Source organism: Rhinoderma darwinii, chromosome 3, assembly GCF_050947455.1.
Source record: "Rhinoderma darwinii isolate aRhiDar2 chromosome 3, aRhiDar2.hap1, whole genome shotgun sequence".
Taxonomy (NCBI): Eukaryota; Metazoa; Chordata; class Amphibia; order Anura; family Rhinodermatidae; genus Rhinoderma; species Rhinoderma darwinii.
This window is the reverse complement of record NC_134689.1, coordinates 76357512-76429600: the sequence shown is the minus strand read 5'-3', so window position 1 is coordinate 76429600 and position 72089 is coordinate 76357512. Positions and strand designations below refer to the sequence as shown.

Here is a 72089-nt window from a genome sequence, read left to right as displayed (position 1 = left end):
AGCATTGTGTTACACCCAGCGCTAGGAGATCCGGTGATTTATTTCGGACACTGGTGCTTCTTTTGGGGATTGTACTATTGTTGTGCCCAGGATAAATGCTGGTTCCAGAAAAATATTGTTACAAACACTGAGATATATCTATCATAATGACTCAGTGTTTTCTGTTTAATACATTTTTTAATTTTCACGGTGGGGCTTACTTCACAGTGGTGTGTTACCCCTGTTTTTAAAACGAGTTACTATTAAAAGGTATATTTTACTCAGTTGTCACTTCAGTGAACCTTCTAATTTTTTCATATTGTGGGAGCACAATTATATTTATATCAAATTATACAGTGAACTTACTCCATACCTCCCAACCGTTCCAGATCTGGCAGGAAAGTCCCGGTTTCTCACCGCTGTCCCGCCGTCCCGGGCGGTCTGCAAAATGTCCCGCTGGGCGCTGCAACTGTATCAAAACAGCTGATCGCTGCTGACAGGCGCCCTGCATGCCAGATGACTGCAGCAGCGATCAAAAGAAGGCAGGAGTCTTGCGGCGGTGTTCTCACTGGGATCTATGCCGGAACGGGAGTGGACCAGTCCAGTCACCTGACCTGTCATCTGACCTCACCGGGCTGTATCTGGAGCTATCTACAGGGGGGCTGTGTGTGGCGCTATCTACAGGGGGGCTGTGTGTGGCACTATCTACAGGGGGCTGTGTGTGGCGCTATCTACAGGGGGGCTGTGTGTGGAGCTATGTACAGGGGGGCTGTGTGTGGAGCTATCTACAGGGGGGCTGTGTCTGGCGCTATGTACAGGGGGGCTGTGTGGAGCAATCTACAGGGGGGCTGTATCTGGAGCTATCTACAGGGGGGCTGTGTGTGGCGCTATCTACAGGGGGCTATGTGTGGAGCTCTCTACAGGGGGGCTGTGTCTGGCGCTATGTACAGGGGCGCTGTGTGTGGCGCTATGTACAGGGGAGCTGTGTGGAGCAATCTACAGGGGGGCTGTATCTGGAGCTATCTACAGGGGGGCTGTATGTGGAGCTATCTACAGGGGGCTGTGTGTGGAGCTATCTACAGGGGGGCTGTGTGTGGAGCTATCTACAGGGGGGCTGTGTGTGGAGCTATCTACAGGGGGGCTGTGTCTGGCGCTATGTACTGGGGGGCTGTATGTGGAGCTATCTACAGGGGGGCTGTGTCTGGTGCTATGTACAGGGGGGCTGTATCTGGAGCTATCTACAGGGGGGCTGTGTGTGGCGCTATTTACAGGGGGGCTGTGTGTGGAACTATCTATAGGGGGCTGTGTGTGGCGCTATCTACACGGGTCTGTGTGTGGAGCTATGTACAGGGGGGCTGTATGTGGAGCTATCTACAGGGGGCTGTGTCTGGCGCTATGTAGAAGGGGGCTGTGTGGAGCTATCTACAGGGGGGCTGTATCTGGAGCTATCTACAGGGGGGCTGTGTGTGGCGCTATCTACAGGGGGCTGTGTGTGGGGCTCTCTACAGGGGGGCTGTGTCTGGCACTATGTACAGGGGGGCTGTGTCTGGCGCTATGTACAGGGGGGCTGTGTGGAGCAATCTACAGGGGGCTGTATCTGGAGCTATCTACAGGGGGGCTGTATCTTGAGCTATCTACTGGGGGCTGTGTGTAGAGCTATGCACAGGGGGCTGTGTCTGGCACTATGTACAGGGGGCTGTGTGTGGCGCTATCTACAGGGGGGCTGTGTGTGGAGCTATGTACAGGGGGCTGTGTCTGGCGCTATGTACAGGGGGCTGTGTATGGCGCTATCTACAGGGGGCTGTGGGGCGCTATCTACAGGGGGGCTGTGTGTGGAGCTATCTACAGGGGGCTGTGTGTAGCGCTATGTACAGGGGGCTGTGTGTGGTGCTATCTACAGGGGGCTGTGTGGCGCTATCTACAGGGGGGCTGTGTGTGGAGCTATCTACAGGGGGCTGTGTGTAGCGCTATGTACAGGGGGGCTGTGTCTGGCGCTATGTACAGGGAGGCTGTGTCTGGCGCTATCTACAGGGGGACTGTGTCTGGCGCTATCTACAGGGGGCTGTGTGTGGCACTATCTACAGGGGGCTGTGTGTTTTGCTATCTACAGGGGGTTGTGTGTGGCGCTATCTACAGGGTGGCTGTGTGTGGAGCTATGTACAGGGGGGCTGTATGTGGAGCTATCTACAGGGGGGCTGTGTCTGGCGCTATGTACAGGGGGGCTGCGTGGAGCAATCTACAGGGGGGCTGTATCTGGAACTATCTACAGGGGGGCTGTGTGTGGCGCTATATACAGGGGGCTGTGTGTGGAACTATCTAAAGGGGGGCTGTGTGGAGCAATCTACAGGGGGCTGTATCTGGAGCTATCTACAGGGGGGCTGTGTCTGGCGCTATGTACAGGGGGGTTGTGTGTGGAGCAATCTACAGGGGGGCTCTGGTGAATGATTTTTCCATTGACCGGTAGCAACTGGAAAAAAAAAATCCCTATCATGTCACATGTCAATTGAAAAGTCATCAACCACAGGGTCTCCTTCTTGACTTTCATTGTTCTCAGCCTTTTGATTTGTCCTGCAGCTGCTGCCGTGATGAGCAAATGTTATACCCAAGATAGGAAAAGTAACATAAAGACGATATAACCGGATCCATAATATCTGTGATATCCAGACAGTCCAGAGATCCGCAGTGAGAATGTGCGCGTGTTATTTGCAGAAGGATCTGGCCGTGATTTGATGTGTTGATGCGGGATATATGGCGTGGTTAGGGGACGTGGCTTAAAATGTCCCTCTTTTCCAAATTCAAAAGTTGGGAGGTATGACTAACTCTTGCCCAACATACGTGTGTGCACCCGTAATTACGGGAGCGTTGCTAGGCGACGTCAGGGGATAGTCACTGTCCAGGGTGCTGAAAGAGTTAACTGTATTAAAAGTTGGAGTTAATAGTATTAAAAGTTAACTTACCCAGAACTCCCTGCTTCTTCCTCCAGTTCGGCCTCCCGGGATGACGTTTCATCCCATGTGACCGCTGCAGCCAATCACAGGCTGCAGCGGTCACATGGACTGCCGCGTCATCCAGGGAGGTCGGACTGGATGTCAAAAGAGGGATGCGTCACCAAGACAACGGCCAGGGTAAATATAAACTTCTTTTACTTACAATCGCTGCGGAAACTCTGCCCGAAATGGCTGCCCCTTCTCTCTATCCACCACTGATAGAGAGAAGGGGCTGCCGATTAGTGCAATGCAAGTTTGCATAGAAAACGGGTCCGTAAATACGGGTGGAATACTGGTGATAACAGGCCCGTATTGACGGGCACGGGTCCGTAAATACTGTTGGAATACGGGTCGAATACGTGTGACAAAGTACCCGTATTTACGCCAGTATTTATGGGAGGAAAAAAATAGGTTTGTGTGCATGAGGCCTCAGGCTGGGTTCCCACAGTGCAGATTTGATGCAGATTTTGTAAGCCAAAACCAGAGTTGGATCTAGGAGAGCAGACCTATAAGGCCTACCTTTATATATTTAACCCCTTCCCGCGATTGGGCGTAACTGTACGTCCAAAAACCAAGTGATTTCCCGCAGATGGGCGTACAGTTACGCCCTGCAGATAAAGCGAGCACAGGAGCTGTGCGCGCTTTATCTTCAGCGGCTGTCAGCTGTTATACATAGCTGACATGCCGCTGCAATGGCTGCGATGGCTGTTACCGCCGATCGCAGCCATTTAACCCCTTCAATGCGGCTGTCAATGACATCCGCCGCATTGAAGTGGTTTACAGAGGGAGGGAGCTCCCTCTGTAACCCCCGGGGCCCCCCGCGATGGATCGCGGGTGGCGATTGTTGCTATGGCAACCAGGAAGCCGTTACTAGGCTTCCTGGTTGCCCAGGTACGGAAGCCTATTAGGTCCTGCCCGAGGCAGGACCTAATACGCTAACTGTCAAATGAAAAATGACAGTTACGATGCACTGCACTACATAAGTACCGGGGATCAGAAGACCAGGTCTTCAAGTCCCCAGGTCAGTGTAAAAGAAAAAGTGAAAAATTTAAAAAAAAATGTGAAAGAAAAATAAATAAATAAAAGTTAATAAATAACAAATAAATAATAAAAACAACACTTGCCCTGTTTCCCTGATCAACTCCTTTATTATTAGAAAAAAAATGAAAATATGAAAAAAAACTATACATAATAGGTATCGCCGCGTTCGGAACGGCCTGATCTATAAAAATATCACATTATTTTTACCGCACGGTGAACACCGTAAATTTTTATTTTTTTTACTTTATCAAAGATTTTATTTTGAAAATATACACAACAAAACAGCATATACATAGTTTCATACATTTGCAAAATTCACATACAATGCACTATAACACTTCAATATTACATAAAGTATCAAAGACACAGAGCAGCAGTAGGAGGTAGCCTCCTAATCAGTAGGCAAAAACTATATAAGAATGTAATGAAAATAACAGTCCCATAAGTGCAGCAATGATAGTGCATTATTTAGGGGAGCCAGTCCCCACAGGTGGGTAACAATTATCGCATATAAGTGCACTTTATACGACAGACTAACACTAACACAAGACAACAAAGGGAAACACATACGGATATAACACGCAAAAAGTAGACTTTATGTAGATATTCAAAAGAGGCCATCCAGCCAGAGAGGTAAATCATCACCACCCCGGAATCCAGCCCACACTGCCCAGGTGCGGACAAAGAGCTCAGCTTTACCCTGATCAGCAGACATCAACTCCTCCATCCTCATAATTCCGTTCACCTCCGTCACCCATTCCTTCAGAGAAGGCACAGTGCTGGACTTCCAATGACGAGGAATCACTGTTCTTGCTGCTGTCAAAAAATGCCGAAAGACACTCTTTTTGAGGTGTGAGAGTGATCCCGGAACCATGGAAAGTAAACCAATAGAGGCCGAAGTCTGAACCTCAGTGTGAAAGAGTTTATTACCGAGATCAAAAATCTTTTCCCAAAAGGGACGAAGTTTGGGACAATCCCACCAAATGTGCAGCATGGTTCCAGGAGCCTCCCCACACATCCAGCATTCATCAGGTACTTCAGGGAATATCCTATGCAGTAAAGAAGGACAGCGATACCATCTAGTGAGAATCTTGTAATTTTTTTCCTGGGCAAAGCACGAAGTCGGCAGTTTATGCGCCAGTAAGAAAGATGTGCCCCACTCCTCAGCAGAGTGTCGGATCCCCAATTCCTCATCCCATGCGGCTGTGAATGTCAACTGAGAGTAATCGTATTTAGGGAGAAGGATCCCGTGTAAAAAAGACAACACATGAGAGGGGGCAGTAGTCAACAACAAGTAGTGTTCCAGAGGAGTCTTAACCTGCAGCAAAGCAAAACGGTCGCCCATTGAAAAAAGATAGGAGCGCAATTGAAAATAGGACCACCAAACCGGACGTCCCCCCGGGCAGGCCCCGGAGACCACAGCCCGTGACAAAATTGTACCCTCAGGTGTAAGAGTCTTAGCCAAGAAACTACCGTCCTGTCTCTCCCAACAGAGGAATGTGTCCACACCCACCGCCGGAGGAAAGGAAGGATCATAAAAAAAAGAGGGGTTAGAGGGCCTGGACGGTGAACAATGCCCATCGTAGCAATGATCCTCTCCCATACTACAAGAAACTGACGTGTGAGGTAAGGCAGAGAAGATGAAGGTCGCTGAGGAGCGGACAACCAAGGCAGAGACAACAATGCTAGGGGAGACATGGCCTTCTCAATGCGCACCCATTGCTTACCCGCACCTGAACGGAACCAGTCTACTAATCGCATCAGTAACGCAGCTTGGTGGTAGCGTTTAAAATCTGGCAAACCTGCTCCCCCCTCCTTTTTCGGCCGACTAAGGACAGCAAAACGAACACGAGGCTTAGAGGAGCCCCAAACAAATTTAGTTATGGCCCTATGCAAAACTTGGAAGAAGCTCGTTGGAATCATGATAGGGACAGTTTGAAATATGTAAAGGAATTTGGGTAAAATGTCAATTTTTACCGCATTAATGCGCCCAAACCACGATATGCGATTCCCACCATACGCCATTAAATCCTTCAAGGTGCGCTGCAGAATGGGTGTGTAGTTCAAAGCGAACAGATCCGACTGGTGTGTGGGAATTTGCACCCCCAGGTATTTTAGAGATGTAGATTGCCATTTGAACGGGAAAACCCGAGCGAGATGGGTGGCTAAGGTAGAATCGAGAGATATATTCAATGCCTCCAATTTGGAATAGTTGACTTTGAAATTGCTCACATGTCCAAAACGCTCGAATTCCCCAGTCATAGATGGCAAGGAAACCATGGGAGTTGTAATGTACACGAGGAGATCATCGGCATATAATGCTAGTTTGTGGTGCTTTGCGCCAACACAGACGCCATTAACATTAGGGTTGTTCCGCAGTGCCACGGCCAGGTGTTCCATGACCAAAACATAGAGTAAAGGTGAGAGTGGGCACCCCTGTCTCGTGCCATTAGAAATAGACAAAGAGTCAGATAACAACCCATTAACTCGAACCCGGGCCGTAGGCCCTTGATATAATGCCATAATCCTATCCACCATAACGGCGCCAAGGCCAACCTGTGTCAGGACACTGCGGAGAAACACCCAATGTACCCTGTCGAATGCTTTTTCCGCATCGACCGAGAGTAAACACATCGGTATCTTATGGGATTGGCAGTATGATGTTAAAAGGAGGGTCTTGTTAGTGTTGTCCCGTGCTTCTCTGCCGCGCACAAACCCCACCTGGTCATCTGTGACCAAATCTGGTAAGAGAGGCGAGAGTCGAGAGGCCAGTAACTTCGCAAAAATCTTAACATCTACATTTATCAATGATATTGGTCGGAAGTTTGCGCACACCGTCGGATCTTTGCCCGGTTTTGGTAAAAGGGTAATATGAGCCTCAAGGGACTGGGGTGCAAAGGGACACGAGGAAGACACTGAATTAAAAACTTTCGTCAAGAACGGAGCCAATTGATGCTTAAATGTTTTATAGAATTTATTATTGAACCCATCGGGTCCTGGACTTTTGCCCAAGAGGAATTCCACAATAGCACGCTCCACCTCCGTTTCCAAAAAATCCTCCTCGAGTCCCAAAGCCTCCCCGCCCCCCAAGGACGGCAGCGCAGTGTCATGTACATACCGGTCTATTTTATCACGTAACGCATCCACCTGCATATCCTGAAAATGGCCTTTAAGATTGTATAATGCCGAGTAATACTGTCTGAAGCAGTCGGTGATCCCCACCGGATCATGAACCTCACCACCCGAGGGGGAAGTAATTTTAGGGATATACGACGCCTGGGTGCGAGGATGTAGTATCCGTGCTAGAGACTTGCCACATTTATCTGCAAATTCGTACGAGTGTTTTCGCATACGGTCCCTGAATCGAGCGTGTGACTGGTCTATCAGAGAACGCAAGGATTCTCTCGCTGCAGTGAGTTCCGCAAATAACTGTGAGGAAAGCACTCGTTTATGGCGGGATTCAAGGTCCCGTATCTGAGCAAGGAGCCGCATAATGGCTACCCCTTTTTCCCGCTTCAACCGAGCCCCATGTTGGATCAGAACTCCCCTGACCACACACTTTAACGCCTCCCACTGCAATGGTAATGGGGTAGTGTCACGTGTGTGTACCCCTCAAAAAAACTGTTAAGTGAGTCCTTAAGGGCTGACACACACACTGAGTCACCCAGTAAATTATCATTAAGTTTCCAAGATTGGAAATTGGGTACTGAACTAGGAAACGTAAGTGTTAGAAATACAGGGGCATGATCCGACCAAACCATAGGGCCTACCTCCGAAATGGGTTGCCAGGTAAGCAAATGGTGGCTAATAAGAAAGGCATCCAGTCTACTATACATATTGTGTAGCGGGGAGAAGTAAGTGTATTCTCTTACCTGAGGATGAAGAATCCTCCACACGTCAATCAATTGCATGGAATGCATCACAGTTTTCAAGGCTCCCAAATGGGATTTCGGTACCGCAGACCTGCCCGAGGAGGTGTCAAGCCTAGAATCGAACGTCAGGTTAAAATCACCACCCACAATCAAAACTCCCTCTGTGAACTCTTCCAATTTCCGCAAATACCCACAACATACTCGCGCCTGATCCTGATTGGGGAGGTACATATTAGCCAAGGTGAACAGCTTATTCCGAATGGACAGTTTGAGAAACACATACCGACCACCCGGGTCAACCAGAACGTCTACCAGTTTATGAGAGAGTGACTTGTGTATACAAATACTAGCGCCCTTGGACTTGGATTCCGGGTTGGTACTGTGGAACCATACTGGATAATAGCGATTTGTAAACTGTGGAGTGTGGCCCACCTGAAAATGAGTCTCCTGTAAAAACAGGATATTTACCCGTTCTTTGTGCATATTATACAATATCTGCGACCGTTTTTCCGGGACATTAAGCCCTCTAGCATTAAAGGTACAGACTTTCAGTTGCGCCATTTCCAACGCACATATGTCTAGCAAATCAAGAAATGTGCTATAACAATGAAGAAAAGGACGAGACAGACAAGGAAGGGAGACACGACAACAAGGACAAACAAGCAGGTGAAACAAGCAGCCACTCCTTGATCTAATCAAGGAGAAACAATCCAATATACACCGGATATAACCAGTGAAACCCTAACAGGAGGAGTGTCAGGACAAGGTCTAGCCAGCGCCCCGCACCCCCCAACCCTGCAAATTTTATATAGCAAATAACGATATAACACAAAAGGAAAACCAAGGCACTTATTGCGTTACCCAAAAATAATTAATTAAGGAGTTACATTGTTAATAGGGCCTTAAAGAAACCCCAGCAGCGAACACCCCTGAATACATTCATTATCAGCATAAATGTACAAACAGGTTTAGCAATAAAGAAAAATAATAAGAAAAAATAAATTCGCAATTGTGGCATATTAACGGCAATCGACCGCTATTAGTGACCACCAGGACTCCAACAGCAATCACCTGTGAAGCATAATGCAGACCCACTCAGTAATGACCATATGTAACTACGAATATAATTGCTTCAGCTGATAAACGCAATAAACATTGTAATTAAACTCCGACAGCAGGCTGCAATTAAGAGACATTAAAAGGGCATCACATCGGCTCCGCAGGACGCCCATCATGACGCCTCATAGGAGAAGCAGGAGAACGACCTCGCCTGCGTGACCGTGGACGCGGCGGCGGGATGGGAACATAAGGCCAATCCGGGAGAGAGACTCTAGGCAAGCGGAGAGCATCACAGAAATCTGGAACGTCCCCCGGGTCCCGAACACTCAGCAGTGCCCCATTCCTGCGAACCTGCAACTGAAAGGGGTGACCCCAGGAATAGGAAATCTCATGTTCTCTCAAGACGTCCAGTAAAGGACGTAGCACCCGGCGCTTGTCCAGAGTCATTCTGGACAAATCAGACAGCAGCTGGATCTTGACTCCCTGTAATAAGACCTCGCCTTTATCTCGAGCCTTCCTCATGATCTGCTCCTTAAGAGAAAAAAAATGGACACGGCATAGCACATCTCTAGGCCTATCAGGATCCGGGCTGCGCGGACCTAGAGTTCTGTGTGCTCTATCCAGCTCCAAGGGATCGTCAGCAGGGCGCCCAAGTAGAGAATTAAACAGAGACTGTAAAGCAGGAATGAGTTGACCCGGAGAGATATCCTCAGGAATGCCCCTCAGCCGAATATTATTACGGCGATTCCGATTCTCATGATCCTCAGCAAGATTAAATAATGTGTGGATCTGCTGAGTGTGCTGATCTAATCGGTCGGCATGAGAAACTTGTTGCTGTGTAATATTGGATACATCGCTTTCCATCCGCTGTACTTGATCGGACAATTGAGATAAATTGGTAGTAAGAGATTGTATTTCCGATTTATATGTCGTCTCCAGGCGGTTTACATAACGCTCCATGTCCTGTTTTGTGGGCAATGCTGATAGCTGTCGTCTCAGGCCCTGTAAATCATCCCCTAGGACAGCAGTAACACCAAAATGAGAGGAGGGATGGATAACCATATCTCTGGGAGAGGTAGAAGGCAGAATTGCAGGCCCCAGCACATGAGGGGAGGATAAAGGAGAATCCCGGCCGCCATTACAGGCACCACGTGGCGAACAGTCCCGCGTAGGCAGCGCCATCTCAGCCCCAGAAGAGCACGGCTCAATCCCATCCAGCAAGGAGGGAAACTGCCCCTGAGAGCCCGATATCGAGGGGAAGGTACTAGCGGTACCTGATGCAGCTACGCCGGCCGCAGATGATAGCCCCTCTGAAAGCGAAGTCCCGGCGCCATCTCGACTCCCTTCCAGCGGCGCCATCTTGGATGATGTTCCAGATGCAGCGTCGGTCAGAAATCTCTGGATAGAGCCGGCTGAAGACATCTGCCGTGTACAGTAGGGAGTCCCCGTGGAAGCCTTGGATTTCCTGACCATCAGGGTGATAAAATATTGCTTATTAATGTGCTTATGAGCGGGTTAGGGAAGTGCAGGAACGGAGCTCTCAAGCAGCACGTCTGGTCAGCGCCATGTCCAAGCCACGCCACCGTAAATTTTTTTAATAAAAAACAATGACAGCATTTTATTTTTTGGTCATCTTGTCTCAAAAAATTTTTAAAAAAAAATGATCAAAAAGTTGCAAGTAACGCAAAATGGTACCAATAGAAACTACAGTTCGTCACGCATAAAACAAGCCGCCCCGCAGCGATATCAACAAAAAAATAAAAAAGTTATGGCTGTCAGAAGATGGCGACACTAAAACATGATTTTTTTAGAAAAGAGTATTTTCATTGTGGGAACGTAGTGAAACGTAAAAAAATTAAATAAATTTGGTGTCGCTGTAATCGTATCGCCCCGCAGAATAAAGTTAACATGTTGTTTATACTGCACGGTGAACACTGTAAAAAAAAACAAAAAAGAAACGTGCTAGAATGGCTGTTTTTTGGTTTCCTCATCTCCCAAAAGATGGAATAAATAGTGATCAAAAAAAATCGCATGTACCCCAAAATGGAACCAATAAAAATTACAGCTCGTTCCATGAAAAACGCGCCCTCACATAGCTCCGTCACCGGAAAAATAACACGTTATGACAAGAGATGAGCGAACTTATCAAAAGTTCGGTTCGGCTAGTTCGCCGAATTTCACAAAAAAGTTCGGTTCGGACCGAACTAGTTCGGACCGAACCTGTCACTTCCGTGCGCCGAGCATGCTACTGTCCAGGGTGCTGATAGAGTTAATGGGCTGCACTAACTCTTTCAGCAACCTTCACAGTACATGCTCGGCGCGCGGAAAATACAATTTAAATGTAATAAAAAAATAAAAATTATACGTTCGTACTTACTTTCCTCCTGTCCGGCCTCCAGCGATGACGTTTCATCCCTTTCGCCGCTGCAGCCAATCACAGGCTGTAGTGGCGGTCACGCACGTCAGGATGACGCTTCATCCCACGTGACCGCCTCTGCAGCCAATCACAGGCTGCAGCTGCGACATGGATGACTTCATCGCTGGAGGCCGGACAGGAGGAAAGTAAGTATGAACGTATTATTATTTTTTTTTGGCATGTATGTATGTTGGCATGTATGTATGTATGTTGTCATGTATGTATGTATGTATGTATGTATGTATATCTGTGCATGTATGTTGGCATGTATGTATATATGTGCATGTTTGTATGTATATTTGCATGTATATATTTGCATGTATGTATGTATAAAAACACTGAAGAAGGCCATACTTACAAATGGACACAGCCAGGCCAGAAATGCTGATGAAAGGGCGAGCAGGTGCTTTAAATAATAATAGCCACTCCCACTAGTCTTGAGGGGAGTGGTGTGTGGTGCATGGGATGTGTAGTAAGAAATAATAAATGAATAGTGTGTGTGCAAGTGTAATACTATAAGTGAAATATAGGGGGCAGTAATAAATGAAGTGCCTCAATAGAAATAAATGGATAATGGGGTGCAAGTGAGTGAAACATGGAGGGATAGTGTGTACGTCATGAGGCACAACGTGTATAGCCAGGTAGAAGCCTATTTGTGACGCCTTGATAATTCATAGAGCGGGCTACCCTGCTTGCTATGCCAAACAACAACACACCATGCTCTCCCAGCATCAAAGACCCGGCTGTGCACACACACTATTTCTATTCTACTATTCATTTATTATTTCTTACTACACATCCCATGCACCACACACCACTCCCCTCAAGACTAGTGGGAGTGGCTATTATTATTTAAAGGCAATGTGTTGCCAGAAAAACATGTTTTTTTTTTTAAATTAAACATTTAGTGTGTGGGTGATTAAACATTGTTCAATTTTTTTTTATTTTTTTCACGAGTCAGGAAATATTATAAATTAATTCAAAATTTATAATACTACCCATTTTTGGTCACTAGATGGAGCTATTCCCAAAATTGCAGCATTGCAACATTGGGTTAAAAGCCCTCGCTCTAGTGAGCTCTCAGCATCCCCCCCTCCTTTATCCTGGCTAGTGCCGGGATAAACGAGGGGTTTGAACGGTGTAACCTCCTACACTGTGTGCCGCCATTTTTTGAGCTAACACACAGTGTAGTAGGTTTACATACAGTAGTAAACACACACAAACACGAACATACATTGAAATCTCTTACCTGCTCCTGCCGCCGCGGCTCCCTCCGGCCCGTCCGCTCCGTTTGCTGCCGCTGGTCCAAGTGCACAAATCCGGAAGCCGCGACCGGAAGTAGTAATATTACTGTCCGGACGCGACTTCCGGTCCACAGGAAAATGGCGCCGGACGGCGCCAATTTCAAATTGGACTGTGTGGGAGCGGCGCATGCGCAGTTCCCACACAGACGCCGTACACTGAAGTCAATGGGACGGGAGCCGTCCGCAGTCCCTATGGGACTGTGCTGCCGTATTCCATGTCTGTATGTGTCGTTAATCGACACAGACAGAAATGGAACAAAAAATGGCAGCCCCCATAGGGAAGAAAAAGTGTAAAAATAAGAAAAAGTAAAACACAAACACACAAATGAATATAAACGTTTTTAATAAAGCACTAACATCTTTAACATATAAAAAAATAATTTGTGATGACACTGTTCCTTTAAAGCACCTGCTCGCCCTTTCATCAGCATTTCTGGCCTGGCTGTGTCCATTTGTAAGTATGGCCTTCTTCAGTGTTTTTGTATATGTCCCTGTGTTTTTATCGGTTCTGTTTGTGCATCAGGAACGTTCTGTTCCAGTTTAGGATTTAGGGACTCGCAAGTCTGGGGATCCTTGTCGTGGATTGCGAGCTTGCGTCCTTTTGGCCAAAATGATTACCAATACCCCAGGTATTTTTCATTATTATGTATATTCGCTTCTCTTGGACACAGCCGGGTCTTTGATGCTGGGAGAGCATGGTGTGTTGTTGTTTGGCATAGCAAGCAGGGTAGCCCGCTCTATGAATTATCAAGGCGTCACAAATAGGCTTCTACCTGGCTATACACGTTGTGCCTCATGACGTACACACTATCCCTCCATGTTTCACTCACTTGCACCCCATTATCCATTTATTTCTATTGAGGCACTTCATTTATTACTGCCCCCTATATTTCACTTATAGTATTACACTTGCACACACACTATTCATTTATTATTTCTTACTACACATCCCATGCACCACACACCACTCCCCTCAAGACTAGTGGGAGTGGCTATTATTATTTGAAAGCACCTGCTCGCCCTTTCATCAGCATTTCTGGCCTGGCTGTGTCCATTTGTAAGTATGGCCTTCTTCAGTGTTTTTGTATATGTCCCTGTGTTTTTATCGGTTCTGTTTGTGCATCAGGAACGTTCTGTTCCAGTTTAGGATTTAGGGACTCGCAAGTCTGGGGATCCTTGTCGTGGATTGCGAGCTTGCGTCCTTTTGGCCAAAATGATTACCAATACCCCAGGTATTTTTCATTATTATGTATATTCGCTTCTCTTGGACACAGCCGGGTATTTGATGCTGGGAGAGCATGGTGTGTTGTTGTTTGGCATAGCAAGCAGGGTAGCCCGCTCTATGAATTATCAAGGCGTTACAAATAGGCTTCTACCTGGCTATACACGTTGTGCCTCATGACGTACACACTATCCCTCCATGTTTCACTCACTTGCACCCCATTATCCATTTATTTCTATTGAGGCACTTCATTTATTACTGCCCCCTATATTTCACTTATAGTATTACACTTGCACACACACTATTCATTTATTATTTCTTACTACACATCCCATGCACCACACACCACTCCCCTCAAGACTAGTGGGAGTGGCTATTATTATTTAAAGCACCTGCTCGCCCTTTCATCAGCATTTCTGGCCTGGCTGTGTCCATTTGTAAGTATGGCCTTCTTCAGTGTTTTTGTATATGTCCCTGTGTTTTTATCGGTTCTATGTATGTATGTATGTTTGCATGTGTGTATGTTTGCATGTATGTATTTTTGCATGTATGTTGTCATGTATGTATGTATGTATGTATGTATGTTGTCATGTATGTATGTATATATGTGCATGTGTGTATGTATATTTGTATGTATGTATGTATGTTTGCATGAATGTATGTATGTATATTTGCATGTAGGTGTGTTTGCATGAATGTATGTTTGCATGTATGTATGTATGTATGCATGTTTGTATGTATATTTGCATGTGTGTGTATATATATATATATATGTATGTATGTATGTATGTATGTTGTCATGTATGTATGTATGTTGTCATGTATGTATATATGTGCATGTATGTTGGAATGTATGTATATATGTGCATGTGTGTATGTATGTATATTTGCATGTATATATTTGCATGTATGTATGTTGTCATGTATGTATGTATGTATATATGTATATATGTGCATGTATGTTTGCATGTATGTTGGCATGTATGTATACATGTGCATGTTTGTATGTATATTTGCATGTATATATGTTTGCATGTGTGTATGTATGTATGTTTGTATGTATGTTGTCATGTATGTATGTATATATGTGCATGTATGTATGTTTGCATGTTTTTATTTTTGCATGTATGTTTGCATGTATGTTTATATATATGTGCATGTATGTAATTATGTTTGCATGTATTTATGTTTGCATGTATATTTGTGCATGCTTGTATATATGTATGTATGTATGTATCTTTGCATGTTTGTATGTATGTATGTTTTCATGTGTGTGTGTATGCATGTATGTATGATAGTTTGCATGTATATATGTGTGTATGTTTGCATGTATGTATATTTGCATGTATATATGTGCATGCTTGTATGTATGTTTGTATATATGTATGTATGGCCATGTATGATACTGTCTGCTGGCGCCCTGTATCTAAGTCAACTTCACGGCAGGCATATACATGGTATAACAGTGAGTATCACACATTAAACTGAATCTAAGTCTACGACATGTTTTATTTCATTTTTTTTTTTTTTTTACAGGTTTGGTGTTTGGACTACGTCGGTTTCGAGGACTACTTAGATGACGTTTTTTTCTCTACAATAAAATGGTTAATGAGGGTTGTGTTGGGGGTGCTTTATTTCAATAAAATATTTTATCTATATCTTTGTCTTTTTCTTTTCAAATTTTATTACTACCACTTTAGTAATGGCCGCTGTCTGAGTGACAACATCCATTACTAAGGCGAGGCTTAGTGTTAGCCGGTGCAGAGGCTAACACTAACCACCATTATTACCCCGGTACCCACCACCACCAGGGGTGCCGGGAAGAGCCAGGTACGATCCAGTACCCGACCATCTGTTGTGATGGTCGGGCTCTGGGGCGGCCGCAGGCTGGTATTATGAGGCTGGGAAGAGCCAAAAACAGTGGACCTTCCCACCCTTGTAATGCTAGGCTGCTGCTGCTGTGTTGTATCTGGCTGGTTATAAAAGTGGGGGGGACCCCACGTCATTTTTTTAAATTATTTATTTATTTAATTTTTTTTTAAAAAAAGACATGGGGTTCCACCCAATTTATCATAATCAGCCACATACAACACAGTGTTATTAGCCTGGGAATGGACAAAACCAGTGGCCCTTCCCACCCATGTAATGCCAGACTGCTGCGGCCTTGTATATGGCTGGTTATTTAAAATGTGGGGGACCCGTCTATTGCTAAATTTGTTACATTCAAAAAAAAAAACGACGTGGGGTCCCCCCCATTTTTATAACCAGCCCGATACAACACAGCAGCAGCAGCCTAGCATTACAAGGGTGGGAAGGTCCACTGTTTTTGGCCCTTCCCAGCCTCATAATACCAGCCTACGGCCGCCCCAGTACCCGACCATCACAACAGATGGTCGGGTACTGGATCGTACCAAGCTCTTCCCGGCACCCCTGGTGGTGGTGGGTACCGGGGTAATAATGGGTGGTTAGTGCTAGCCTCTGCACCGGCTAACACTAAGTACCGCCTTAATAATGGACGCTGTCAATCAGCCAACTGCCATTATCTAGGCACTAATAAAGTTTAAAAAAAACCACAAAGACAATTCTTTTTTATTGAAATAAGAAATCCCCAACAAAACCCTCGTTAACCATTTTATTAAAATTTGAAAAAACGCAGATCTACGCAGTAGTCCAACGAATCGAAGATGTAGTCCAATCGGTACATCAAAATCTGCAACAACATAAAAAAACAGTTATCAATGTGAATAATACCAATACTTCTACTCACCTACACACATATATACACGCACGCACACACAAACAAACAACCATACACAGACACACACATATATACACAAACACAGCAAGATATACACACACACATAAACAGACAAACACACACACATATACACAAACTCACACATATACAAACAAAAACACACATATCCAAACACACACACACACACAGTTATACACACACATACACGAACACATATACACAAACACATATACACAAACACATATACACAAACACACCCATATATACACACAAACACACACCCATATACACAAACACACACATATACAAAAACACACACAAACATCTACACACAAACATATACACAAATACACCCATATATACACAAACATATACACAAACACACCCATATATACACACACACACACATATACACAAACACACATATAAAAACAAAAACAGACAAAGTCACATACCCAAACACACATATATACACAAACACACACATACACAAACACGGTTTCTTTTAAATGCTGCTGGGGAACCCGCTCGATCCACTATATAAGGCTGCGCTACAGTGCAGCATTTAAAAGAAACAGGATCCTGACCTGTCCATAGAGTTTAAGGCAGCACAGAGTATTTCAGGAGATGAGCGTGCAGATTCAGTGCTGCTGTGAACTCTGCTCTTACCATTACGTAGCTCTCAGTCTGTTACCTCTCCTCCACTCCTGTCCTCCAGAACACCTTCACATGATTGGCAAGTCACCACGTAATGGTAAGAGCAGAGTTCACAGCAGCACAGAGTATTTCAGGAGATGAGCGTGCGGATCTTGTGCGGAGTGGTGACTTGCCAATCATGTGAAGGTGTTATTGAGGACAGGAGTGGAGGAGAGGTAACAGACTGAGCTACGTAATGGTAAGAGCAGAGTTCACAGCAGCACTGAATCTGCACGCTCCTCTCCTGAAATACTCTGTGCTGCTGTGAACTCTGTTCTTACCATTACGTAGCTCAGTCTGTTACATCTCCTCCACTCCTGTCCTCTATAACACGTTCACATGATTGGCAAGTCACCACCACGCACAAGATCCGCACGCTCATCTCCTGAAATACTCTGTGCTGCTGTGAACTCTGCTCTTACCATTACGTGGTGACTTGCCAATCATGTGAAGGTGTTCTTGAGGACAGGAGTGGAGGAGAGGTAACAGACTGAGAGCTACGTAATGGTAAGAGCAGAGTTCACAGCAGCACTGAATCTGCACGCTCATCTCCTGAAATACTCTGTGCTGCCTTAAACTCTGTGGACAGGTCAGGATCCTGTTTCTTTTAAATGCTGCACTGTAGCGTAGCCTTATATAGTGGATCGAGCGGGTTCCCTAGCAGCATTTAAAAGAAACAGGATCCTGACCTGTCCACAGAGTTTAAGGCAGCACAGAGTATTTCAGGAGATGAGCACGGGCAGCCGTTCGTTTTTCCGAGCCGTGCTCCCATTATGCACACGACCGTAAAAACACCCGTTATTGCGGGTCGTAATTACGACCCGCAATAACGGGCTCATAGACTTCTGTTACCCACGGGTACCTTTACGTTTTCTCACGGGAAGGTGCCCGTGCCGTTAAAAAAATAGAACATGTTCTATTTTTCTATTTTACGGGCCGTGCTGCTATAATTATAATGACAGCACGGTTCGCAAAAGCGGCCGGCTGCCCGTGGCCGGCCGGCCGTGCTCGTAATTACGAGTCGTAATTACGAGCACGGCCCGTAAAATAAAAAAATAGAACATGTTCTATCTTTTTAACGGCACGGGCACCTTCCCGTGAGAAAACGGGAAGGTACCCGTGGCTAACAGAAGTCTATGGGCCCGCTATTTCGGGTCGTAATTACGACCCGTGATAACGGGTGTTTTTATGGTCGTGTGCATGAGGCCCCGTAATGACGGGTGGCTACATGTGTGCACCCGTCATTACGGCAGCGTTGCTAGGCGACGTCAGTAAGGGTATGTGCACACACACTAATTACGTCCGTAATTGACGGACGTATTTCGGCCGCAAGTACCGGACCGAACACAGTGCAGGGAGCCGGGCTCCTAGCATCATATTTATGTACGATGCTAGGAGTCCCTGCCTCTCCGTGGAACTACTGTCCCGTACTGAAAACATGATTACAGTACGGGACAGTTGTCCTGCAGAGAGGCAGGGACTCCTAGCATCGTACATAACTATGATGCTAGGAGCCCGGCTCCCTGCACTGTGTTCGGTCCGGTACTTGCGGCCGAAATACGTCCGTCAATTACGGACGTAATTAGTGTGTGTGCACATACCCTAAATAGTCACTGTCCAGGGTGCTGAAAGAGTTAACTGATCGGCAGTAACTGTTTCAGTACCCTGGACAGTGACTACCGATCACAGTACCTGTAAAAAAAAAGACGTTCATACTTACCGGGAACTCCCTGCTTCCTCCAGTCCGGTCTCCTGGCCGTTGCCTTGGTGACGCGTCCCTCTCGACATCCGGCCCGACATTCCTTGATGACGATGCAGCCCATGTGAGCGCTGCAGCCAATCACAGGCTGCCGCGGCCTCTGCAGCCAATCACAGGCTGCAGAGGCCTCTGCAGGCAATCACAGGCTGCCGCGTCAGAAAAGGTCGGACTGGAGGAAGAAGAGGGACTCGTCACCAAGACAACGACCGGGTACGTATGAAATGCTTTTTATTTTATTTTTAATCAGCAGCCTCTTTTCTCTATCAGTGATTGATAGAGATAAGTGGCTGCCGATTTGTATAATGTTTTTGACCGGGTTCGGTCAAAACGGGTTCGGCCGAACTCGGTGAAGTTTGGATTCGCTGCGAACCGAACTTTTCCGGAAGTTCGGACCGAAACCGGGTTCGGTTGTCCCGGTTCGCTCATCTCTAGTTATGACTTTCAAAACGCAATGATGCAAAATTATTCTAAATCACGGCCCAGACTCACTTTTAGGTCCAGTAGAATTTCACTAAATACCCCACATCGTCATTTGCTGGACCCCACAGGTGGACCCTGTAGACGCAGCGGAGATGAGGAAACTTTAGGGCCTTGTGCAGCTTATAGGGCTAATGAAGAAGTCAAAGATTAGGCAACACTGGAGCGCAGATATTTAGTATAATACCCAATAAACCTGGCCTGTGTATAAAGGATTGGTTCAAAGCGTACCACACCAATCCATGGATTATTCATTCTCCCCATTATTACATCATCCTATTATGACCTGTTGCACTCCGCCCAGCTTACATATACCCTGATGTTCTCCGCCCAGCTTACATATACCCTGATGTACTCTGCCCAGCTTACATATACCCTGATGTACTCTGCCCAGCTTACATATGCCCTGATATACTCCGCCCAGCTTACATATAGCCCGATGTACCCGCACATATTACATATACCCTGATGTACTCCGCACAGCTTACATATACCCTGATGTACTCCGCACAGCTTACATATACCCTGATGTACTCCTCACATATTACATATACCCTGATGTACTCCGCACAGCTTACATATAGCCTGATGTACCCGCACATATTACATATACCCTGATGTACTCCACACAGCTTACATATACCCTGATGTACTACGCACAGCTTACATATATCCTGATGTACTACGCACAGCTTACATATACCCTGATGTACTCCGCACAGCTTACATATACCCTGATGTACTACGCACAGCTTACATATATCCTGATGTACTCCACAGTTTACATATATCCTGATGTACTCCGCCCAGCCTACATATACCCTGATGTACTCCGCCCAGCTTACATATACCCTGATGTACTCCTCACAGTTTACATATAGCCTGATGTACCCGCGCATATTACATATACCCTGAAGTACTCCGCCCAGCTCACATATGCCCCCACATTATAAGCTGAAATACCACTAATACACCAAGCAAAATCTGCGCTTCAAAAGCCAAATGGTGGTCCAACTGAGCCTGGCAGTGTACCCAAACGGCAATTTATGACCACATATGGGGTATTCTGGAGAACCCGCTTAACAATTTATGGGATGTGTGTCTACGGTGGTACAAGCTGGGCACAACACATTGGGCACTGAAATGGCATATTTGTTGAAAACAGCCATTTTCAATCTGCAACATCTATTGTTTACTCATTTTTGCAAAACACTTGTGCGGTCAAAATGCTCACTACACCCCTAGATAAATTCTTTGAGGGATCTAGTTTCCAAAATGGCGTAATTTTTCGGGGGGTACCACTGTACTGGTACTATAGCTCAATGCAACATGGTGTCTCAAAAACGAATCTTGTAAAATCTCCACTCCAAATACTAAATGGCGCTCCTTCCCTTTAGAGCCTTGCTGTGTGTCCAAATAGCAGTTTATGACCACGTGTGGGGTATTTCCCTACTCTGAAGATGTTGCTTTACAAATGTTACGGTGCTTTTTCTCCTTTATTTGTTGAGAAAATGAAAATTTTTTAAGTAATGCTACGTCTTATTGGAAAATAATGTAATTTTTCATTTTCACTGCCCATTTCTAATAAAATCTATGAGACACCTGTGGGGTCAAAATGCTCACTCCACCCCTAGATGAATTCCTCAATGGGTGTAGTTTGCCAAATGGAGTAACTTTTGGGGGGTTTCCACTGTACTGGTACCTTAGGAGCTTTGCAAAAGCGACATGGCGCAGAAAAACCAATCCAGCAAAATCTGCTCTACAAAAGCCAAATGGCGTTCCTTCACTTCTGAGCCCTGATGTGTATTCATACAGTACTTTTTTACCACATATGGGGTATTTCCGTACTCTGGAGAAGTTGCTTTACAAATGTTATGGTGATTTTTCTCCTTTATTTGATGAGAAAATGAAACATTTTTACCTAAAGCTACGTCTTAGTGGAAAAAAATGAAATTTTTCATGTTTACTGCCCAATTCTAATGAAATCTATGAAACACCTGGGGGGTCAAAATGCTCACTACACCCCTAGTTGAATTCCTCAAGGGGTGGAGTTTCCTAAATGGAGTCACTTTTGGGGGGTTTCCACTGTACTGGTCCCTTAGGAGCTTTACAAATGTGACATGGTGCCGAGAAATCAAACCAGCAAAATCTGTACTTCAAAAGCTAAATGGCGTGCCTTCCGTTCTGAGTCCTGCCGCTTCCACAAACAGCTGTTTATGACCACATGTTGGGTATTTCCGTACTCTGGAGAAGTTGCTTTACAAATGCTGGGGTGCTTTTCATCATTTATTTGTTGAAAAAATTAAAAATTTTGAGGTAAAGCTACATGGTATTGGAAAATAATGTAATTTTTCATTTTCACTGCCCAATTCTAATGAAATCTATGAAACACCTGTGGGGTCAAAATGCTCACTACACCCCTAGATGATTTCCTCAAGGCGTGTAGTTTCCAAAATGGGGTATTTTTTGGGGTGTTTCCTTTGTTTCGGCACCACAAGACCTCTTCTAACCTGACATGGTGCCTGAAATATAATCTAAGAAAAGGAAGGCCCTAAGATCCTCTAGGTGCTCCTTTGCTTCTGAGGCCGGTGTTTCAGTCCAGTAGCGCACTAGGGCCACATGTGGAATATTTCTAAAAACTGCAGAATCAGGGCAATAAATATTCAGTTGTGCTTCTCTGGTAAAAACCTTCAGTATTACAGGAAAAATTGATTAAAATGGAATTTCTGCAAAAAAAAATGAAATTTGTAAATTTCCCCACTACTTTGCTTTAATTCCTGTGAAACGCCTAAAGGGTTAAAAAAACTTTCTGAATGCTGTTTTGAATACTTTGAGGGGTGCAGTTTTTAAAGTGGGGGTGATTTGTGGGGGTTTCTAATATATAAGGCCCTCAAAGCGACTTGACAACTGAACTGTTCCCTAAAAAAATGGGTTTTTGAAATTTTCTTGAAAATGTGAGAAATTGCTGCTAACTTATAAGCCTTGTAACGTCCTAGAAAAATAAAAGCATGTTCAAAAAATGATGCCAATCTAAAGTAGACATATTGGAAAAGTTAGCTAGTAACTATTTTGTGTGGTATAACTGTCTTACAAGCAGATACATTTGAATTTAGAAAATGCTAATTTTTTAATCGACCAAATTTTTTCACTAACTTAAAGAGGCTCTGTCACCAGATTTTGCAACCCCTATCTGCTATTGCAGCAGATAGGCGCTGCAATGTAGATTACAGTAACGTTTTTATTTTTAAAAAACGAGCATTTTTGGCCAAGTTATGACCATTTTCGTATTTATGCAAATGAGGCTTGCAAAAGTACAACTGGGCGTGTTGAAAAGTAAAAGTACAACTGGGCGTGTATTATGTGCGTACTTCTTTTACTAGCTGGGCGTTGTGTATAGAAGTATCATCCAAGTAAACGCCCAGCATTTGGTCCAAAAGTGGCTCAGTCCTGAAGGGGTTAAAGAGGCTCTGTCACCAGGTTCTCAAATCCCTATCTCCTGTTGCATGTGATCGGAGCTGCAATGTAGATAACAGTAACGTTTTTTGTTTTTTTTTAAACTTTCATTTTTGGCCAAGTTATGAGCTATTTTATATTTATGCAAATGAGCTTTGAAATGGACAACTGGGCGTGTTTTTATTCGTATGTCCAACAGGGGGCGTGTATTGTGTTTTTAACTGGGCGTGTTTACTTGTTTTACTAACTGGGCATTGTGGAGAGAAGTGTATGATGCTGACGAATCAGTGACCAATCAGCATCATGCACTCCTCTCCATTCATTTACACAGCAGCATCACGTTCTTACTAGAACGATGTGCAGCCACATACACAAGTGTCCTGATAATGAATACACATGACATCCAGCCTGGACGTCATGTGTACTCAGAATTCTGACACTTCTGAATCTTTTCTGTGAGATTTCCAGCAAGGGAAACAAAATCTCGTTTACCTCATAATCTCGCGAGATTACGCGTGGCTTGCTGAAATCTCACAGAAAGGATTCAGAAGTGTCAGAATTCTGAATACACATGATGTCCAGGCTGGAGGTCATGTATATTCATTATCAGGACACTTGTGTATGTGGCTGCACATCGTTTTAGTAAGAACACGATGTGCTGTGTAAATGAATGGAGAGGAGTGCATGACGCTGATTGGTCACTGATTCGTCAGCATCATACACTTCTCTCCACAAAGCCCAGTTAGTAAAACAAGTAAATACGCCCAGTTAAAAACACAATACACGCCCAGTTGGACATACGAAAAAAAAAACGCCCAGTTGTCCATTTCAAAGCTCATTTGCATATATATATAAAATTGCTCATAACTTGGCCAAAAATGAACGTTTTTAAAAAAAACAAAAAAAAACCCGTTACTGTTATCTACATTGCAGCGCCGATCACATGCAATAGGAGATAGGGATTTGAGAATCTGGTGACAGAGCCTCTTTAACCTGTTTAGGTTCTGTTCCTAGTTTTGTTTTACAAAATGCAGGCAAAATCTGCAGCAAATCTGCACTGTGGGAACCCAGCCTAAGGGGCTAACCGCTGGTAAAGATATAAGTCATGTGTAAGACACTAAGCATCCCTGGCTCTTTAAGAAGGGAGCACGTGGGGCAGGGGACAGGAAGTGGAGGCGTGGCTTAAGGTGAGCTGCAAGATAATGGATGGAGATGTGAGCAGGAATGTGTAGAGTTGCTGTTACCTCTGAGTGATTTACTTTTCATGGAGACGTCACAACTGGCGAGGGGGAGAATGTCCTGCTGCAGTGAGTACTGACTGCTGTTCTGCATTTATCAAACCCAAATACAAGGACTTTGCTCCGACACCTGCAGCATCGTTATTTCTTGCACTTCCATTACTGAGCACAGCTAAGATGGCCGATTATCTGCACGTGTTCCCAGTTACCGCGCTCTCAACAGGAGAACTAGATTTAAAAGCTTTCTGGAAGCAATGTACATAAAAGATGATAAAAGTAAAAGGGGTTATTACTGTACTATGCTGGCAGAGGTGTATGACATGTACAGCACACTACCTGCTGCAGACTCTCAAACATACAGCAGCTGCTCCAAAGCCTAACACATTACTTCAACCCTAAACCAAACATCACATTACATGAGATACAAGTTTAGACCTGCCAAGTAGCTTCCAGAAGAATCCATGGACACCTAAGTCTCAACATTTAAAGAGAACCTTTCACCTGTCCATACATGTGCAGCATATAATAGGCAGGGTTGCACAAACCCTGGGGCGTACGCATGTGCGTGCGTGCGCTCTCTGCCGGGAGCTTAAGAGAGCGCGCACAGCTCCGCTGCCGAAGTTACTCCCGCCGCAATGGAACAGAAGAAGGATTCACGCTCTCCTCTTCTGTTCCGTGGCGGAGCTGTGCACGCACACTCTCCTCTCTCCAGCTCTTGCTGTGACGCTGATCGGACAGTGTCACAGCATTGTTACAAGCCCCATTGACCGTTCAGGGGGTTATTTAAATATTGGACGCCAAATATAACGGCACCGATATCTGAATAACGGAGGAAGATAGGAAAAAAAATGCAAAGTGCCCCAGGGTTTGTCCAGCCCTGCTTATTGCATGCTGCTGAGTTCACACGTGGCGGATTCACTGCGTAATAGCACGCGGCGTACCTGCCCTGTGCGCCGCAGGGAATTCCAGGCGGAAAAGTGCACTGAACTTTGGTGCCGTTTTTTGCCCGGACTGCCCGCTGCGGAAAACTGCAGCACTTAGTGCTAGCAGACCAGCCTCCTGGGATGACGTCTCATCCATCCCAGGAGCCAATAACAGGCTACAGCAGCGGTCATATGGGATGAAGCGGCATCACAGGCGGCCGGCCCCGTGACGTCATCCAGGCTGGCCTCCTGGGATGATGTTTCAGCCATGTGACCACAACTGCAGCCTGTGAGTGGCTGCAGCGGCGGTCACATGAGATGAAGCGTCATCCCAGGAGAATAAAACAGACTTCTAGGTAGGTTTAATTTATTTATTTTTTTTTGTAGTTCCGTTTTTCGCGGCGGGATCACTTCAAATCTGCTGGAAAAAAAACGGAACTGCTATTTGATGCGGGACTTACATCCCCATTGAATTCAATGGGGAAATCTCGCGACATGTAAGCAGCGTTTACGTGGAGACAATTGACATGCTGCAGAATGAATTTCCGGACCACGGGTCCACTTCTAAGCGTTAAGTTAATGTCTATTTACCGGTGCATTTTTCATTTCCTGTGACGGTCTGTGTCTTTGCTCAGCCAGCACTTCCGTCTATTCAGATGCACGACGCGTCATCGACTACGTTTACAGGCAGGGTGCCAGGCGGATGTTTCATGAGCTCTTCAGAGTTCTGCCTCTGGACCCACTGCCTGTAAATGTAGATAACGCGCCGGGCATCTGAATAGCTGGAAGTGCTGGCTGATCAAAGACACGGAGTCTCTGCTAGTACACGTTCCCTCCTCCTATTATCTCGTCGTCCACGCCTCCTCCTTCTTCACACTTGTAATTCCCGTACTGCCTGGCCGCCTTGTCTCTCCACTAAAATGCCCCCTCCTCCGCTTATCTCGACCACCATGCCCCCTCCTCCTTTTTCTCTATGTTTACCGCACCAGCCTCCTCTTGCTGCATCCGAACCCTGCCTCCTATCGCTACTGTCCCTTTTTTATCTATTAGCCCAGGGGTCTCAAACATGTGGGGTAGCCCCAGACATCACTGTCCATATACAGTATGGACAGTGATGTCAGTGTCTTCCCCAGAGCTGGAGGCCCAGAAGAGAGTGCTAGTATAGGCTCTGTTCCGGGACTCTGGGGAAGCCTCTGACATCTACGGGTATGCACTGTGGCAGTATCTACGGGTGGGCACTGTGACAGTATCTATGGGTGGGCACTGTGGCAGTATCTACGTATATTATCTATCTGTAAAAAAAAAAAAAGTTCTACCATTATTTGGAGTAGTGTTTGCTTCACTGCAAGGGTCAGTTCACACGTTGCGTAAATACTGCATTTTTTCCGCAACGGAATAAGTTGCGGAAAATCCATAGCAAATATAGTAGCAGCAAAGTGGATGAGATACAACAAATCTCATCCACACGCTGAGTAAATACTGAGCGAAAAAGCGCTCAGCAATTGACCTGCGGTGCAGAGTTTTTTTCCGCAGCATGTCAATTGTATTTGTGTAAACGCTGCTTATTTGTTGCGGGAATTCCATGGGAAGGTAAATCCCGCAACAAGTAGTTATTGTTTTTTTTTCCGGCGGGTTTGCAAAAAAAAAACACAACTCAGAAAACAAAAAATATATTATACTTACCTAGGAGCCTGTTCCTTCCTCCAGGCCGGCCTCCTGGGATGACGCGTCATCCCATGTGACCACCGCTGCAGCCAATCACAGGTTGCAGCAGTCCTCATGGGATGACACATCATCCGAGGAAACCGGCCTGCTAGCAAGTGCTGCAGTTTTTCGCAGCGGACATTTTGGATGAAAAACTGCACAGTGTTTCATTTGGAATTCCATGCGTTGCACAGGGCGGATGCGCTGCGTGCTTTTACACAGCGTATCCGCCCCGTGTGAACTCCGCCTAATACGGTATCTCTTAGAACAGATCCAGCAGCAGGTGAGGAAGACTTGCTGATTAGATTGTGTGTAACAAGATGTCTCTCATAGGTTGGGTGTGCAGACTTACATTTATCAGGCTGTGAAAGGGTGGGGTAGGTAGAGGGATGCCTGTAATTTAAATCAGGGATAGATGGAGGCACAAAGGATAATGATGATTATTAGTGGCTGTTTAGGACAGTGCAGGGAGGGAGCTGGGTGCCTGTAATTAGAGCAGGGAATGACCCTGTGAATGTAGAGGGGCATGGCAGTATGCAAATACCTGAGATGCTGTGGAGGAAGGGGAGGTGCAAGCTGTCTCAGATGCTGTAAGGGATCATGGGTATGGTGGGTTACAAGACAGGAAACTAAACAATGGATGTAAACAAACTAGGGCTGGGTGATTTTGCGAAAAAATAGAATCTAGATTATTTTATTTTTTACACTATAGACAATTTTTGATTTGAATCTATTTTCAGATTTTTGTTAAACTGTACTAAGATAGGGAATTTATGGTACATTTCTAGTAAACAATGTACAGTATATATGGTGTGGTGTATGAGCAGCAGGAGAACCGTTAGACCAGAGGTAAAATACAAATAAAGTCCCATTCACATAAATTTTTTTCTACGGTTAGCGCGTACGCCTGGAAAGATCCAGACAAACACGCTTAATCCCTGAACGACCACCCACCGTCTTGTGACGGCAGGCGGTTCAGGTCCTTAGTCTACAGTAACGTATTTTGGCGTCGCTGTAGATTAGGCTGATGAGCGCTCATCCTCTAAGCAGGAGCGACCATGGCCGCGGCAAGATCAAAGGTAACTCCCCGCTTTGATCTTGTCATCGGAAACACAGGGTCGTAATCAAACACCGGGAAAACCCTCTGCAATCAGCCCATGGGACCTACAAAGGACCCCAGGTCTGTCTGTTCGGTAAGCCTGCTGTTTGGGCACACTATATGCTGCCCTAACAGCAGCATGTGACATAGTAACAAAGTATGATGTATTAGCATACAGGAGTATGCTAATACATTACAAGTAAAACATAAGGTATAAATAAAGTTATCCCTTAACCCATTCCCTCTTTGGCCACTTTTGACCTTCCTGACAGAGCCTCATTTTTCAAATGTGACATGTTTCATTTTATGTGGCAATAACTTCAGAATGCTTTTACCTATCCAAGCGACTCTGAGATTGTGTTCTCGTGACACATTGGATTTTATGTTACTGGCATAATTTGCTCGATACATTCAGTATTTAATTGTGAAAAACACCAAAATTTAGTGAAAAATTGCAAAAATTTGCATTTTTCCAAATGTAAATGTATTTGCTTGTAAGACTGGCAGTTATACCACACAAAATTGTTGCTACTTAACATCCCCCATATGTCTACTTTTAGATTGGCATAGTTTTTTGAACATCTTTTTATTTTTCTAGGACGTTACAAGGCTTAGAACTTTAGCAGCAATTTCTCACATTTTCAAGAAAATGTCAAAAGGCTATTTTTACTGGGGCCAGTTCAGTTGTGAAGTGGCTTTGTGGGCCTTATATATTAGAAACCCCCAATAAGTCACCCCATCTTAAAAACTTCACCACTCAAAGTATTCAAAACAGCATTCAGAAAGTTTCTTAACCCTTTGGCCGTTTCACAGGAAGTAAAGCAAAGTAGAGATGAAATGTACAAATTAATTTTTTTTTGTAGAAATTCATGTTTAATCCATTTTTTTTGTAACACAAAGTTTTACAAGAGAAATGCAACTCAATATCTATTGCCCAGATTCTGCAGATTTAGAAAATATCCCACATGTGGCCATAGTGTGGTAATAGCATCGGCCTCAGAAACAATGGAGCACTTAGAGGATTTTGGGGCCTTCTTTTTATTGGAATATATTTTAGGCACCATGTCAGGTTTGAAGGCCTCTTGCGGTGCCAAAACTGTGGAAATCCCCCAAAAGTGACCCCATTTGGGAAACTACTCACCTTAAGGAAATTATTTAGGGGTACTGTGAGCATTTTGACCCCACAGGTTTATTGCAGAAATTATTGGAAGTAGGCCGTAAAAATTTAAATCGACTTTTTTTTTTTTTTTCAAAGCAACTGTAGGTTTAGCTAATTTTTCTTCATTTCCACAAGGACTAAAGGAAAAAAAAGCACTAGAAAGTTTTGTAAAGCAATTTCTCCCGAGTAAAATAATACCCCACATGTGGTCATAAACGGCTGTTTGGACACACGGCAGGGCTCAGAAGGGAAACGGCGCTATTTGGCTTTTGGTGCTCAAATTTAGCAGGAATGGTTTGCGGAGCCCATGTCACATTTGCAAAGCCCCTGAGGGGACAAAACCATGAAAACGCCCGAAAAATGACTCTATTTATGCAACTACACCCCTTGAGAAATTCATCTAGTGGTGTAGAGCATTTGCACCCCACAGGTGTTTCATAGAATTTATTAGAATTGGGCAGTGAATAAAAAACTAATCCCTTTTCTTCAATAAGACGTAGCTTTAGCTCAAAATTTTTCATTTTCTCAACCAATAAAGGAAAAAAAGAACCTCCGCATTTGTAAAGCAATTTCTCCCGAGTACTGCAATACGCCATATGTGGTCATAAACTGCTTTTTGGGCACAGAGTAGGGCTCAGAAGGGAAGGAGCGCCATTTGGCTTTTGGAGTGCAGATTTTACTGTATTTTTTTCCGGGCGCTATGTAGCATTTGCAAAGCCCCTGTGGGACCAAAGCAGTGGAGACCCCCCAGAAGTGACCCCATTTTGGAAACTACACCCCTCAAGGTAGGGGTGTAGTGGGCATGTTAACCCCACAGGTGTTTTGGAGAAATTAGTGTGCACTCGATGTTGCAGAGTGAAAATGGGATTTTTTTTCCATTGGTATGCCAATATGTGGTGCCCAGCTTGTGCCACCATAACAAGACAGCTCTCTAATTATTATGCTCTGTTTCCCGGTTTTAGAAACACCCTACATGTGGCCCTAATCTTTTGCTTGGCCATTTGACAGGGCTCACGAGTGAAAGAGTACCATGTAAAATTGAGGCCTAAAATGACAAAGTAATGGATCACAATTGCAGAGGCTCTGATGTGAAATAATCATAAAAAAAACCCTGAGAAGTGACCCCATTTTGGAAACTGCACCCCTGAAGGCATTTATTAAGCGTTGTAGTGAGTATCTTCACCCCACAGGTCTTTTCCATAAATGATTGCGCTGCGGATGGTGCAAAGTAAAAATGTAATTATTTTTCCTAGATATGACATTTCAGTGGCAAATATGTCGTGCCCAGCTTGTGCCATTGGGGGGAGACACCCCATAAATTGTTAAAAGGGTTCTCCCTGGTTTGGCGATGCCATATATGTGGAAGTAAACTACTGTTTGGGCGCACTGTATGGTTCAGAGCGGAGGGAGCATCGTTTGGCTTTTGAAGCGTAGATTTGCTTGGTGGTAGATTTGTTTGAGTATTGCTGTTTCCGTTTATAATGGGGGGGGGGGGGGTACATCAGGGGCATAGTCAGGTGGTATAATAATTGGGTAAAAAAAAACAACCAGTAAAATAATCCATAGATGTGTGTTACGCTGTGACCCAATACTTTCTGCACAGGCCGGTGTCGCACTGATAAATGTCCTTCCTTATCCCCCTTCTGGTCCACACTTCCCAGCAAAATTCCCCAAACTGCAAAGGTGCGAAGTGTTGTCCTGGTATAATACGGGCGCCCTCGCTTCCAGCAGATATGTTTGGGTTCTCCCATTCCTGGTTCCCTCATTTTAGGGCCTTGATAATTCGCCTCTTGAAACAGAAGAAATGTTCCCCTGGGCCGGCACTACTGCATATTTTTTTATTTCCTGACTTATGGAAGCCTTAACTAATCTTATTTTTTGATAGACGTAGTGGTATGAGGGCTTTTTGCGGGACGAGCTGTAGTTATTATTGGTACCATTTTGGGGTAAATGTGACTTTTTAAACACTTTTTATTTAAAAACTGCAATTCTGGCATAGTTTTTAGTTTGTTTTTTTTCAACAGCGTTCACCATGCGTTTATAAACTACATGTTCACTTTATTCTACGAGTCAGTCAGATTCCGGCGATATCCAATTTATAGGACTTTTTTATGTTTTACAACTTTTTGCACAATAAAATTACTTTTGTAAAAAGAATATACCACTAAGAGACAAATAAGAGCCTTTAACGCCAATGTATATAATATAAAAAGTTAAATCTTTATTATACAGACAATGTACATACTAAAATAGCACAAAGAGAACTCTAGTAAAAAAGCGGAGACCGCACCGAGTGTTATAACCACCAATTAACCAAGGGTAGCTGCATACATGTTAGACTGAGTATCAGATTCACAATTAAGTATACCAATAATACACCATTTAGCTCAAGAGTAAGGAAGGGAGAGCAATGTCTCCATAAATAACTGGTTTGAGTGGAAGAAGGGTGCAGTATATATCGTACTGGATGGTAGTTGAATCAAACAAAAATGACTAAGATGCAGACTTACCCATAGATGGGATGAAGTGGTATGAAATAAGGTGTCCGCTCCGTAACATAGACCCCGACGCGCGTTTCGCCACGTAGTGCTTCCTCAGGGGGATGTAGATTGATGTGTGCTCTATCGTTTAGTCCCATTTATACTACCCATGCCATAGGATCGTGATGCCATTCAGCGGCGCATCCCAGCTGGGACCGCCGGAAGCGAGGCAATCCCCACATCCGGCTTCCGGCACTGCAGCACATGTCCGGGCTCCCGACGCGTAACGAGAGTTCCGGACATGCGCAATGAGCCATAGGAAGCGAAGGGGGAGAGCGTCGCCGTCAGCCGCCACAGCGGGCATGCGCACAACAGCGCCACAGTCCGGGCATAGAAGTATCCAATGTAGCCGTGACCCTGATGTAACACACCAGCGAATCACCTCGTCCCCATATTATTAAAATATCTACACTAAGCCCCGTAAAATAAAGCCGAATGCACCTGTCATAACCATATCATTGGTCAGGAGCCACCTATTTGTCTGTACATATGTATCTATGCATGTAAAGAGATCTGGATGTATTTACAGTAGAGGTCATATAGTGTATATGGAACAATGTGTGTGTGTGTGGTGATGTAAAAACGGGGTAATATAAAATTACGGCCACCAACCATTTGTGTGTGTGGAGGCGAATAGATGCGTTATATGTTATAAAGTATATAAAAAGTGAAGAAAAAGGGGAACAAAACAGAAGAAAAGTTTCTAGTGCCTGGCGTGACACCAAATAAAGTAAAAGGGTACAAACAATAATATTAGGGGGTACACAAGTGACCCACGTGCATTTACAAACAGAAGAGGCGTAAGCCATACAGTGACAAAGGACACTGGTATACTGTACGACAAAGGTGTCGCACAATATTACAGTGACAGACACAATACATAAGATTAGTCCTTTCAATCATAAGTATCCCGCATATCATATAACAGGATTATTAGTTAGGTACACCAATCAATCCCCACCCGATACCAATATATAATATTCATAATACATGATTATGCCATCAATCAGCGTGTTATACAGATAATAGTTGAATCATAGTATATATATATTAGGTTATAGATCCATATCACGCACATCAATAAAAAAACGTGATAGCAATGAATAAAACAGTTAAAATATCCCCAATAGTATAATAATGGTCACATGCATCAATTAGATACACAGAAACATACATACAAATAGTGACAGTAGTTCACACGGCTCAGTATACATATCAAAGACTGGACATACATGAGAGACACAGCAGGAAAAAATATATATTATTCCGCCCTGTCTGCGTACAGCAGGTACAGTTCAAATATATTGGAGACAGGTAGGCTGATATTGAGCACGCCGTCTCTCAAAGGTCCAATCCGGCTCGATCCACATAGCAGGGCAGCAGATATTTAATATACCACATACGATGCCTAATGAACAGGAAACATATAGAGCAACACAAAATTAAAATACAGAAAATATATAATAAAAACAAGTCGGTGATAGAGATTGTGAGATAGGTTATTACAGAAATGGAACGAAACTAAGGTTTTCATTAAGGCCCCGTGGTGTCATGGAGCCCAACATGACAATCCATTTGGATTCCCTTTGCGCCAAAACCCTCTTCACATTCCCCCTCCTGATGCCACAATGTATCCTATCAATGCCTTTGACCGAAAATGATTGCGGATTGCAGTCATGATACCTCTTAAAGTGCCGAGGTATAGTCTTCAGTTGTGTCGGATCATCTACCTCACTGGCCCCCAAGATATCACGTACATGTTCTCTAGTACGGATTCTCAGTTCTCGGGAGGTCAATCCGATGTATATCTTTGGGCACCCACATGTGGCGTGGTAAATTACATGTGTCGTGCTGCATGAAATGTATTCACGGATATTAAAATTGCGTGTTCCATCTGCTGAGGAAAAGCTTGTTGCCCGACAAATATTAGCACATGCTCTGCATTTGCCGCACGGGTAGCACCCTTTTCTCGGTCCACGTGAACCAAAGGGTGATACCTGACGGGGGACATAATGGCTTTTTACAAGAAAATCCCTTAGGTTCTTGGCTCGTCTTGCAGTCATCAAGGGTCTCTCAGATAGACTTTGAGCTAAGTGAGGTTCAGACAGGAGAATGGGCCAGTGGTGCTCCAATATGCTACGCATCTTGTTCCACTGCCCATTGTAAGTGGATATGAAGCGTACCCCAGACTGGTTGTCCGATTTTGTTTTTTAGGTTTCAGAAGCTCATTCCGTAATGTCGTTTTTGCTCTCCTGTAACCCAACTTAATAGCCCTATTGCTATATCCTCTATCCATGAATCTATTCCTCAGATCTGCTGATTGGCGTTCGAATAGGGCATCAGAAGAGCAGATCCGCCTCATCCTCAGGAACTGGCCAACCGGGATGGCTTTAATCGTGGATGGAGTATGGGCCGATGAGGCATGCAGCAATGAATTAACCGATGTTGTTTTCCGAAATACATCTGTATGTAGAAAACCCTGATTATCAGAAAAAATCCGTACATCCAAGAATTCCACATGATGGCGGTGGTATTTATATGTAAGCTTAATATTGAATGGATTTACATTCAATTGCTGCATGAAACTCATCAGGCCAGACTCCGATCCCTGCCAAATAAAGAAAATATCATCAATATATCGCAGCCACAGGTGCACCTGGTCGGCAGCGCGAACGCCGTCCCCAAGAAAAACCTGTCTCTCCCAGAGCCCGAGAAACAGGTTCGCGTAGGACGGCGCGCACGCCGCCCCCATTGCCGTGCCCTGTCGCTGCAAATAGAAACAATCCTTGAATACAAAAAAATTATGACTTAAAATAAATTGTAGTAGTTCAAGAATAAAGTCACAAAGTTGACCATCCCGGTTACCAGTCCCCAGGAAGAAGCGGACCGCCTCCAGTCCATCCTGATGCCTAATACTCGTGTAGAGTGACTCGATGTCTGCAGTCACAAGGTACAGATCTGGTTCCACCTGGATACCACTGACCCTACCGAGGACGTCCATCGTGTCCCTGACATAGGAAGGCAAGTCATATACCATAGGTTTCAAATAGTGATCAATGAATTTACATATGGGATCACAAAATCCCTCTATCCCGGACACGATTGGGCGCTCAAACTTAAGGTGTTTGCAGCTCATCGGAACCCCAGTAATGAAATTGCCGGGGTTCCGGTGGCTGCAATGGCAACCGGAGGCCTAATACTGGCCTCCCGGTCTGCCTAGCACCGAAGCCGGTCAAGATCCGCCCGGCGGCGGAGCCTGATCGGCTTCCGTAGCTGCCGGCAAGATGGCGCCGGGTCAGGAGCTGATCCGGCGTCATCAGCGGTGGAAGTCAGCTGTACTGTACAGCTGACATCCACCTGTAACGGCAGGAACCGGAGCTAGCTCCGATCCCTGCCATTAACCCCTTCGATGCAGCAATCGAAAGCGATTGCTGCATCGTAGCGGTTACTAGCAGATCGCCAGCCCTGACAGGCAATTGGGACTGGCGACTGCTGTTATGGCAACAGGAGACACAATGGTCTCCTGCTCTGCCATTACGGAAGCCGATTTAGGCCCCGCCGGGAGGCGAAGCCTAATCGGCTTGCTGTCAGTGAATGACTGACAGATCTAATACATTGCACTACATAGGTAGTGCAATGTATTAGAAAAAAAAAAATCTGACCGTTGGACCTTCAAGTCCCCTAGTGGGACTTGAAGAAAAGGGTAAAAAAAGTGTTAAAAAAGTGCAAAAAATAAAAGTTTGAAAACAGTAAAAGTTTCAAGTAATCAAGTAAAACACAATCCCCCTTTTACTCTTATCAAGTCCTTTATTATTGAAAAATAATAATAAACCATATGTATTTGGTATCGCCACGACCGTAACGACCGGAGGTATCAAAATATTATATTATTTATTGCACGCGGTGAACAGCGTATAAAAAACCCGTAAAAAACGTTACCAGAGTTTCTGTTTTTTGGTCACTTTGCCCTACAAATATTAGAATAAAAAGTGATCAAAAAGTCGCACGTATCCATAAATGGTACCTATAAAAACTATAGCTCGTCCCGCAAAAAACAAGCCCTCATACAACTCCGTCGACAAAAAAATTAAAAAGTTATGGTTCTCACAACTTGGCGACAGAAAAAATACATTCTTTTTACAAAAGTAATTTTATTGTGCAAAAAGTTGTAAAACATGAAAAAGTTCTATAAATTAGGTATCACCAGAATCGTACTGACCCACAGAATAAAGTTAACATGTAATTTATAACGCATGGTGAACGCTGTATAAAAAAAACGAAAAAAGCTGTGCCAGAATTGCGTTTTTTTGTTTACCTGGCATCCCAAAAAATAGGATAAAAGGTGATCAAAAAGTTGCCTGTACCCCAAAATGGTACCAATAATAACTACAGCTCGTCCCACAACAAACCAGCCCTCATACCACTACGTCTATGAAAAATAAAATTAGTTATGGCTCCAATAAGTCAGGAAATAAAAAAATATGCAGTTGTGCCCGAGGGGAACATTTCTTCTGTTTGAAGAGGCGATTTATCAAGGACCTAAAATTAGGGAACCAGGAAAGGGAGGGCCCAAACATATCCGCTGGAAGCGACGGTGCCCGTATTATACCAGGAGAACACTTCCTAGCAATATTCCCCAAACTACAAAGGCGCGGAGTGTGGATCAAAAGGGGGATAATAAAGGACGCCATATATCAGTGCGACACCGGCCTGTGCAGAAATGATTGTGTCACAGCGTAACACACATCTATGGATTATTTTATTGTTTTTTTTTTTACCCCATTATTATACCACCTGACTATGCCCCTTATATACTCCGCCCGGCTTACATATGCCCTACATTATAAACGGAAACACCAGTAAGACTCCAAACAAAACTACTACCAAGCAAAATCCATGCTCCAAAAGCCAAATGGCATTTCCTCCCATCTGAACCCTACAGTGTGCCCAAACAGCAGTTTCCTTCCACATATATGGCACCGTCATACCCGGGAGAACCCTTTTAGCAATTTTTGGGGGGTGTGTCTCCAGTGGCATAAGCTGGGCACGACATATTTGCCACTGAATGGCATATCTAGGGAAAAATATAAATTTTTAATTTGCACCATCCACAGCGCATTCATTTATGGAAAAGACCTGTGGGGTGAAAATGCTCACTACACCTCTTAATAAATGCCTTGAGGGGTGCAGTTTCCATAATGGGGTCACTTCCCAGGGGTTTATTTTTATTATTTCACATCTGAGCCTCTGCAGTTGTGAACCAATACCTTGTAAATCGCCAAATTAGGCCTCAATTTTACATGGTACGCTTTCACTCCTGAGCCTGGTCGACTGTCCAGGCAAGAGATTAGGGCCACATGTAGGGTGTTTCTAAAACCAGGAAACCCAGCATAATAATTAGAGAGCTGTCTTGTTATGGTGGCACAAGCTGGGCACCACATATTGGCATATCTATGGAAAAAAATCCCATTTTCACTCTGCAACATCGAGTTCACACTAATTTCTACAAAACACCTGCAGGGTTAACATGCTCACTACACCCCTAGGTAAATGCATTGAGGGGTGTAGTTTCCAAAATTGGTTCACTTCTGGGGGGTTTCCACTGTTTTGGGCCCACAGGCACCCAGAAACCAATCCAGCAACATCTGCACTCCAAATGGCGGTCCTTCCCTTCTGAGCCCTGCCGTGTGCCCAAACAGCAGTTTATGACCACATATGGGGTATTGCCGTACTCGGTAGAAATTGCTTTACAAATGCTGGGTTATTTTTTTTCCTTTATTTGTTGCGAAAATGAAAAAATTTGCGCTAAAGCTACGTCTTATTGAAGAAAAAGGATTGTTTTTATTTTCACTGCCCAATTCTAATAAATTCTATGAAACATCTGTGGGGTCAAAATGCTCACTACGCCCCTAGATGAATTCCTCAAGAGGTGTAGTTTCCTAAATGGTGTCACTTTTTGGGCGTTTTCATTGTTTTTTCCCCTCAGGGGCTTTGCAAATGTGACATGGCCTCCGCAAACCATTCCTGCTAAACTTGAGCTCCAAAAGCCAAATAGCGCTCTTTCCCTTCTCAGCCCTGCCGTGTCTCCAAACAACCCTTGATTACCACATGTGGGGTATTGTTTTACTCGGGAGAGATTGGTTTACAAATTTTACGGTGCTTTTTCTCCTTCAGTCCTTGTGGAAATGAGAAAAAATTAGCTAAACCTACATTTTCTTTGAAAAAATTTAGATTGTCATTTTCAGGGCCTATTTCCAATAATTTATGCAAAAAACCTGTGGGGTCAAAACGCTCACTATACCCCTAGATAATTTCCTCAATGGGTGTAGTTTCCAAAATGGGGTCACTTGTGGGGGGTTTCCACTGTTTTGTCCCCTCAGGGACTTCGTAAATGTGACATGGCCTCCGCAAACCATTCCTGCTAAACTTGAGCTCCAAAAGCCAAATGGCGCTCTTTCCCTTCTAAGCCCTGCCGTGTCTCCAAACAACCGTTTATTACCACATGTGGGGTATTGTTTTACTCGGGAGAAATTGCTTTACAAATTTTGTGGTGCTTTTTCTCCTTTAGTCCTTGTGGAAATTAGAAAAAAAATCGCTAAACCTACATTTTCTTTGAAGAAATGTTGATTTCAATTTTCACGGCCTACTTCCAATAATTTCTGTAAAAAACCTGTGCGGTCAAAATGCTCACTATACCCCTAGATAATTTCCTTGAGGTGTGTCGTTTCCCAAATGGGGTCACTTTTGGGGGATTTTGACTGTTTTGGCACCGCAAGAGCCCTTCAAACCTGACATGGTGCCTAAAATATATTCTAACAAAAATAAGGCCCCAAAATCCTCTAGGTGCTCCTTTGCTTCTGAGGCCGGTGCTTCATTCCAGTAGCACGTTACGGCCACATGTGGGATATTTCCTAAAACTGCAGAAACTGGGCAACAAATATTGAGTTGCATTTCTCTGGTAAAACCTTCTGTGTTATAAAAAAAATTGTACTAAAAATTTATTTCTGCAAAAAAATATGAAATCTGTAAATTTCACCTCTACTTTGCTTTAATTCCTGTGACATGTGTAAAGGGTTAAGACATTTTCTAAATGTTGTTTTGAATACTTTGAGGGGTGAAGTTTTTAAAATGGGGTGACTTTTTGGGGGTTTCTAATATATAAGGCCCTCAAAGCCACTTCACAACTGAACTGGCCCCTGTAAAAATAGCCTTTTGAAATTTTCTTGAAAATGTGAGAAATTGCTGCTAAAGTTCTAAGCCTTGTAACGTCATAGAAAAATAAAAGGATGTTCAAAAAACGATGCCAATCTAAAGTAGACATATGGGGGATGTTAATTAGCAACAATTTTGTGTGGTATAACTGCCTGTCTTACAAGCAGATACATTTAAATTGAGAAAAATGTTATTTTTTGCAATTTTTTGCTAAATTTTGGTGTTTTTCACAATTAAATACTGAACATATCGAGCAAATTTTGCCAGTAACTTAAAGTCCAATGTGTCACGAGAAAACAATCTCAGAATCGCTTTGATAGGTGAAAGCATTCCGGAGTTATTACCACATAAAGTGACACATGTCAGATTTGAAAAATGAGGCTCGGTCAGGAAGGTCAAAAGTGGCTAAAGAGGGAAGGGGTTAAAGTAAAAAAAAAAAAACCTTTTCCCATTTTTCTTCTAAAGTAATGTAAAAAAATAAACAGAATTGATATCGCTACGTCCGTAAAAGGCTGAACTATTCCAATATACCATTATTTAACTCGCACGATGAACACCGTAAAAAATTTAAACCGCCAAAATCACTTTAGTTTTAGTTTTTACCGTACGGCGAAAGCTGTAAAAACGAAAACCCCAAAAAATGGAATCAGATTTTTTTTCCTATATTACTGTATTTTCCTATTTTTTTCAGTTTCCCAGTACTTTTTATGGCTCTTTAAATGGTATCAATAGAAACTACAATTCCTCCCGCAAGAAATAAGCCCTCACATGACTCTACTGACGGAAAAAGAAAAAAGTTATGGCTCTTGGAAAGCGGGTAGAGAAAAACGAAAATAAGAAAGCAAAAAATGGATCGGTCCTGAAAGGGTTAATTCATTTCTAATGAAAAAAATGTATGACCACATGTGGGGTATTTCCGTACCCGGGAGAAATAGCTTTACAAAAATTGGTTGTTTATTTCTCCTTTATCCCTTGTGAAAATGAGAAAATGCAACATTTTAGTGGAAAAAAATTGTGATATTAATTTTCTCCGCCTAATTCTAATAAATTCTGCAAAAGACCCGTGGAGTCTAAATTCTCACTATACACCTAGGAAAATTCCTTGAGGGGTGTTTCCAAAATGGGGTAACTTGGGGGGGCTTCCACTGTTTTGGTCCCTCCAGGGCGTTGCCAAGGCGGCATGGCACCGAAAAACAATCCAGCAAAATCCGAATCCAAATGGCGCTACTTCCCTTCTGAGCGCTGCCATGGGTCCAAACAGCAGTTTATTACCACATATGGGGTATTGTCGTAATCTGGAGAAAATGCTTTACAAATGTTGTGGTTCTTTTTTTCCTTTTATTCCTTGTAAAAATGTAAAATTTCTATGCTTTTTCAGAAAAAAAGTTGATTTTTCATTTTCACTGCCTAATTCTACTAAATTATGCAAAAAAACCTGTGTGGTCAAAATGCTAACTATACCCCTAGATAAATTCCTTGAGAGGTGTAGTTTCCAAAATGGGGTCACTTTAGGGGGGGGGGGTTTCCCCTGTTTTGGTCTCTCCAGGACGTTGCAAACGCGACATGGCACCGAAAACCAATCCAGCAAAATCCGTACTCCAAAATCCAAATGGCGCTTCTTCCCTTCTGAGCCTTGCTGTGGGTCCAATCAGCAGTTTGTTACCACATATGGGATATTGCCATAATCGGGAGACATTGCTTTACAAATGTTGGGGTGCATTTTGTTTATTATTTCTTGTAAATATTAAAAATGTCGATGTTTTTTCAGAAAAAAAAGTAGATTTTCATTTCTACAGACTAATTCTAATACATTTAGCGAAAAACCTGTGTGGTCAAAATTCTAACTTTACACCTAGATAAATTCCTTGAGGGGTGTAGTTTACAAAATGGGGTAACTTTTGGGGTGTTTCCACTGTTTTGGCACCACAAGACCTCTTCAAACTTGACATGGTGCCTAAAATATATTCTAAAAAAAAAGGAGGCCCAAAATGCACTGAGTGCTCCTTTTTGCTTCTGAGGCCGGTGCTTCAGTCCATTATCACACTAGGGCCACATGTGGGATATTTCTAAAAACTGCAGAATCTGGGCAATAAATATTGAGTTGCATTTCTCTGGTAAAACCTTCTGTGTTACAAAAAAAAAATTATTAGAAATTAATTTCGGCAAAAAAAAATAAATTTGTCAATTTCACCTCTACTTTGCTTTAATTCCTGTGAAACGCCTAAAGGGTTAAAACACGTTGTCAATGCTGATTCGAATACCTTGAGCGGTGCAGTTTTCAAAATGGGGTGACTTATGGGGATTTTCTAATATATAAGGCCCTCAAAGCCACCTCAGAACTGAACTCGTCCCTGTAAAAATAGCCTTTTGAAATTTTCTTTAAAATATGAGAAATTGCTGCTAAAGTTCTAAGCCTTGTAACGTCCTAGAAAAATAAAAGGACGTTCAAAAAACGATGCAAACATAAAGTAGACATATGGGAAATGTTAACTAGTAACTATTTTGTGTGGTATTACCATCTGTTTTACAAGCAGATACGTTTAAATTGAGAAAAATGCTAATATTTGCAATTTTTTTCTAAATTGTGTTTTTTTTCAGAAGTTTTTTCAGTGTTCTGATGAGCTGCATTTAGCTTAAATGCAGCTATCGCATTTGAGTGCTGCATTTAAGGGGTTAATGGCAGGGATCTAAGCTAACTTCGGTCCCCACCGTTATAGCCTGATGTCAGCTGTAAAATACCGCTGACATCCGGCGATGGTGGCCCCAACTCAGCTTCTGAGACGGTGTCCACCATTTGACAAAGGTCAAAGGTCGGGAAGGGGTTAATGGGATTAAAAAAAATAAGTAATAAATAAAAAATAAGTCATTATTTTGCATAAAATATATTTTATTGCCCCTACTTTAAATAAAAACAAAAAACGACCATAATAATCTGAAGAATTAATCTGACGGGTTATTTAGCGTGAAATTTGAACAGGATAAAAAATAAACAAAAAAAACTATGCTGAGAATCGCTTTTTCTTATATTCATGCCGCAAAATTATTATTTTTTCTCCAAACTATGAAACAAAATAATATAATTTCTCCCGCATAAAACAAGGCCTCAAATGGCCGCGACAATGAAAAAAAAAAAAAAGTTATGGATGCTGAAATGCAGAGGTAAAAACAGAAAAATTTAGGTGGTCATTAAGACCTTCCCAGGCCCAGTCATTAAGGGGTTAGGGCCCTTTTACACTGGGCAATAATCGGGCAGACAAGCGTTCATAGAACGTGGCAGTGATCAGCAGATGAACGAGCAAATCATCTGATCGTATCGTTTAAAAAAACTTTAATATTATAGTTGGCAGCACATCTGCTGAGATGATAATGTATGGGGATAAGCGATCGGAGTAAGGAGCGTTCGTCCCCATACATAGCTCTTTGTGACAGGAGCAAACGATCGCCGATCAACAAGCTGTCTTGTTGATCGGCGCTCGTTGCACTGGCCAAAATTGACCCGTGTAATAGGCCCTTTAACAGGTCCTTATGTTACAATTAGCCTGGTGTAAATTATAATAAGTTTTTTGGGCCGCAGTGGTCACGCTCTTTCCCAGAGGTCATGCCCTTTTCTACAAAAGTGTCGTGGGTGGCGCAAAAAGGGCAAGTCGCAATGTGGACTGCAAATTGTGACTTTTGTGCCCTTTTGTGGCTTTTCTGGTGTAGAAAGGTTGATAAATTACCCCCAAAGTCTGCATGTGATTTAGGACTGCTCTCTGGACATAACTTCTGTGGCAAGTCTTAGGCTGGATTCACAATAGCACATTACGTCTGTAATGGACAGAACGTATTTCGGACGCAAGTCCCGGACCAAACACACTGCAGGGAGCTGGGCTCTTAGCATCATAGTTATGTACGATACTAGGAGTCCCTTGCCTCTCCATGGAACTACTGTCCCGTACTGAAAACATGATTACAGTATGGGACAGTTGTGAGGCAGGGACTCCTAGCATCGTACATAACTATGATGCTAGGAGCCTGGCTCCCTGCAGTGTGTTCGGTCCGGGTCTTGCGGCCGAAATAGGTTCCGTCCATTACGGACGTAATGTGCTCGTGTAAATCCAGCCTTAGATTTATTACCAGCGGTACTACACAGTAGGGATGTACGATGCATCGAAACTTCGATACTGTTTTGATACCGTGCACCCCCAAACGGTTCAATATCGTTATTTCATGTATTTCGATACTAAGCTGTGCGGCGCACAGCTAAGTATAGTAACACATGAATGTATAAGAGTGCTGCAGCTGTGTAATAGTCATTGCCCCGCTCCTGAGTCCTGACAAGTGTGTGCCGTCAGGATGATGCGATGCGGCCAGCGTTGCACTAATGAGCGGCGGCTCTGAAGACCGAACATGGCGGGCGCACTACAAAACACCTCCATGTTCGAACTTCAGTGCCTGAACAGCAGCTCGTTACTGCAGCGCCGGCCGCATCGCCTCAAGCAGACCGCTCGCGCACACTTACTGTCAGGAGCGCGACAATGGCTGTATTACACAGCCGGAGCCCCGCTCTATAACGGCGGGGATGAGAGGAACATCGTGACATCCCTACTACACAGAACTATCAAACACCCCTCTCCTGCATTGTATATCACCAGCACTGAGGTGAGGATCACCAGCATTGACACTGCTCTCTGCTACGGTCTTATCATAACTGAAGATAACGAAAACCACTTAATTTACCCATTCAGTTCCTGCCGCATTTCACCAGATTATAATTCCCCTTTCTCCTACATAATCTGATCGGCGCTGTAATGTAGAAAACAGTGGTTTTTATTTTGAAAAACAATCAATTTTGAGCAAGTTATGAGCAATTTTAGATTTATGCTAATTAGTTTCCTAATAGACCTCTGGGCTTTTTTTTTACCTTTTGACCAAGTGGGCGTTGTAAAGAGAAGTGTATGACGCTGACCAATCTGTGTAATACACTTCTCTCCATTCATGTCCATTTGAACTTAACACAGCGTAATCTCGGGAGATCACGCTGTGCTGTCACATACACCCACATTAACTTTACAGAAGTGTCTTGAGAGTGAAGAGACATCACCTCCAGCCAGGACACGATGTGTATTCACACTCCCGACACTTCGGTAAAGTTTGTGTGGGACTTACTCACACAGCACGAGATCACGCTTTGCTGTGATTAAGTCCCACAGTAACTCTAAGTAAATCTAAAATTGCTCAAATATTATAGTTTTTCAAAATAAAAAACACTTATCTACAGTACAGCGCAGATCAGATTATGTAGGCGATAGGGCACTTATAATCTGGTGACAGAGCCCATACTCCGATACATCGGCTTTCTGGAAAAAGCCGATCAGAAATTAAGTGGCTGAGTGCTCACACGAGCGCTTCTGCTCCTTTGTTTTAGTGATTGGTGGGGGTTTTGATTATTTACCCACCAATCAAAACTTCTAACATGTCACTGAAATGTCAAAAGTTTGTCGAATGTTTAGTTACCCTTTAAAGGGAAGGAGTCATGATTTTTTTTTTTTATTATTATATTGCCTTTAATATGATCTTAAAGAGGCTCTGTCACCAGATTTTGCAACCCCTATCTGCTATTGCAGCAGATCGGCGCTGCAATGTAGATTACAGTAACGTTTTTATTTTTAAAAAACGAGCATTTTTGGCCAAGTTATGACCATTTTCGTATTTATGAAAATGAGGCTTGCAAAAGTACAACTGGGCGTGTTGAAAAGTAAAAGTACAACTGGGCGTGTATTATGTGCGTACATCGGGGCGTGTTTACTACTTTTACTAGCTGGGCGTTGTGCAGAGAAGTATCATCCACTTCTCTTCACAACGCCCAGCTTCTGGCAGTGCAGACACAGCCGTGTTCTCCAGAGATCACGCTGTGACGTCACTCACAGGTCCTGCATCGTGTCAGACGAGCGAGGACACATCGACACCAGAGGCTACAGATGATTCTGCAGATGCATCGGCGTTTGCAAGTAAGTCGATGTAGCTACTTACCTACAAATGCTGATGCTGCTGCAGAATCAACTGTAGCCTCTGGTGCCGACACGATGCAGGACCTGTGAGTGACGTCACAGATCTGCACTGCCAGAAGCTGGGCGTTGTGAAGAGAAGTGGATGATACTTCTCATCAGAAAGCCCAGCTAGTAAAAGTAGTAAACACGCCCCGATGTACGCACATAATACACGCCCAGTTGTACTTTTACTTTTCAACACGCCCAGTTGTACTTTTGCAAGCCTCATTTGCATAAATACAAAAATGGTCATAACTTGGCCAAAAATGCTCGTTTTTTAAAAATAAAAACGTTACTGTAATCTACATTGCAGCGCCTATCTGCTGCAATAGCAGATAGGGGTTGCAAAATCTGGTGACAGAGCCTCTTTAACATAAATTTAAGTTATTTGTATTCTCATGTTCTACTTTTTACTGTGTTCTTACTTTTTCTTCTCTATGGGGGCTGCCATTTATTTTTTCATCTCTGTGTCTATTAGGGGGGATTCACACGAACGTGTATTCGGTCCGTGCGGGCCGCGTGGTTTTCACGCGCCACGCACAGACCAATACAAGTCTATGGGGCAGTACAGACAGTCCGTGCTTTTTGCGCAGCGTTTGTCAGCTGCACAAAAAACGCGACATGTTCAATATATCCGCGTATTTCGCGCATCGCGCACCCATTGAAGTCAATGGGTGCGTGAAAACCACGCAGGTCGCACGGAAGCACTTCCGTGCGAACCGACTGAAACAGCGCACCAGCTGTCAAAATGATGACTGTAAACAGAAAAGCACCACGTGCTTTTCTGTTTCCAAACATCCAAACGGAGTGTCTTTTTAGATGAGTGAACCCGGACAACTGAACCGAACTTCACCGGGTTCGGCCGAACTCGTTTTGGCCGAACCAGGCAAAAAAATTTCCGGTACGCGACGTCAGGAGATAGTCACTGTCCAGGGTGCTGAAAGAGTTAAACTGTTTCAGCACCATGGACAGTGACTTCCGATCCCAATATACATGAACCTGTAAAAAAAAAACGAAGTTCTGACTTACCGATAACTCCCGGCTTCTTCCTCCAGTCTGACCTCCCGGGATGACAATTCTGTCCAAGTGACAGCCCCAGCCAATCACAGGCCAAGCACAGGCTGCAGCGGTCACATGGACTGCCGCGTCATCCAGGGAGGTGGGGCCCGATGTCAAGAGAGGCGCGTCACCAAGGACGCGTCACCAAGGCAACGGCCGGGAGGGAAGTTCTCGGTAAGTACGAACTTTTTCTTTTTTTTTAACAGGTTGCTGTATATTGTGTTCGGCATTCACTGTAGAGGGTGCTGAAAGAGTTACTGCCGATCAGTTAGCTCTTTCAGCACCTTGGACAGTGACGGGCGTCGACTAGCCTCATCTCTATGATGGCGGCTGCGCGAAAATCACGCAGCCGCGCATCATACACGGATGACACACGCAGCTGTCAAATGTTTTTTGCGCGCGCAAAACGCTGCGTTGTTTGCGCGCGCAAAAACGCAACGTTCGTCTGAATCTGCCCTTAACGACACATACAGAGATGCTATAAGGCACATACAACCCCATAGAGAATGCGAACGAAAGCCGTTCCATTCTCAGAAGCGTGCGCCGTCTGTGTGGGAACACCGATCAGAAACTAAGCTCGTTCGTAGTGCGAAATCCGGTGCCATTTTCATGTGGATCAGAAGCCACTGCCGGACAGTAAGATGACAACTTCCGGCTGCGGCTTCCGGCCATATGTTCAACTAAGTGAATCCGCAAGGAAGAGGAGCGTAGACCAGCGGACGCGACGGCAGGAGCAGGTAATTTATGTTCGTGTATGATATGTGTATAATGTTCGTGTGATACTGTCTGCTGAGCTCTGTATCTAATCCTCCTAGCACTGTGCAGTCGCTCAGAAAATGGCGGCACATGGTATAGGAGGTTTGAAGACATTCAAACCCCTCCTTCTCCTGGCACAAGCCAGAAGAAGGGAGGGGGGATTGTGTGAGGATACTCGAGAGTGTTCACACCAAGTTTGCAGCATAAATCAATGAGGTTGCTTTACCACAGTGACCATGCTTCAATTTTGTGAACTGCTCCCTCTAGTGGCCAGCACATGGAAATGTTATAAATGTAAATCTAATTTATAATATTTCCTGACTTGTGAAAAAATTAAAACCATGTGTAATCACTTAAATACTAATTATTTAACTGAAAAAAAATTCATCATTTCTAGCGACACATTCCCTTTAAGTGAGTAAGCAGAAGGATGTGATGATGATGAAATTCTTACATGAGTGATTGTATCGTGCACATTATCCACCATGAGATTCTAAGCACTGCAGCAGGATTACTCCCTGCATGACCTTCCCAAAATGGCCGTGCCATAGAAATAGCAGATCAGGCCACTGCAATGGAAAAGGGTGATTACCTATGCATAACCTCAAACATGAAGCTGCATCAGACAACCAGAAACAGAGAAAATGTTATACACCGTGTTCCAAATTATTATGCACATTGGATTTAAGTGTCATAAACATTAATTATTAGTTTTTCAATTAAACTCATGGATGGTATTGTGTCTTAGGGCTCTTTGGATCATTGTAATCAATCTCAGACACCTGTGATAATTAGTTTGCCAGGTGTGCCCAATCAAAGGAAAACTACTTAAGAAGGACGTTCCACATTATTAAGCAGGCCACAGGTTTCAAGCAATATGGGAAAGAAAAATGATCTCTGCTGCCGAAAAGCGTGAAATAGTGCAATAGCTTGGACAAGGTATGAAAACATTGGATATTTCAAGAAAACGTAAGCGTGATCATCGTACTGTGAAAAGATTTGTGGCTGATTCCGAGCACAGGTGGGTTTGTTCAGATGAGGGCATAATGAGGACGGTTTCTGCCAGACAAATTAATAGGATTAGGAGAGCAGCTGCTAAAATGCCATTGCAAAGCAGCAAACAGGTATTTGAAGCCGCTGGTGCCTCTGGAGTCCCGTGAACTTCAAGGTGTAGGATCCTCCAGAGGTTTGCAAGTGTGCATAAAGCTATTATTCGGCCACCCCTAAACAATGCTCAAAAGCAGAAACGGTTGCAGTGGGCTCAGAAATACATGAAGACTAATTTTCAAATCGTGTTTACTGATGAGTGCCGTGCAACCCTGGATGGTCCAGATGGATGGAGTAGTGGATAGTTGGCGAATGTCCACCATGTCCCAACAAGGCTGCGACGTCAGCAAGGAGGTGGCAGTCATGTTTTGGGCTGGAATCATGGGGAGAGAGCTGGTAGGCCCCTTTAGGGTCCCTGACGGTGTGAAAATGACCTCTGCAAAGTACGTAGAGTTTATGACTGACCACTTTCTTCCGTGGTACAAAAAGAACTGTGCCTTCCGTAGCAAAATGATGCATGACAATGCACCATCTCATGCTGCAAAGAAGACCTCTGTCATTGGCTGCTATGGGCATAAAAGGAGAGAAACTCTTGGTGTGGCCCCCATGTTCCCCTGACCTCAACCCTATTGAGAACCTTTAGAGCATCCTCAAGCAAAATATCTATGAGGGTGGGAGGCAGTTCACATCAAAACTGAAGCTCTGGGAGGCTATTCTGACATCCTGCAAAGATATTCAAGCAGAAACTGTCCAAATACTCACAAATTCAATGGATGCCAGAATTGTGAAGGTGATCTCAAAGAAGGGGTCCTATGTTAACATGTAACTTGGCCTGCTAAGGTTTTTTTGATTGAAAGAGCTTTTGATTTCTGTAAATATGACCTCCTGATGCTGCAAATTCAACAAATTACCATTTTAGTTCTCTTTACAACCTTTAAAATGTTTTGATCTCTGTTTTTTGCATAATAATTTGAAACCGTGCATTTTGAGTTTTTTAATTCTAAAAAAAATCTTATTAGGAGATTTGTTCAATAAAATTCACATTATACTCCAACGGTTGATGGCTTGAAGATTATACTGACTGTCATTTGCATCGACTATTTAGGAAAATCAACGAAAAAAACATTTGCATAATAATTTGGAACACCGTGTAGATGTGCCAAGGATTTTACTCTACATAGTATCATGCTCCCATAGTGCCTACTCACAGTATAACGCCCCCACACAGTATAATGCCCATACGGATGCCATCGTACTACATAATGCACATACAGATGCCCTCATAGCTGCCCCGAAAGTGCCCATGTGGTTAGTGCCACAGTGACCCCTGTAGATCGTGCCATAGTTCCCATGTAGATGGTGCCGCGCAACCCCACCCCTTGTAGATGGCGCCATTGGGGCTTCTCTAGGAACTGAATACCTTGTAACCAGGGAGTCATTGACCAGTGGAGGAGCTCCCTCTGCTCCTACCCTCTGTACTAATGCTGAAGCAGGGAGCTGACGGTTCCTTGCTTCAGCATTGGATTCAACTGTATATGCGGAATGTGTAAGGGCTTGTCCACACATAACGGAATTGCATATTTTCCATTAGGGATGCCACGATACCAGAATTTGGACTTCGATACCGATACTTCGTTTTAGTATTTCGATACCAATTAAATATTTTTCCAACAGTAATAAAAAAAAAAGTTCTTCCGTTTTCTGTTGTGAGGCGCGTGGTGTGATGATTAATTTAACCTCCATGTGCCTCACATGAATAGTAATTAACCCCATCATGTTTCTCAGTCATGGGTTAATGTGTGAGGCACATGGAGGGTACATTCATCACACCTCGTGCCCCACAATAAGTGATAGAATGCAGTTTTTAGTTTTTTTACAGTGTACACATCATAAATAATGCAAAAAAACTGTTGTGCAGGTTATTACGGCCGTGCCAATACTGAATGTGTGTATATTTTATGTAATGAGACTTAATGTTTATTGTAAAAAAAGGTGTGTGTATTTTTATTTAACATTACTTTGTTTTTACTTTATTTTTTAAACTTTAATGTACTGGCATATATCTATATACTGATAGTACATTAGCCTGTGTACAGATAGTACACAGGCAGCTGTTAGGACATACCTAAGTATGCCCTAACAGGAAATATGGTAGGACAGCCCTGGGGGCCTTCAATGGACACTGGGCTGTCTGCCCATATATGGTATGTCCCTCAATCGCGTCCCAGGAATTCCCTGTGATGCGATCCAAGGGGCATCCCCCCTTCTCATTTTCCCCTGAATGCTGTAGTCCGCTGTGATCGCAGCATTCAGAGGAATAGCGGTGGAGATGAGAGGTTTCTCTCATCTCCGCCAGCGTGGCTGCGTTTGTGTAATACAGTCATTGCCCCTCTCCTGACAGGAAGTGCGTGCGCGGTCAACATGAGGTGATGCGGCCGGCGCTACACTAATGAGCGGCGGTTCAGGCACGGAGGACAGAACATGGGGGTGTTTTGCAGTGCGCTCGCCATGTTCTGTCTTCAGTGTCGACAATCATTAGTTCAGCGCCGGCCGTATCGCATCATCCTGACCCCGCGCAGTTGCCAGGACTCAGGAGCGCGGCAATGACTGTATCACACAGCCGCGGCCTCGCTCTCATACATTCATGTGTTACTATACTGAGCTGTGCGGCCGCACAGCTAAGTATCTAAATACATGAAATAACGGTATCGAACTATTTGGGGATACAGTTTCGAAACAGTATCGAAGTTTCGATGCATCGTGTATCCCTATTTTCCATCCAGAATTGCGGTCGGGAAAATACACAGTGGAAGCAAAGTGGGCGAGACTTAACAAATCTCATCCACGCGCTGCGTAAGATTTATGTCCCGAAATTCACATGCGGTGCATATTTTTCGTACCGCAGCATGTCAATTCCTGCTGTGGAAAGTGGACTGAATTGCTGCGTTTTTCAGAGGCGATATCACCATCTCACAAGCTTGAAAAACACGCAAAATCTGCACCATTTTCTGCTGTAAAAAAATGCAGGAAATGGCGCGCTTTTTTTCGCAGAGGAATGTCTCCTAGTTTTAGCGGAAATGCTGCAGAGATCTCCTGCAGCAATTCCGTTACGTGTGGACAAGCCCTAAGACTCCTGGAACCGCTACATGTTTAGAAAGGAGAATGTCAATGACTTAGGCCTCATGCACACGGCCGTGCCCGTAATCACGGACCTCAATTGCTTGCGAGCTGCGGACACCCCCCCCCCCCCCCCCCGCATTTACAGACTGTGCTCCCATACTAAGTACGGGAGCACGGACCCTAAAAAGTAACATAGGATGTGTCCTATATTTTGCGGTACATATCTATGGCCCGGACACCTTGCCGTAAATAAACAGGAAGGTGTCTGTGAACAATAGTGAATGTGTCCTTAGTTGCGGTCCGCAATTGCAGTCAATTTTTACGGTCGTGTGCATGGGGCCTTACTGCAGAAAACGGAACACCAGTCCATCTACCTGCAGGATCTGCTGTCCAACATCCACTATCTGCACTATTTACCCTCAACTACCAGCAGTCAGGAGGATGACAATTCAAGTACTGTCCCCTATTAATAGAATTGTAAAAGGTTTAGGCTGCGTTCACATCTGCGTCAGGGCTCAGTTCCCGTCTAAATTTTCCATTGGAACGGAGCCCTGACTGACACAAACGGAAACCAGAGGTGACGGATCCGGTGCAAATGGTTTCCGTTTGTCCCCGTGTTGCAGGGGTTCCGTCGTTTTGACTGAATAAATACCGTAGTCTATTACGCTTTTGATTCCGTCAAAACTACGGGACCCCTGCACAACGGAAGAGATTTGCATCGCATCCGTCACCGTTGGAATCAATGATGATGGAAACGGAATATACGGATCTGTAAAAAGAGAGGGAGGCTGCAGATTATGTCACCAACATGTTGCACCTCTGTAAATATGGACAGTTTATGGCTGCACGTCCGTAGCTGTCCATATTTACAGAAGCGCCCATAGGTTTCTAAGGGAGTGTCCATGCCGTAATGACGGATAAGAATAGGACAGGTTCTATCATTTATTCAGCACGGACACCCATCCGTAAAAATATTGAAAGGTGTCCGTGGCCAATAGAAATGTATTGATTCCTTAATTACGAATGAAATATACGGTCGTGTGCATGGGGCCTGAAGGTGTATGAGGACGTCATTGCAGTAGGAACAGTGTGACATCCTGCAGAAATTGAACATGTGGGTGACGTGCAGGACATGCAAATCAACATGTAGTAGAATTAGTGCTTTTTTTATTTGATCATTGGTTCCAGTCGATGTAATTTCCTATCTGTTTTCCACCAGGCACGGAAAGCTCTCTATGGGGACACCGGAACACTATTGGGATCCCCCATTTGCTGAATAAAGATATTTTGGGAAATGAGTCAGCCAGGTGAAGATCACTCATTCCTTTGTTTTTGGTGCTGTCGCCTTGGCAAAAATGTTCCAGCATACTATATCCCACCTCCTGGAGACCATCCAAGTGGAGATTGATGCCAATCCGGTGTCTGCTGTTACAGCAAATGACAAAATGAAGGCCCATCCACCTGCAGTATCTTCTGTCCAGCATTCACTACCTGGACTGTTTACCCTCAACTACCAGCAGTCAGGAAGATGACAATTCAAGTACTGTCCCCTATTGATCGTATTGTAAAGGCTTACTGGTAGTAAAAACACTTGATATCAGATTTAAACAATATCCTTCATTGAAGGTGTATGCTATTGAGAGATTGAACACGTGTGTGACGTGGAGGACATGCAATTCAACATGTAGTAGAATTAGTGCTTTTTTATTTGATCATTGGTTCCAGTCGTTGTAATGACCTACCTGTTTTCAACCAGGCACGGAAAGCTCACTATGGGGCACCGCAACGCTATTGGGATCCCCCATTTGCTGAATAAAGATGTTTTGGGAAATGAGTCAGCCAGGTGAAGATCACTCATTCCTTTGTTTGTTTTTTGGTGCTGTCGCGTTGGCAAACTATATCCCACCTCCTGGAGACCGACCCAGTGGAGATTGATGCCAATCCGGTGTCTGCTGCTCTTATAGCAAATGACAAAATCAATCTTCAGGAAACCTAGAACAATTGAAACTTTTCCTAAAATCTGCACCATAACCACCAAACTTATTTTCTTTTGTCACGAAAAACATTAGTTCCTGGTGACTACGAATGGAAAGGAGAACGTCTTGTGGTGCACAGAACTTGAGATGGTTTCTCCCTCATTACACTGACATCTGCAATATGAGCCACAGCTCCCAACATTAACTTCTAGGCGTGTCCGGTCATCTGCCGTCCCTTCACGCCAATCAAGGAATATTTTAACCGTGTCTAATGTCATTGGAGACACATGTAGAACCAACCCAGATGAGGAAGGCCGGCAGAATTACTACATCATATGCTGCTCCGGGGGAAGTTTTAATACTCGGTAACGAGCTGATCGAGATGTTTCTATCTAGACTTGTTGGTGGGACCAGTTGCATCTCAGGCAGCTAGAGGGTAAGACCCATGGAACTGCCACATGTGTAGAAAATGCATGACTTACTGCAGAAAAGGGAAAACAGGCCCACCCACCTGCAGATTCTGCTGCCCAACATTTACTACCTGGACTATAACCCACCTTGACTTGGCCACTACTATCAGCAGACAAGCAAATTTGAGGACTGCCACTTTTTGATAGAGCTGTAAAAGGACTGGTGTTAAAAAAAACACTTGGTATCAGGATTAAACCATGTCCGTCAAAATAATGGAAACTCGAACTTATTAATGTTTTACTCTAGTAGGAAAAATAAATAGTTGAATATTGGACGGTTTAACAGTATGTTGGAATATCTATGGCACTGTTATTGCAAATGCTGAAATTATTCAAGTTAAATATGATTTGAAAAGCCAAGAGTCTATATGAAAACTAGTAGAAAAATAAAGTCATGGAAAACGTTTTGTTTTGTTTTTTCCCCCACTTAATCTGTGTTTATCAGAGAAATATTAAAAACAAAAAAATAATGTGTGATGTAGATAACTAATACATTGTGTTGATCAACTTCGATGTGATCGGTATTGGGGTAAGCTCACACGTAGCGTAAATACTGCGGATCTTCCGCAACAGATTTAATTGCGGAAAATCCACAGCATAATACAGTAGCGGCAGAGTGGATGAGATCTGAACAAATATCATCCACACGCTGCATAAATGATGAGCGTAAAGACCACTCAGAAATTGACCTTGTTAATCCGCAGCATATTAATTGTATTTGCATAATCGCTGCTTTTGTGTTATGGTTTTTCCCCATTGAATTTTAATTAGATGGGGAACCCTGCAACAAGTAGCAGATATTGCATTTTTCTGCGTCGGAAAAGCTGCAATTTCGTCGTTAAAAAACGCAGCTGAGAAAAAAAAAAAATCTTAGGCCCTGTTCACACTAAATTTTTTTTGCATCCAATCCTTCAGGACTTTTGAAGCAGATTTTGACCTGCCTGAAATTTCTTACCGTGACTTTTGCTATTGAGCACCGCGGGTAAAAAGACTTTCTCTGCCTTCTATTGATTTCAAGGTGAGGTCAGAGGCTTAACCACGGCATGCTGCTTATTTTTTTTACTGCAGGCGGCTAAAATCCAGCATGGAGAAAAAAAAGCCTTGTCCTCCCATTGAAATCAATGGGATGCAGTTTTGGGTGTTTTTTTGTGCTTCTGAAAAAAAAAATAGATTTCCGCGTGACGATCTGCGTAAAAAAACCTGTGTGAACTGGGCCTTGTATTTACAAGGAATTCTGTGCTACTTCGTCCAGGCTGGCCTTCTGGGATGATGTTTCATCCCATGTGACTGCTGCAACGAAATCACAGGTTGCTGCATGGGTAAAATGTCATCCCAGGAGGCCGGTCTCCAGGATATCAGAGTATGTGTTTTTTCTAACGTGCACATTTCCGCAGCAGACATTCCGGCCAAAAAACTAGTACAATTTGGTGCAGTTTTTCGACCGTAATTCCCTGGAGCTGCCAGGGCTAATACGCTGTTTAATTTTACGCAGCGTATCCGTCCTGTGTGAATATAGCCTTATGGTTAGATTGTGTGTCAGAGGCACACAGGAGCCGCTGTCAAACGATCGTCGGTCCAGCTGACTGATTCAGCTTATAGGCATTATGTAGCTAGTGGATTTATAGAACTGCTGGTCATAAACAAAACAATTATTTTTTTATAAATGTTTAATAGAAAAATGTTTAACACTAAACACATACACTGAGGCGGAGTTCACACGGGGCGGATACGCTGCGTAAAAGCACACTGTGTATCCACCCTGTGCGCCACAGGGAATTTCTGGTGAAAAACCACTCCAAACTGTGGTCCAGTTTTTTGCCCGGAATGTCCAGTGCGAAAAACCGCAGCACTTAACCAGCCACCTGGGATGACGTTTCATCCCAGGAGACCGCTGCAGCCTGTGATTGGCACATGGGATGAAGCGTCATCCCAGGAGGCCGGCCCTCTGACGTCACCCAGGCCCTCCTCCAGGGATGATGTTTTATCCCATGTGATCACCGCTATAGCCTGTGATTGGCTACAGCGGTCACATCGGATGAAACGTCATCCCAGGAGGCCGGCCTGGAGGAAGAAACAGACTCCTGTGTAAGTATAATTTTTTTTTCCTGAGTTGCGTTTTTGGGGGTGGAATTGCTGCGAACCCACTGCAAAAAATGCAACAACTGCTATATGTTGCCGGTTTTACCTGCTGAAGATTTTCCTCAACTAATTCCATTGCGGAAAATCCGCAGTATTTAGACAACGTGTGAACTGACCCTAAATTATAATTTAAAAAAAAAGCTACAAAGGGTTACATATCCTTTAACCCCTTAAAGGAACAGTGTCATCACAAATTATTTTTTTATATGTTAAAGATGTTAGTGCTTTATTAAAAACGTTTATATTCATTTGTGTGTTTGTGTTTTACTTTTTCTTATTTTTACACTTTTTCTTCCCTATGGGGGCTGCCATTTTTTGTTCCATTTCTGTCTGTGTCGATTAACGACACATACAGACATGGAATACGGCAGCCACAGTCCCATAGGGACTGCGGACGGCTCCCGTCCCATTGACTTCAGTGTACGGCGTCTGTGTGGGAACTGCGCATGCACCGCTCCCACACAGTCCAATTCGAAATTGGCGCCGTCTGGCGCCATTTTCCTGTGGACCGGAAGTCGCGGCCGGACAGTAATATTACTACTTCCGGTCGCGGCTTCCGGATTTGTGCACTTGGACCTGCGGCAGCAAACGGAGCGGACGGGCCGGAGGGAGCCGCGGCGGCAGGAGCAGGTAAGAGATTTCAATGTATGTTCGTGTTTGTGTGTGTTTACTACTGTATGTAAACCTACTACACTGTGTGTTAGCTCAAAAAATGGCGACACACAGTGTAGGAGGTTACACCGTTCAAACCCCTCGTTTATCCCGGCACTAGCCAGGATAAAGGAGGGGGGGATGCTGAGAGCTCACTAGAGCGAGGGCTTTTAACCCAATGTTGCAATGCTGCAATTTTGGGAATAGCTCCATCTAGTGACCAAAAATGGGTAGTATTATAAATTTTGAATTAATTTATAATATTTCCTGACTCGTGAAAAAAATAAAAAAAATTTGAACAATGTTTAATCACCCACACACTAAATGTTTAATTTAAAAAAAAAAACATGTTTTTCTGGCAACACATTGCCTTTAAGGACATGGACTAGTTGGCACTTTCAGGACGCATCCCCATCTTTCAAATCTGACCCCTTTATATGGTAATAACTTTGGCATGCTTTTACCTATCCAAGCGATTTTGAGATTATTTTCTCATGACATCTTGGACTTTAAGTTAGTGGTAAAATTTGGTCGACACATTCAGTATTTAATTGTGAAATACAGCAAAATTTAGCAAAAAATTGCAAAAATTTCCATTTTTCTAATTTTAAATGTATTTACTTGTAAGACAGGTAGTAATACACCACAAAATAGTTGCTGATTAACATGTCCCATATGTCTAGTTTAGATTGGCATCGTTTTTTGAACATCCTTTTATTTACCCTTTCACCTATGACAGCACCCCTGAAGAGACGTCCCATCCGCTGGACAGGAAACCTGAGACTATAAAAAGGGACACACCTCTCCACGCGCCTAGTCAGGTTTCCTGTCCTCTGGATGGAAGGATTGTCCTGAGGAAAAGCACTTCTCCCGGGGTTGCAGACCCCCTAGCAAGGTCTTACCTTATTCCCCTAGGGGTGCTCTGGAAGGTACAAGTCTCCTTTGGAGGGTGCAACCTGGTACAGGTACCACCTCCTCTCCCGGTCTATCGCCTCCCTCCTGCAGCCTGCAAATGGAGGTGGTTTAAAGGGAATGTGTCGCTAGAATTTATTTTATTTTTTTAAACCGTTAGTAAATAGATATTTGTTTTTTCACAAGTCAGGAAATATTATAAATTAGATTCTAATTTATAACATTTCCATGAGCTGGTCACTAGAGGGAGCAATTCCCAAAATTGCAGCATTGGCATGTGGTAAAGCAACCACATTGCTTTATGCTGCAAAATTTGAGAAGACATACTCACTCTAGTGTGCTCAATTTATCCCCCTCCTTTATCCTAGCTAGTGCCAGGAGAAAGGAGGGGGTTGAATGTTCAAACCTCCTACACTGTGTGCCGCCATTTTTTGAGCGAATGCACAGTGTAGTAGGCTTACATACCGTGGTAATCGCACACTAAAACACGAACATACACAGAAATTCCTGCCGCCGGTCCGTCCGCTCCTAGTGCTTGCTTCTGAACACATGTCCGGAAGCCACGGCCGGAAGTAGTCCTCTTACTGTCCGGCCGCGGCTTCCGGTCCACATGAAAATGGCGCCGGATGTCGCTCGGCCGAAGACCTTCCTTTTGGACTGTGTGGGAGCGGCGCATGTCCTTTAAGGTCCACACTGTGGTCCTTCCTCTGGCGGGGAGCGGCTTCCCGGGGTCCTGTTCAGCTCAGCTGGACCATGCCCAGCGTTGGCGGCTTTCCGGCGCATTCACAGGCACTTCCGGTCGCCGCGACGCCTCACTTCCGGCGGGGTGATGCGTCCAACACTCCTTTGACGTCCAACATGTCCAACAATACTTTGAGGGGTGAAGTTTTTAAAATGGGATGACTTTTTGTAGGTTTCTAATATATAAGGCCCTCAAAGCCACTTCACAACTGAACTGGCCCCTGTAAAAATAGCCTTTTGAAATGGTCTTGAAAATGTGAGAAATCGCTGCTAAAGTTCTAAGCCTCGTAACGTCCTAGAAAAATAAAAGGATGTTCAAAAAACGATGCCAATCTAAAGTAGACATGTGAGGGATGTTAATTAGTGACTATTATGTGTGGTATAACTGCCTGTCTTACAAGCAGATACATTTAAATTTAGAAAAATGCAAATTTTTGAAATTTTTCGCAAAATTTTGTTTTTTACATTTAAATACTGAATGTATCGAGCAAATTTTGCCAGTAACAAAGTCCAATGTGTCAAGAGAAAACTATCTCAGAATTGCTGGGATAGGTGAAAGCATTCCGAAGTTATTACCACATAAAGTGAAACATGTCAGATTTGAAAAATTAGGCTCTGTCAGGAAGGTCAAAAGTGGCTAAAGAGGGAAGGGGTTAAACTACAGAGTTCTGAAGTGAGTTGTGGAGTCGGGGCTATTTTATTTTTGGTATCTTTATCCGCTATTGGGGTATACAAATCTCGAACTTCCCCCTCTCTCTTTTTGCAGCTAACCCTGCTCTAATAAGCATTCCTATCATGTACGCCTTGTGCGCGTTCCATAATGTGTGGATTTTCTACCAACCCTACATTATTTAAAAAATAATTGGTTAAATTATTCTTTAAGCATTGTTAGTGATCAGGATGATACAGAATGTTTTTCGTGTAACAACAGGGAAATGGGTGCGTAGTCTGACCATGATATGATACCAATGGAGAAAGAGTGGGTCCGGAGAAGCATTCTGCTAGAGACCAGGAAGAAGTCGATCATCGAATACGATCTGTGCGGTGCTGTGAAAAATGTAAAGTCTCTTTCTCCACCATGCTGACCCCTCCAAACATCATACAACCCCTCGTCACGTAGTGAAGCAATGGCTGGGGGATTCCTCAGGCTTGAGGTGGTGTCTAAAGTAGAGTATAGGACTAAATTAAAATCTCCACCCCTAATTAGGAGTCCTTGGGCAAAGGCCTTAATTTTAGGGATTAACCCCTTAAGGACGCAGCCTAGTTCGGCCTTAAGGCTCAGAGCCCATTTTTCAAATCTGCCATGTTTCACTTTATGCGGTAATAACTCTGGAATGTTTAAACCTATCCAAGTGATTCTGAGATTGTTTTCTCGTGACACATTGGACTTTTATGTTAGTGGTAAAATTTGGTAGATTATATTTAGTGTTTATTTTTGAAAAATAGCATGGTTTAGGGAAAATTTTGAGAAAAATTGCATTTTTCTGAATTTAATTGTATCTGCTTGTAAGACAGATAGTAATACCACAAAAAATAGTTATTCGTTCACAGTTCCCATATGTCTACTATATGTTGGCATCATTTTTTGAACATTCTTTTATTTTTCTAGGATGTTCAAAAGCCTCTTTTTTTTTTTTTTAGGTACCAGTTCAGTTCTGAAGTGGCTTTGAGCGCCTTCTATGTTAGAAACCCGCATAAAACACCTTATTTTAAATACTAGACCCCTCTAAGTATTCAAAACAGCATTTAGAAAGTTTCTGAACCCTTTCGGCGTTTCACAGGAATTTAAAGCAAAGTAGTGGTGAAATTTACAAATTTTTTTTTTTTTTGTCAGAATCCTTTTTATTCCATCTTTATTTCTGTAAAACAGAAGGTTTTACCAGAGAAACACAACTCAATATTTATTACCCAGATTCTGCAGTTTTTAGAAATATCCCACATTTGGCTCTAGTGTGGTAATGGACTGAAGCACCGACCTCAGAAGCAAAGGAGCACCTAGAGGATTTTGAGGAGTCTTTTTTTTGTTAGGGACCACGTCCGGTTTGAAGAGGTCTTGTGGTAACCACCCAAAAGTGACCCTACAGTATTTGGCAAACTACACCCCTCAAAGAATTTATCAAGGGGTATAGTGAGCATTTAGACCCCGCAGGTTTTTTTCTGCATCTTGTGGAATTCGGCTGTGCAATTGAAAATCAAAGGCTGAAAAAGCACCCCAACATTTGAAAAGCAATTTCTCCCGTTTATGGCAATATCCCATATGTGGTCATAAACTGCTTGTTGGACAAACAGCACGGCTCAGAATGGCAGGAGTGCTGTTTGGCATGTAGATTTTTCTGGATTGGTTTCTGGGCAACATGTCGCATTTGCAGAGCTTCTGAGGTACCAGTACAGGGGAAACTCCTTAAAGTGACCCCATTTTGGAAACTAAACCCCTTGCGGAATTCATTGCAGTATAGAAAAATATGGCGCATTGCACTGCCCCATCTAGTTCAGAAGCAGGGAGGACGAGGACAAAGAAAGGGCTGGAGAGGAGCAATAACACACGTTCCATGCTTCAGCATTGGGTTAATCTGTGTCCTGCGGCAGTGTTTTGATGACGGCTGTATTTAAAGCCCAGTTACCTCTGCCGCCTTTATACGGCAGGTGGAGGTAAATAGGTTAAGGATGGGCCGCTACTTATGGGTCATTGCAGTATGCTTGCCCACAGCCTAAAATTTGCCAGCCAGCCCCTGCCAATAGCTGCTGCCAGCTGCCATTGTACAATCACTCTTAAAATGGGAGCTGGACACTGCTTGACAATTTGAAGTCACCTCTTCCTGTCTTGTAGCCAAAAATAAGGGGGTCGTCTCCCTCCCACATTTACAGCAGCTGTGAGTCAGATTGCTTTGCCTGAGTCACCTTGCTGTAATTCTGGGAAGTGCTCCCTCTGGTGGCCAACATAGGAAAACATGTCAAATTATTATTTAATTTTTAATACTTCCCTCCTTGTGGAAGAAGAAAAAAAACACATCAAAACGAAAAAAAAGAATTCAAATAAGTAACTTACTAAAAAAATAATGTTTTCATTTGCAACACATTTCCTTTAATAAAACACTAATATTTCTTACAAGTCCAAAAATAGCAATGCCAAATATTCCAAGTATTTATATTGCATGGAACACCAAGACATGGGCAGTTGAAGCTATAAAGGAAAGATTTTGTCCAACAATAATATATTTATCTAAGCTTTGCTGTATTTTCCATACTGTTAATTACTGACAATTCCAATGTTGTAATCTTGTCAGTTATTACTAGTTAATAAAACTATTTGCCATCAAAGTGTTAATTTACATTCTAAGAAAGCCAAGTATTTGCTCTGTTATTAGAATTTCCCGCAATATAATTGAAGCTTTTAAAAGTTTCAATTGCAATGATATCTCCTTTTACTAGGTTCATATTTGAAGTCATTACTTTTAATAAACTCTTGCATTCCATTTAATCTATGTTTTGATCTTTAAGTCAACTACTTTTGAGCCAAAAGATAAAACAGAGTAACTAACATTCTGAACCATAAAACATCTGGAAATCAATGCAAGTCAGGAGTATTTAAGCATATTGTTATGTGCAATAATGCTAATGAAAACCATCGTGTAGCAGTTTGACATTGACTCAGGTGAGATCATAGTGTTTTGCTTTTTTTTTCTGTTGACTCTTGTAAATGGAGTGTAAATTCAAGAATTTTAAAAGTGGAGAAGGCATGCTGAAAAACAGAGTAATAAATGAAAAACTAATTTAACCCCTTAGCGCACCGGTACGTCCTGCATTGAAGTGCTTTAAGCCACAAGGACGTACCGGTGCGTCCTGGCTAAAAACTGTCACCCTGTCAAAGGACAAGGTGACAGAACTGTGCCGTCAACTGTTTATGACAGTTGATAGGCACAGTAAGACGGCAGGGGACCATTCACAGCGGTCTCCTGCCGGCGATCGCTGTGATTGGTCAGTCAAAGCAGACTGACCAATCACAGCTCTATGACGTGTGTATGTGATGACGCTGGCTCAGAAGCTGAGCCAGCGTTATCAGCGCCAGGAATCAGCTGTCCGACGCCCCTCTGCAACGGCCAGGACCGGAACTAGGCTCCGATCCGGCCGATTAACCCCTTCCATGCATCGATAAACGTGATCGATGCATCGAAGTGGCTTGTAGCCTGTCGGCAACCACGATGGTTGCCACGGGCGCGGGTGTCAGCTGTTTGTCACAGCTGACATCGTGCCCTAACAGCCAGGACCGGAGCAAGGCTCCGATCCGGCCGATTAACCCCTTAGATGCAGCTATCGCTGCATCTAAGTGATTAGATCGTACCCTATGGTTGCTAATAACAACCATCGGCACCCACGAGTGTTCCGATGGTTGCTATGGCAACCATAGCCTAACAATCGCTTCCTAGTACGGAAGCCTATTAGGCCCCGCAGGGAGGCGAAGCCTAATAGGCTTGCTGTCAGTGAATAGCTGACAGCTCTAATACACTGCACTATGTAGGTAGTGCAGTGTATTAGAATAGCGATCAGGGCTTCATGCCTTCAAGTTCCCTAGTGGGACACAAAAAAAAAGTTAAAACAAGTTATTAAAAATGTTGTAAAAAAGTTAAAAAAAAATAAGTCAAGTTAAAAACACTATAACAGCCTTTTTTCCTATAATAAGTCTTTTATTATAGGAAAAAACATAAAAAAAGTACACATATGTAGTATCCCCGCATCCGTAACGACCCAAACTATAAAAATATCACGCTATTTTACCCGTACGGTGAACACCGTAAAAAAATTAAATAGAAAACTATTCCAGAATCGCTGTTTGTTAGTCACTACCCCTTGCAAAACAGAATAAAAAAAGGGATCTAAAAGTTGCATGTACCCCAAAATTATACCATTAAAAAACGCAGCCAGTCCCGCAAAAAACAAGCCCTCCCGCAGCTTTTTTGACGGAAAAATAAAAAAGTTATGGCTCTCAGAATATGGTGACACCAAAAATAAATTATTTGAAACAAAAGTGATTTTATTGTGCAGACGCTGCAAAGCATAAGAAAAACTATATAAATATGGTATCGCCGTAATCGTACCGACCCGCAGAATAACGTAAAATTGTCATTCATAGCGCATGGCGAACGCCGAAAAAAATAAATAATAAAACACATCAGAATTGCAGGTTTTTGGTCACTTTGCTTGCCAAAAAAATGAAATACAAAGTGATCAAAAAAATCGCATGTACCCCAAAATGGTACCAATGAAATCTACAGATTGTCCCGCAACAAATAAGCCCTCACCCAGCTCCGGTGGAGAAAAAATAAAGACGTTTTGGCTCTCAGAATATGGCGATGCAAAATGTGCATAGTGTCCTAAAGCGGATAAGATCGGGCGCCATTTATCAGTGCGACATCGGCCACATATCTGTCGATAATTATTTATTTACCCCATTATTATACTCTTCTTATACCCCTGATGTTCTCCGCACAGCTTACATATGCCCCCCCCTCCCCGCATTATAAACTGAAATACCAGCAAAACCCCAAACAAAACAACTAGCGAGCAAAATCCACGCTCCAAAAGCCAAATGGCGCGCCCTGCAGCGTGCCCAAGCAGCAGTGTAACTACATATATGGCATGGCCATACCCGGGAGAACCCGCTTAACAGTTTGAGGTATTTGTCTTCAGTGGCACGAACTGGGCACAAAATATTGTGCAGTAAAATTGCACATACCTGTGAAAATTTTCACTTTGCACCATCCACTGAGCATTCATTTCTAATAGAAAAAAAAAAAAACCTGTGTGGTCAAAATGCCTTGAGGGGTGCAGTTTCCAAAATGGGGGTCACTACTTGGGGGTTTGTTTTACTATTTGACCTCAGAGCCCTGCCGTTGTGGGCTAATGCTGCGAAAATCACCAAAATAGGTCTCACATGCACCTTTCACTCCTAAGCCCTGTCATATGTCCAGGCAAATGATAAATGCCTTGAGGGGTGTAGTTTACAAAATGGGGTCACTTCTCAGGGGTTTACACTCTACTCTGGTACCTAAGGGAGCTCTGCAAATGCGACATGGCGCCCGTACACCAGTCCAGCAAAATCTGTGCTCTAAAAGCCACATGGCACTCCTTCCATTTTGAGCTCTGCCATGTGCCCAAACAGCAGTTTAGGGCCACACATGGGGTATTGCCGTACTCGGGAGAAATTGGGTAACAAATTATGTGTTGATTTTTCTCCTATTACCCCTTGTGGGAAAAAAAATTGGGTGCAAAACTACATATTTTTGGGAAATTTTTTTTTTTTTTCATTTTCACTGCCTCATTCTAAAACAATCTATGAAACACCTGTGGGATCAAAATGCTCAGTACACCCCTATATGATTACCCTGAGGGGTAAAGTTTCCAAAATGGAGTCACTTCTCAGGGGTTTCTACTGTACGGGTACTTCAGGGGCTCTGCAAATGCCACATGGCGCCCAAAAAACAATCAACCAAAATCTATATGCCACGTAGCACTCCTGCCATTCTGAGCCCTGCGGTGTATCCAAGCAGCAGTTTATAACCACATATGAGGTATTGCCGTACTCGGGAGAAATTGCTTTACAATTGTTGGGGCGCTTTTTCTCCTTTATTCCTTGTGAAAATGAAAACAATTCAACATTTTAGTGGAAAGAATGTAGATTTTCATTTTCACTGCATAATCCCAATAATTCAGCAAAAAAACTGTGGGGTCAAAATGCTCATTATACCGCTAGATAAATTCCACGAGGGGTATAGTTTCCCAAATGGGGTCACTTTTGCCGGGTTTGCACTATTTTGGCCCCTCAGTGGCTTTGCAAATGTGACATGGGGCCGCAAACCATTCCAGCAAAACTTGAGCTCCAAAAGTCAAATGGTGCTCCGTCCTTTCTAACTTTCGCCATGTGTCCAAACAGCAGTTTATTACCACATATGGGGTATTGCTGTGCTCAGAAGAGTTTGATTTACAAATATTGGGGTGTTTTTTCTCCTTTATCTGTTGTAAAAATGAAAAAATCTGAGCTAAAACTACATTTTATTAGGAAAAAATTTAGATTTTCAATTTCACGGCATAATTCCCATAAATTCAGCAAAAACCGTGTAGGGTCAAAATGCTAACTATACCCCTAGAAAAATTCCTTGAGGGGTATAGTTTCCAAAATGGGGTCACTTTTGGGGAGTTTCCACTGTTATGGTCCCTCCAGGGCTTTGCAAACACGACATGGCACCGAAAACCATTCCAGCAAAATCTGTGCTCCAAAATCCAAATGGCCCTTGTTCCCTTCTGAGCCCTGCCGTGGGTCCAAACAGCAGTTTATTACCACATATGGGGTATTACCGTAATCGGGAGACATTGCTTTACAAATGTTAGGGTGCTTTTTCTCCTTTATTCCTTGTAAAAACGAAAACATCGTATGTTTTTTCAGAAAAAAAGTAGATTTTCATTTTCACAGACCAGTTCCAATAAATTTAGCAAAAAACCTGTGGGCTAAAAATGCTAACTATACCTCTTGAAAAATTCCTTGAGGGTGTAGTTTCCAAAATGGGGTCACTTTTGGGGGGTTTCCACTGTTTTGGCACCACAAGACCTCTTCAAACCTGACATGGTGCCTAAAATATATTCTAATAAAATAGAGGCCCCAAAATCCACTAGGTGCTCCTTTGCTTCTGAGGCCGGTATTTCTGTCCATTACCACACTAGGGCCACATGTGGGATATTTCTAAAAACTGCAGAATCTGGGCAATAAATATTGAGTTGCATTTCTTGGGTAAAACCTTCTGTGGTACAGAAAAAACTGTATTACAAATTAATTTAGTAAAAAAAAAATAGAAATTTGTAAATTTCACCTCTACTTTGCTTTATTTCCTGTGAAATGCCTAAAGGGTTAAAAAAAAAAATCAGAATGTGGTTTTGAATACTTTGAGGGGTGCAGTTTTTAAAATGGGGTGTTTTATAGGGGGTTTCTAATATATAAGGCCCTCAAAGCCACTTCAGAACTGAACTGGTCCCTGAAAAAATAGCCTTTTGAAATTTTCTTGAAAATGCGAGAAATTGCTGCTAAAGTTCTAAGCCTTGTGAGGTCATAGAAAAATAAAAGCACATTCAAAAAACGATGCAAACATAAAGCAGACATATGGGAAATGTTAACTAGTAAATATTTTGTGTGGTATTACTATCTGTTTTACAATCAGATACATTACAATTTAGAAAAATGCAGATTTTTGCAAATTTTCTCGAAATGTTGGTGTTTTTTACAAATAAATATTGAATTTAACGACGAAATTTTTTCAGTATCATAAAGTACAACATGTCACGAGAAAACAATCTCAGAATCGCTTGGATAGGCAAAAGCATTCCGGAGTTATTACCACATAAAGTGACACATGTCAGATTTGCATAAATCGGCTGTGTCCACAAGGCCAAAATAGGCTGTGTCCTTAAGGGGTTAAAGTGTACCTTTAATTTTTTATCAAAAAGTTCAGAATCGTTATACTCCTCAGTCCCCAATGATGTTATGACTTTCCACACACATTTCAGCGCTTTCAGAATTCATTTTCACCTCCTATTCCCCCTGTTTTAGCTGCCCAGCTATTTTCTGTTCTCTCCATAGTGGAAGGCATGTCATTGATATGCAAACCTGCCAGTACAGTTCAGGGGGGACTTCCGTGCTCACACTTTGAAGCATGCCTTGCAGCTTCATCGGGTATGCACAGGATATTAAACCAATAGGCTAGCTCTCATGATATGTAACTAAATATAACTCTGTTACGCTAATGTTATGTAATTATGTTATGCTAATAGTGTTTTGTCGCGAACCGCAGCAAAAACTTGCAATTGCACCGTGATTATTTGCACAACGTGTGAACATCGCAGTAATCTCCGTGGCTGCGGGCTGTCCTCTCCGTTCCCCCCCCGACAGCTGCAGCCACGAGTCGGCAAGCGCTGGCCCTAGCCTCCTCAGGAGACGCCAGCGCTCGCGTCCACTCACTCCCATAGGGTGCGTACGCACGCTCGCTCGTGCCCGCTCTTAAAGTGGCAGCGCACGCACTGGACTTTGTTGATGAACTTTGACCCGTGAGTACCCTGGACTATAAGAGGGGTCCAGCCCCCTAGTTCTATGCCTGAGAGTTGTGGTGTTCCCTAGTTTGTCTATGTGATGGCCTCCTAGTGTGTTTCCTGTTCCTTGAATTTCCATACCATCCTGGTCAAGCACTGTGCTGTATCCACGTCTGACCGGCTTCACCTTGTCTGACGTCTACCTGCTGCCTAGTCCAAGCCGAGCCTGCCCTGCTGCTGTCTGAGCTGCCACAGGTACCTATACGAACGATAGACGTTCAACTGCTCCCTGTTGGCCAGCTGCCTTACCGCCAAGGCGGTACGGCCCAGTGGGTCCACAGACTCTTCGTGACATTATGCTCAGACCATGGACCCCGCTGGTCGATTAAAGTCTGTGACGACGTCTCAAGAGATGCGAGCGGATATGCTGGACCTCCGGTCTCGACAGGACCAACTCCTTCAGGCGTTGAACATTCTTGCACGTCGGCAGAAGGCACAAGCTGCTGTTCCTCTTACTACACCTTCTGGCAATGTTGATCCTCAGACTACGCCTCTTGGCAGTTGACCGCATGAAACGGAAGGCTGACACAAGGAGAAGAGAACCTTCTCCGTTTCCTCCTGGCATGAAGGTCTGGCTGTCTTCCAGGAATATCCGACTAAGGGTGCCATCATGCAAATTTGCTCCCAGGTTCCTCAGACCCCTTGAGATCCTACAAAAGATCAACACTGTCGCCTATAAGCTTCGGCTGCCTCCTACCCTCAAGATCCCCATCTCCTTCCATGTATCCCTCCTGAAACCGGTGGTCCTGAACCGCTATACCAAGACTCCTAGCCCTGTGGTTGCCTCCAGCGGCCCTTCAGACACCTTTTGAGGTTCAAGAGATCCTGGACACCAAAAAAGTGAGAGGAAAGACCTTTTATTTGGTGGATTGGAGGGGGTTTGGTTCTGAAGAAAGGTCTTGGGAGCCAGAGGAGAACCTCAATGCTCCTGCTCTTCTGAAGTTTCTCTCTTGCTCTGGTCCCAATAAGAGGGGGCGTAAGAGGGGGGATTCTGTAATGTCCGTGGCTGCGGGCTTTCAGCTCCGTTCCCCCCCCTGACAGCCGCAGCCACGAGTACACTCAACTCAGCCGGATCACGTAGGGTGCGTGCGCAAGCTCGTGCCCGCTCTTAAAGTGGAAGCGCACGCACCGGACCTTGTTGATGAACTTTCACCCGTGAGTACCCTGGACTATAAGAGGGGTCCAGCCCCCTAGTTCTATGCCTGAGCGTTGTTGTGTTCCCTAGTTTTTCTATGTGATGGCTTCCTAGTTTTTTTCCTGTTCCAGTTCCTGTTCCTTGCATTTCCATACCATCCTGGTCGAGCACTGTGCTGTGCCAAAGTCGTGTTGTGCTGTATCCACGTCTAACCTGCTTCACCTCGCCTGATGTCTACCTGCTGCCTAGTAAAAGCCGAGCCTGCCCTGCTGCTGTCTGAGCTGCCACAGGTACCTATATGAACTATAGACTTTCACCTGCTCCCTGTTGGCCAGCTGCCTTACCGACAAGGCGGTACGGCCCAGTGGGTCCACGGACCCTACGTGACCATTGCATTAGCACTGAGATGCAGCTTTGAAGTTTTTCTTGAGAGATACTAGTAGCAAAGATAAGACAGCATAAGGCAAAGTACATATGGAGTCAGAGAAATTCAGTTTGCCACACACGGTGACCCCTAAAACAAATAAACATTACATACTCATCTGTTCCCATTCCTACGCGGTCATCCAGCGATGCAGACCTGGCCTCTTCTAAACAGGCCTTCTCCTAAGGAGAGACGCAGGCGGCTCCATTATGTGATCGCTCCGCCTGCATTACATAAAAAGCACTAAATGGTGGGGCAGGAAACAGATGGTTTCCTTGCTCCTACCAGCGCTAGTGAAACACATACAATTGAAGTTCAGGGGGGACCCTCATAGACACTGTAGGCCACCGCCTGAGATGAGGTGCTCATCTTGACTCATGGCAGATGTGACCCTGTTTATGAGCGAACATGCAAAGGGTATTTTCACATGTGCCAAATGGCACTGTCTTTTTGTCTTGCAGCGACTTCCAGCACGGTAAAACCGCACACATGTTTTCACCACTAATTGCTGTGGTTTTTCAAAGTGTTTTTTTTTCTACAGGTGAAAGAAGTACTTGCTTCACCTGTAGAAGCCATGCAGCCAAAAAGGACATTGCAAAACCACAATTTGCGACAAAAGTGCAATTGACCGTGCTGCAAATTGTGCAATTCTGTACATGTTAAAATACCCTCACTCTGTAATCATGTCAGCACACACATCAATCCTCTGGCAACTAATTAAAACTCAGACTTGGAGGCTAGGGCAATTTTTTGTTGTTTATGCTGACCACATACTTTTTATGGCTGCAGCATATGTGTACCGGTATGTGTACCGCTCCTAGAGAAACACTGGTGTAATGCAAACAAGCAGATAGTAACAGAAACTGGTCAGTTCAATATGTACATGCAATTTTACCACAAATCGGTGCGGTTTTCAAACTATTGCTAATGTCAGTAAAACAGCAATTTTACCTACAAAAACCACATTAACAATAAAAATCATATTATAACTGCACTGACTTGTGGTAATACATCATCTTGGCGCGGTTTGCAGCTGTATCGTAGTCAGGCAGCAGCTACTATGTGTGACCCTAATGCCTCTATATACTATACAGTGAAATAAAAATACAACTTTAGTGTTCTGCATGCTATGGACATAAAACATATAAATACACACACACACACACACACACACACACACACACACACACACACACACACACACATTATTTGTGACCTAATGACAGGCCCTCTTTAACCCCTTCGCGCTCAGGTCAGTACTATTACGTCGCGCTAAGTACATCGTTCGCGCTCAGGTCAGTAATAGTACTGACCTGAGTAAACACGGCGCCATCTTTCCCCGGCGCGTGTCTGAGCTGTGATACCTGCTGTTTCCGACAGCAGCCTATCACAGCTTAGTGTGCAGGGACCGATCGCGGTGGTCCCCGCCGATTAACCCCTTAGAAGCCGCGTTCAATAGCGATCGCGGCTTCTTAGGGGTTAAGCTGCCATCGCCGGCCTGCTACACGATAGCGGGCCGCGATGGCTACTATGGCAACCAGAATCCTAACAATGGACTCTGGCTACGCCATCGACGGAAGCCTAGTGGGTCCCGACAAAGTCAGGACCCACTATGCTTGCTGTCAGCGAACAGCTGACAGCTCTAATACACTGCACTACGTATGTAGTGCAGTGTATTAGAATAGCGATCAGAGCCTCCTGCCCTCATGTCCCCTAGTGGGACAAAGTAAAAAAAGTGTGAAAAAGTAAAAAAAAGTTGTGTAAAAATAAGAAAATAAAAGTAATAAAAGTCAAAATCCCCCTTTTTCCCTTATCAGTCCTTAATTATTAATAAAAATATATAAATAAACTATACATAATTGGTATCGCCGCGTCCGTAACGGCCTGAACTACAAAACGATGTCGTTATTTATCCCGCGCAGTGAACGCCGTAAAAGAAAATAATAATAAACCGTACCACAATCACAATTGTTTGGTCACTTCATCTCCCAAAAAATGGAATAAAAAGAGATCAAAAAGTCGCATGTACCTAAAAATGGTACTGATCGAAACTACAGTTCGTTACGCAAAAAATAAGTCCTCGCACAGCTTTATTGATGGAAAAATAAAACAGTTATGGCTCTTAGAATAAGGTAACACAAAAAGTGAATGATTGTTTACAAAACGTATTTTATTGTGTAAATGCCATAAGACATAAAATAAAACTATAAACATCTGGTATCGCCGTAATCGTATTGCCCCGCAGAATAAAGTGAATATGTCATTTATAGCGCACGGTGCACTCTGTAAAAAAAATAGAATAAAAAACAATAGTAAAATTGCTGTTCTTTAGTCACCACGCCACCTAAAATTAGAATAAAAACTGATCAAAAAGCCGCATGCACCCCAAGAAAACTGCAATGGATTCCTCAAGGTCTCTAGTTTCCAAAAAGGGGTCACTTTTGGGGGGTTTCCACTATTTTAGCACCACAAGACCTCTTCAAACCGGACATGGTGCCTAATAAATTAAATTAAATTAATTAAATGTCACCTCTACTTTGCTCTAAATTCCTGTGAAACACCTAAAGGGTTAATAAACTTTCTAAATGCTGTTGTGAATACTTTGAGGGGTCTAGTTTCTGAAATGGGGTGTTTGATAAGGATGTCTAATATATGGGCCCCTCAAAGCAACTTCAGAACTGAGCTGGAAATTAAAAAATAAAATATAAATGAGGCAATACTTCGCTTCTTACATTATTCTCATAATAAGCCGCGCCCACCCCGAGATGACCCCAGTTTTGACCGTTTGTATAAACGGAGACCCCTATTAGACCGTTTCAGTGCCCGGTTTTCCCAGCATTCACCCCCGAGAAGTGTATTTCTATAGATGAATCCCTGGTACATTTTAAAGGGAGGCTTCAATTCCGTGAGTACCTGCCGGGTAGGAGGGCAAGGTATGGCGTGAAGATGTATAAGCTGTGCGAGAGTGCATCAGGGTATACCTACAAATTTAGGATATATGAAGGGAAGGACAGCTGTATTCAGCCCCCAGAATGCCCCCCCTTACTGGGAGTTAATACAAAAATTGTGTGGGATTTGGTGCACCCACTGCTGGACCAGGGTTACCACCTCTACCTGGATAATTTTTATACCAGCGTCCCACTCTTCAACTGCCTCACTCCCAGAAGTCCTGCGGCATGCGGCACTGATAGAAGAAATCTGAGAGGCCTCCCTAAGACTCTGCAGGGCAAAGCTCAGAAGGGGTGAGAGCAGGGCACAATCTAGCAGCAACATATTGTGTGTCAAGTACAAGACCAGGGAGATGCCACACCAGTACCCATGTACCTGTACGAGGTACCAGTACAGAGACCCCCAAACCAGACTGCATCCTGGACTACAATAGGTACATGGGACGGGTGGACTTGTCAGATCAAGTCCTGAAGCCTTACAGTACTTCTGGAAGCGGGCCACAGGCATCGTACCAGGGCAACACTTTCCAGGAGAAGTTCCCCAAACTGGCAAGAAGGGAAAAAGTCAAAAGAGGTGCAGAGTCTGCTATAAGAGGGGGATAAGGAAGGACACAATATATCAATGTGACGCGTGTCCCGAAAAACCAGAGCTCTG

The 72089-nt window shown here is 43.8% G+C and overlaps 1 long non-coding RNA gene across 1 annotated transcript; it reads left to right on the top strand.

Annotated features, from left to right (window-relative positions):
* Nucleotides 1–24189: 24189 nt before the first annotated feature.
* On the top strand, nt 24190–55742 carry LOC142748959 (uncharacterized). Its single transcript, XR_012882341.1, has 2 exons — nt 24190–24330; nt 52129–55742. It is a non-coding gene; the product is annotated as an uncharacterized LOC142748959 (long non-coding RNA).
* Nucleotides 55743–72089: the final 16347 nt, after the last annotated feature.